The sequence below is a fragment of the Neltuma alba genome, unplaced genomic scaffold, assembly GCF_004799145.2.
Source record: "Neltuma alba isolate B1F8T4 unplaced genomic scaffold, ASM479914v2 tig00013537_pilon, whole genome shotgun sequence".
Taxonomy (NCBI): domain Eukaryota; kingdom Viridiplantae; phylum Streptophyta; class Magnoliopsida; order Fabales; family Fabaceae; genus Neltuma; species Neltuma alba.
This window is the reverse complement of record NW_021637750.1, coordinates 1-53,710: the sequence shown is the minus strand read 5'-3', so window position 1 is coordinate 53,710 and position 53,710 is coordinate 1. Positions and strand designations below refer to the sequence as shown.

The 53,710-nt window shown below is 31.9% G+C and overlaps 3 protein-coding genes across 4 annotated transcripts; all 3 read right to left on the bottom strand.

The window, feature by feature from the left end:
• Positions 1 to 6,965: 6,965 nt before the first annotated feature.
• Positions 6,966 to 8,880, bottom strand: LOC114738134 (CBL-interacting serine/threonine-protein kinase 6-like). The gene has a single exon (XM_028926150.1). It carries the CDS (start codon positions 8,573 to 8,575, stop codon positions 7,274 to 7,276), a length of 1,302 nt encoding a protein of 433 aa, XP_028781983.1. The 5' UTR covers positions 8,576 to 8,880; the 3' UTR covers positions 6,966 to 7,273.
• A 14,420-nt stretch (positions 8,881 to 23,300) lies between these two features.
• On the bottom strand, positions 23,301 to 28,179 carry LOC114738133 (reticulon-like protein B21). Of its 2 annotated transcripts, none has more exons than XM_028926147.1 (9): positions 26,750 to 28,179; positions 26,594 to 26,641; positions 26,374 to 26,476; positions 26,212 to 26,286; positions 25,968 to 26,112; positions 25,708 to 25,777; positions 24,991 to 25,056; positions 23,933 to 24,055; positions 23,301 to 23,775 (listed from the first exon to the last, which is right to left on the bottom strand). In XM_028926147.1, exons 1-9 carry the CDS (start codon positions 27,999 to 28,001, stop codon positions 23,582 to 23,584), a joined length of 2,076 nt encoding a protein of 691 aa, XP_028781980.1. In that variant the 5' UTR covers positions 28,002 to 28,179; the 3' UTR covers positions 23,301 to 23,581. The 2 variants fall into 2 exon arrangements, with proteins under 2 accessions (XP_028781980.1, XP_028781981.1); XM_028926148.1 differs by having other exon boundaries at positions 26,594 to 26,638.
• Positions 28,180 to 41,418: 13,239 nt separating this feature from the next.
• LOC114738135 (formin-like protein 13) lies at positions 41,419 to 51,099 on the bottom strand. Its single transcript, XM_028926151.1, is given in 19 exon segments — positions 41,419 to 41,766; positions 41,864 to 42,166; positions 42,461 to 42,527; positions 42,609 to 42,677; positions 42,950 to 43,066; positions 43,442 to 43,513; positions 43,672 to 43,766; positions 44,667 to 44,748; positions 44,868 to 44,918; positions 45,009 to 45,089; positions 45,232 to 45,273; positions 45,443 to 45,541; positions 46,058 to 46,129; positions 46,628 to 46,751; positions 46,845 to 48,244; positions 48,335 to 48,556; positions 49,871 to 50,430; positions 50,433 to 50,567; positions 50,981 to 51,099. Coding segments are annotated over 18 exon segments (3,525 nt in total). The 5' UTR covers positions 51,054 to 51,099; the 3' UTR covers positions 41,419 to 41,766; positions 41,864 to 42,002.
• Positions 51,100 to 53,710: the final 2,611 nt, after the last annotated feature.

The following is a 53,710-nucleotide window of genomic DNA, read 5'->3' as shown; positions in this document are numbered from 1 at the left end:
TAATTAATTTATATAGAATGAAAGATCAATTAAAAATAGTTAGATGCAATATATATGTAAGAAATACATTATTGTTTCCAAATATGGCTCTATAAAATGATGGCAAGAAAAATAGAAAAAAAAATAATGAAAGAGAATATATAGGGAAGTGTAATGAAAAAAATGTGTGGGAAAAAAGAAAATAAATAATTAAAGGGAAAGTTTTTTTAAAAAAAGAAGAAGTTAATGTCACAATAAACTCAAATTGAGGTTTATAAAATGAATTACACTTTTTTCCAAATTTAAAGCTTATAATAAGACTAATCATGATACTATACCAATATATACTTTTTTCTGTCCTTATTATGAAAAAGCCAGCATATTTAATAATATAACATGCACGCTTGTCTAAAATATTAATAGTTTCCTTCAGCATCCTAAAACACAACTTCCTGCAACTACTAATTTTTTTGAGGTATTTTTGATAGTTTACAAGAAATAACTAATTTAACTAATATATATTTTTGGTCTATAAAGTTTGCACAAGTTTTGGATAGTACATCAATTTCAGACCATGAATTTTGGTTTCTTAAAAGACAAGGGCAAAATGGTTCAAATTTAATAAAATTATAAGGATCAGAATTTAGACAAAAGGAAACCCAAAAAGCTAAAACTCATGATTTAAAACTTGAGGGGTTAAAACCAAAATAAGAATAAATTTGAAGGACCAAAAATTATGTTAACCCTAAATTTAAATAAAATTGTTACTAGGTGTTAATGTGTCTAATGATGACATGACTCAATTTTTTTTTTTAACCAGCATGACTCAAATTATTTGATTCTATGTATTTCACCAACAATACATTAATTGGTGTCAAAGAAGTCATTGGCTAGGCATCTTTGAATGATTGATGAGATTATTCAAATTAGGGATTTGGCACATGATCAGCCGCAAATGTAATATGGACAAATATTTCTTTAAGATAATGTGTAATTTGCACATGTCCATCACGGACAAAAATTTCATGTTTGCAATATTTTATCCAAACATTGAATTGTGGGGGTTGTTTGGTTATTTTTCTTTAAATGTAAATTAAATTTCATAATGTCTTTTTACAAAATTTAGCGTTTGCTATTAGCAGTAACAATTAAATTGAGCTAGTGGAAATACTTTATATTGAACAGACTTCCACTTCGAAGCAAATGGATATAATTGGACCCTCCTTATTTTTCCACTCACATTGTTTGCCACTAAATTTGGAAAATTTATCGTCATTATACTAACCTCTCATAAATCTTGACATACATCTGAGTTTGAGTTTTTCTTTTTTCTTTTTTTTGAAAGATAAATACTACCTCTGGTTTTTAATAAGCTAGTTGGATATTTAATTTGGTATTAAATATAAGATCTCAATCTATTTTTTCTCCAATATTTATTCATTTTGATCCTAAATAAAAGCTAACCGGATATTCATTTTGCTACTAAATATAATTGCATGTGTTATTGTTAAAAGTCTCCATAAAGGGGAAGTTTGAATATACACGATTAATAAGGATATTTTAAAAAAAATAATATTAAGTTGTTACGAATAAAAACTTAACTAATTACCATAAATATTAAAAATCTGAGGCTGAACAATATATAAGAAACTAGAGGTTTTTGCATAATCAATTTTCAATCCATCTTTTTCACCCCAGAAAAAAATTGTCCTCCCTCCAGTTCCTTATGTAAGAGCTAAATAGGTTAGATTTAATCTTAAACATAAAATTTTAAATCCATTTTGTTTATCATAATTATCGTGTTTTTTCCTCAAAGTAATCCTTCTAACTTATAAAGTGACATGTGATCTATCATAAAGGTCTTTTAGGGAAATCACATGACATTTGTTACAATATAAGTAATTTATGACTTTCTTAATTTAACCAAACTAGTAATTAAGAACTGAAGACAGCAACGAAGAATATATACTAAAAGTAATAAAATGAGTTTAATTTCAACAAAATTCGGCAGAAATATGTGTAATATACGCTAAAACTCACAATAATCCTCTTTTAAGATATTTCATCACTTTTAATTTTTTTTATTTGAAGTCACTAAAAACAGATCGGACTAATTGAGAAGCCTAAAATTCCTAATTTTTTTCAGGCGAAAAAAAAAAAACCCTTTTGAACTCATATGCATGCACACTGATATGTAGAATCTTATAAACTATTGTTGTTGTTGAATAGTCTGGACCCCAATTATTATAATATAGAAAGAGAGGAATGAATATTCCATGTTTCAGTATGATTCCTTATTTAATGTTAATTCATAATGATGATTCACCATATAATTCTTTTTCAAATTTGTGCATATTCTGACTTAAGCTGCATCTGATGATTAGGATATTTCACCTAATTGTCCCCCAATTATATCAATAATATTATTATTTTCCTTAAGAAAGGACAAGATTCATCATGGAAATTAATAAAGGTAAAAGGTGTATTATTAGTTCGTGGGTACCCACTTTTGTTTTGATTAGTGCTAAAGTAATCAAGTCGGTTAATACAGTGGTTTGATGCTTTCCGCATATACTAATTCACCAGAGCGATGATGGGCAGACATATTTGTGTGTAATTTTTTTAATTTTATATATATTATATGTTATGAGTATTATATGACTTCTAATAATTTATATATTATCTTTTGTGAATATAATTTTTTTCATATTTTATTGTAGGAGATGACAAAATCCTATACGGCTCATATAAAGATAAAAAGTTGTACTAAATTATATATATAACTGCGGAGTCATTATAAAAAGCCAAGTTCTACCTCAAAAATTCCGATAAAAACAAAACTCAATATAGACAAGAAATATTAAAACTGCTATTTAACAAAATAACGTGTTCTTGGACCATTAAGATCTAATACGAATATATTAAAATGAAAAAAAAATGACTAAATCATTGAGATTTAATCTATAGATTGGCATCTATCGTATTCCACACAATCATACGATTAGGATGGTAACTTTTAAAAAAAAATAGAGAAAGATGAGGATGCTTATAAATGTTAATTCGAAGAATAAATTATTAATAAAATGAAAGCGAATATAGCCAGTAATATTTTACACATTCTAAATTTCAACATTAAGAATTATTTCATAGTATCTATGATTGCACGAGATAATTATTGAGATTTTTCATTGAGAAGGTGGGAGAAAGCTTGGTTTCCTCTAATACTATAATGTTATCAAGGAATAGTTTTCACTTAATTTTGTCACAAGTCTTCTTCCAATTTAATGAACTTTAATTTCATTCCCTTCGTTAATTTCATCATTGAACGTATTACCTCGCACCCATGATCGAAGAATTTTTAGTACTCCTATATGTTAATGGAGAATTTTTTTAAAAAAAATTAAGAATAAATTAAAATAAACATCTTTTTAGATCTTGAAGAGGGATTTATATTCTTAAAATAATTACAGCATGGCCTGCACGTGCAAGATGTAGCATGGCCTTGCCTTAAGCCCTTAATTGAGGTATAACATCTTAAGGTATCTTTGAGAGTAGACAAACACTCCTCAGTCAAACATTACTTATTTTGATTTTGTTCCTTTTCAATAATAAAGGCAAAATTTTCAATAAATTTCTTATTTTCAATAAATGACTAATATTTTGGCAAAAATAAATAAATAAATATCATATAAAATAATGTGTATCTATATGTAATATAAAATTTATATGAAAGAATCACATTATTCACGAGTCTTTAAACTCATCTTAAAATTATAGAAATTGAGTTACGCTGAATTTAAGTTTAAGGATTAAATTTCGGCCAAATCAGAATCATGATAACTAAACTTTACTGAGTCAAAATTTAAAAATTAAGTCATACTACTAGATGCAAAATTATAGGGATGAATTTTATTTATTATTATTATTATTGTTATTATTATTTTGCGAGGGTATGTCATGTCGTTTAGGTCCAAAAAAACACACCTCATGCCTCACAACTGCGTGAGACAAAAAAGTATGATTAGATGCCATGAGCCACTTTTCCCCTGTCTTTGCCATTATATTATTGGCATCATTATTATTGAAAAATTCCACCTTATTATAATTATAATTATAATTTAATAAGAATGATATTTAAAAACTCCATATTTTTAAAGAAACCAAGCCAATAAATCATTGTTAATATTTTTCAAAGTTATCACTTATGATCTGTAAAATTAGAACATTATCTTCTTAATATTAGCAAGATATTTTTATTTTTAAGTAGTTACATATTCAAAATGAGTTTTAAAATTAAGAAACATAATGTTCTTTTCTTCGTTATGCACATTGATGCTCTTATTGGATCCAATCCTATTACAAATTGTAATAAAAAAATGGTCTAAAACATGCGAAATAACGTGTGCTTGAGATTTTTATGGTTTATTTTTAATGTTCTGATTTTAAATTAAACTACTCACTTATTATATTTATGTATTATATTAAAATTATTATAGATATTATTTATAACTTATATATAATATAATTTGTTTTTAAATTTCATCAAACATAATAAATATGGTCTTGTTTCCTTCAGTAATGATTACGATTCAATACTGGCCAAAAATAATGATGAATGGAAACATTAAAATAAATTTGATCTTGACATTAACATCATCAATATCAATATTAATTTGAAATATAAAGCACACCCCTTAATTAAAAAGAGAATAAAAAAGAATGCACACACAAATATCGCATTTTCCGAAACATAAATTATTATAACTTTATTATAAGAAGAATAAGCATTGAATGTTAATTATGAAAACATCTCAGTGCCAATATCAAACATAAAATCTATATAAAAATAGGTTCTGAACAATAGTTTTGGTACCTAGTATGTATGATCTGTCGAAGTTAAAACAATACGTCTGAAAGAGTTTTTTTAATAGAGGCCAGGTAGACTCTAAAATCAAAATGATTTTTTAATTTTCAAACCATAAAAATGAATTTATTATCTTAAAAATTATAAATTTAAAACTTTCAAATATCCAGGTCAAAAAAAAAAACTTTCAAATATAATTTGTACCGCCCAAATCTATCTCATTGTAGTGATAAGCACATAGGCCTGAGGATCAGACTTGGACCCTAATAATTAGACAATTTGATTATTATGAAAATTTAGGCTGAAGTTCAATTTCTCATTGCAAGTATCTTCAAAGAAGTAATAGGAATCTTAAATGAAATTGTGACATAATTTTAGCATATAAACTTTCAAAATGAATTAAGTATTATAATTTCTTTAAGAAAAATAATTAGATATCAAAAAAGAAATGTAATTACTATAAGGACCCACAATAAATAAGTAACATGTAATAATAAGTTCTGATACAAAAAATAATAATAGATCTATGATGCTCACTTGTTTATTGTACCCTTCGATAATTATATTCTCATATCGGGACCTCCAAGGTAAAAAAGCATGGCATCAATTTTAAAAGTTTAGGTATTAAATTGCTCCACAATTTTTTAGGTGCCCCTAGATTTTCAACTGAAAATGCTTCCCAAGTAAAAATATCATTTAATCCTTAAAATTTACATATGAAAAGTATCCCCAGTCCAATTCTAAAATGTAGAAATTGGTCTTAAATGTAAACTCCCTTCCCACTTTATTTCTAAAAATGTATAATTTTTTTAAATTATTTTTATTAGTTGCACATATTAAATGGGGTTTCCATTAATATAGGTCAGTACATGCTATTAAAAAAAGAATGTTTTGTATAAAACAACACATTTTTTTCAAATAAAACTTATTGTGAACTAGTTATTTTGCTCTTAGTTTTACAAGTAGAAGGAATAAGGGATTAGTTTAATTGAATATAAAATTTGGAGGAGATTGAAGGAGAAGCGATGAGGGTAGGCAACAAGGAAATCAAAGATAAGGATATCCAGAGACGCAGGAGATGAGGCTGAGGAGGCAGTCACATGGCAAAGCAATGCCTATATTATATTATCATAGCGAACAATTTTTCCAAGTAACAACAAAACCCCCCTCCCTCCCGTCATTGTTATCATGTTATGTTCCTTTTTCTTCTTGTAGTCCTCACCCCTACATCATGCCAAAACCTTCCATTTTCTTGATCAAAATTATCAGTCCCTGATCTTTTAGAATCTTTTTTTTGAATCACATAACTATCAATATACTGGTGTTATAATAGAACAATAAACTATTCATGATTTTATTTTTTAAGTCTATTCAAAATTCTACAGTAACAAATTTTGAAGGGCATTGTTCTTGAGAAGGGCCCCTTCAGTCTTGATTCTTTGAAAAAGAGAAGAGATCTAATTTACCAGGGATCAAAAGAATGGAATTCATAACATTTTAGGACAAAGTTCAAATCTTATAGAAAATAAAGCCATTTTTAAAATATTTTCACGCAAGCTGATAAAACTTCTCACAAATTTACCTTGTAATCCGTAGAAAACTAATCCAAACACTAAAATTTGGATCTGACCAGCATCCACTTAACTTTGGACAACTTTTCTTAACCAGCCAATGTTTTGTTTGTCCTTGTTACCAGCTTTTTTTTTATCAGATCCTTGTTACCAGCTAAAGCATAGACAATTAAATATTATGAATGGAGGAAAATGACATTAAAAAGCTATCCAATTGGACCAACAATGTTCACTGACCCCATTCCCATGTTTCTTGACTCAGAGATTGGAATATGTCCCGAACGAAAACAAAATTCTTGCAGCCTAATTATCTGTACCCACCATCTGCACCTAACCTCGGTCCCTCTCTCTTATTGCAGAAATGTGAAGTCCATAAATCACACTTATCAACTTTGGAGGCTGTTGGCAAAAAAAAAAAAAAAACTTTGGAGGCTAACTTCAATTTGCAGTTATCAATCAATATGAATGTCAGTTATTTTTCTGTTTTTTTTTTTTTTGGAAAACAAAGAGCTCGTAAAGTAGTAAAACAGCAAAATATTCATCACAGAATCTAATTCTAAAAAGCCACACAAATTCACCTTTCACCATCCCACAAACATTTTAATAACATCACAACACAAGAATGTTCTCTTATTCTTGCCCTTTTCACCATTTTCCCTTTTAGGGATGACAAAGTTCAAAAGGCACAAGAGATTTCCCCAGACGCAATAATATTCAAATCGGAACAATAACCCAGCATACACATTAACCATGGCCTGTGCATGATGATTTTCTTAATTAAAACAAGAATAACAATTAAACGAAATAAACGACGATGAATGTGACAAACGACATTAATTAATCACAGAAAACGACATCATCAAGCAGGAGCGGAGTTTTCCGGCGGCGAAGTCCACACGATGTCTTTCAGCGCAGGGCGGAGCTCTTTACTGCAGAATTGGTTATACTCTAAGGTATCGCCGTTGTCCTTCTTCACTTCCACCACCAGAAACGACGGCGTCACGGCGTATATGTCCGCCGCGATCGCCAGCTTCCCTTTTCTTCCGCATTCCTGTTTCTGCAGTCTCACTCTTGTGTCGCTCTTCTTCACGTTGAACTTCTCCGCCTTCGCCACCTCTTCTAGTTTTGATATCACGCTGCTCGCCGGCCTCGTTGTCGCGAATCTCAGCTCCTCCTTCTCCTCCCTCTTCTTCTCTTCGAACAGTGGAGACAAATCGAACCCTTCCGATAATGATATTATGTGAAACGCGTTCATTGTCGCTGGCGCTTGTTGCTTTGATTTCTCGCAATCAAAATCGAATTCCTGTTCCTCCTTCGTCACCATGTTCTTAGGGACAGATTTTTTGAACCAGGGCGAGTCCATGATTTTGGAAATGTTGATTCGGGTGCTAGGGTTCGGGTCGAGAAGCTTTGTTATCAGCCGGCGAGCGTCGGAGGAGAACCACGGTGGGCATTTGAAGTCCCCCCTGTAGATTTTCCGGTACATAGCCATCAAGTTGTCATCCTGGAAGGGCAAGAATCCGGCGAGAAGCACAAACAGGATGACCCCACAAGACCAGATATCGGTCTTGGCGCCGTCGTAGCCTTTCCTCCCAATTACCTCCGGTGCCACGTACGCCGGAGTACCACAAGTGGTGTGAAGCAACCCATCTTGGCGCAAGTGCTCAGCAAACGTGCTCAGGCCAAAATCAGTGACCTTCAAATTCCCATCCTCGTCGAGAAGCAGATTCTCCGGCTTCAGATCCCGGTGGTAAACGCCGCGACTGTGGCAGAAATCGATGGCGGAGATCAACTGCTGGAAATAGACTCGTGCGACGTCTTCCCTCAGGCGACCTCTTGCGATCTTGTTGAAGAGCTCGCCGCCTCGAACGAGCTCCATAGCGATGTAGATCTTGGATTTGCTGGCCATAACCTCATACAGCTCAACGATGTTGGGATGCTCCACCATCTTCATCACAGAAATCTCCCTCTTGATTTGCTCCATCATGCCCACTTTGATTACTTTCTCTTTGCCCACCACCTTCAGAGCCACGCTTTTCCCGCTCTGCAAGTTCTTGGCATGGTAGACCTTAGCAAAAGTGCCGTGACCCAGAAGACGACCGAGCTCGTACTTCCCGTGGAGCAACGCGGAATGGCAAGAATCTTTGGCCTTCTCACCCATGTTTATCGATCAAGGAAAGATCAAATCTCAGCAGAAATTACAAGTAGTGCGAAATCTGAACTGGGTATATTTACAGATGAGCAGGGATTACAAAGAAAGAAACAAAGAAATGAAGCGGGGGTGGGTGGCGGCGCGTGAGGATCACCCGTCTTCGACGTGTTTCCGGTGGCAATTCCTGCCGCCGATTCTGCGCTTGGTAGGGCCACCCACTTCAGATTTGGTCAGCGCAGGTCCTCTCATCTCTCTGCATTCCCAAGAAGAACGAAGAAAGCTAAACCAGTTTTTCTGCGCTCTACCTTCCAGCTTCAAAACCTTGAGCCTGCGTTATATAGCCAATTTGTTATCGGTTGGATTACCATTTTGCCCTCAACGTGCGGCTGCGCGGAAGGAGGTGACCTTGTGGCGGTTGCCTGGAAGGAGATGATCTGACGGCTGTAGCTTTGACTGGGAAAATCTTGATGGAATGGGATAACGCCACGTGGCCACGGAGTCAAATAATTTTTGGCTCAAATGATCAAATTAACTAGTTGTTTGAGGTCAAAAAAGGACCCAATAAGTAGCCGACTCGCAGGTGCGTGGATCAACTAGACCAGGAGCCTCGGACGGCATACATAACAGTCTCATTTGCCGCAAAAGGAAAGTAAATTTTGTTGGAAAATTCTGATTTGTATTTTTTAAAAATATAAATAAAATTCCAGTCATATTTACGGGGTAAAAGGGAGTCATTTTGATTCATTATGGATAAAACAAAATTTTCTATGGTCATTTAAATAGTAACTATACAATTAGTGGCCGTCTCACAGATCCAGGTGTCAACTATAAATTGCCAACGATCACTAGCAATTTCATTTTCTACAAAACTAAAATAAGAATTTCTTTTGGTAATTTTTTATTCAGACCAAGTTATAATCATTGCTAAGAATAATGCAGCAATCAATTCTGTCCTCTTTGAATTATCATTATATTTTAAGAGCATTATTCTTAATCGTACATTATTTAATATTTTTAGAAATATGCGGTTCAAATTAACATTAAGTAATCTCTAACACTTCAATTTGTTTTTCTAATTTTTGATTCACCCGACATGTTAGAATATTTTCTAATAGCATTTAGTGTCTTAAGTTTAAAATAATCGTTGCTATTAAAAAAATACTGTATGTGTAAAATTACACACAAAAATTATTTCAGTATAATGAATATTATTAAAAAAATATTTTAAGATATTAAATGTAGAAAAAGCTCAATATAAAACAGAATGTTGCCAAAAAAAATTTTAAAGTATTAGACAGAACTTAACCATTTATATAGAGTTATTTTTATTTGGTCTAACTCTCAATAATGGTAAATAAATTTTGAACAATATTAATAGGTCCCTTAAAGTTTACTTTTATTTTAGTTTTAGTTTTTCAAATTTTAAATTATAGGTTTTGGTTCTTCATAAGACAAAATGATTCAAGTTTTTATTAAATTTTAGGGATTACTATTTTAAATAAAAAAAATTGAAGGGATCAAAACTTATGATTAAAAGCTTGATGTATCAAAGCCAAAATAAAAACAAACTTGAAAGGCTAAAAATTATATTACTCAATTTAAAAAGAATTAACTAAACACATAGAATATAAGTAGAAAATGTTGAATAATATGTCAAATTTTTTTGCAAATACAGATTTTCTTAAACTTTAACAATCTCTTGACTAAATATTTTAAATTTTGAAACAAATTAAACTGAGTTGAATTGTTTTAGAAATTGTTACTATATAAATTTAAAAGAATAAAATTAAAATGAAATAAATGGAGTGATGATAATAAAAGGAGGGGGTGACACGTGTCGGTTAAGCAGTGGAGTGTCTCAGGTTGTCAGTCAATTTGTAAGCGATGAGTCAGAAGTTAAAAGGCTTCGTCCTAACGCAAGGACCTCTGATTCTGGTCCCCCCATAATGGCATTATTGCTTTCTCAATCATTCATTTCATTCCCAAGTTGCCCACCCGAAAATTACAAAAATAAAATAAAATAAAATATTCATCTCCAATCTTGATTAACCACCAAATTACCCAATTGATAAATCATGATTTATCTATCGACCAAGAATATTTTTAAAAGGATTATATATATTATAATATATTATTGATTAAAAAAGTTTGCAGCAAATAAACTTTTTCGTTTGAAAAAATTTTTGCAAATCATTTTAAGGCTTACTTCTATTAATAAAAATATAAACTTTATACGAATGACTTTTCTCCAAACATTATGGGGATTTCAAATTTCTATAAAAATTTAAGTATTATAGGGCTTAATTACATTCATATGAAAGTGTTTTAATTATTTTACACAGAATTCATGAAAATATATGGGGGCCAGTCATTCAAAATATATCAAACTCTATGTTCCGTTGGCCCAAAAAAAAAATCTATGTTCCGAGACCACCATTAATAGGATGTTTGGATACCCCAATAATCACTTTTCAGAAGTACTTTTCCACAAATCGAGGTAAACTCTTTCACATATTCACCTCGTATACCGTAAAAACACTTCTGAAACTATGGTTTTAATTTTATCCAAGAACTCTCTAAATGCATGAGTCAACTAAGTTGAAATTTTTTTTAATATAAAATTAATTTTAAAGAAAATTGTAGATAAGTCTTCTCCATTGCTATATCATTTTTCACTAAACTCTTTAAAAAATAAACATTAACCAATTTGTTGTAAATACAAAAATTATTAGTTTTCCTTGTTTAATGGTGTAATTTATGGAAGTAAGGAATGTTTCATAATAAAACCCACAATGATATATTTGTCCATTTACCAAATTTTAATGTTCACAAAATACGTTTTGCCTTTTTATATGCGCAAGCTAACAAGAGAGCACACAGAAAATTGGGTTTGGCGGCTGAGAATCAAACCGTGAACTGCAAGTGGCATTTAGTGAAACATCTTTTTCATATACTTTGTAGTCTCTAAAAGTGTAAAAAATGAGTGCCCTGACTTACTGCAAGTTGGTTCCTATAATTTTAATCATTGTATAATGTAGTTCCTATTTTATTAGATATATAATTTTATTTTTCTAAGACATAAGGGGTAGATTATGACTAAAAAATTCACTTCTTTTCTCTATCTTTCTTTTAAAAAAAACTGTTTTTCTTATATGAAATATTTTAAAAAAATCAAAGTACACAATGACAAGGCGTAGGAGTAGCAAGATGAGACTTGTTATGTTCACATGAATTAGTTTATAAAATTGTAAATTTGAGTTTAGGTATAATTAATTTTGCAAAGTTTATTTTTGGTTAGAATTCATTAATTAGCTGGCTAGTACAATAGATAGATACCACTGATTTGCTTCATTAATTTACATAAGCAAATAATTCAAATAAGCAACACAAAAAAAGGCCAGTAATATTTTTATAATATTTAAAAATTTAAAAAAAAATCGATGCCAGTATTAATAAAAGAAGACATATATTATCAATTATCGATATGTACATCTTTACCAACATAAGGTCGGGAAGAGATGGATGCTTCACACCGGTCATGATGCTGTGATCCTGTGCTCACATGCTTTGTTTTGTTGGGATAATAGGTCTCTCTTTATCAGCTCAAAAAAAAAAAAAAAAAGGTCTCTCTTTTAAACATGTTTTAGCTTTAAACTTAGAAGATGACAATTACAATATGGACCTCCACAATTACACATACATACACGCCCACGTATCCTTTTGGTATAAATTACTTTTTAACATATTTCATTAAAATTAAGAAATATTTTAAATATTTTTAATTCAGTCATAAAGCTTAATAGCTTTTTAAATTTTATATTTATTTATATATATACTACTCCGTCTCTTATTATAAGCTCCTTTTAACTAAATTGCACGGTTTAAGAAAATAATTAAAATTAGTTAAAAGCAATTAATACGTAGCAAATACAGTTTTTTCCAAATATACCCCTATATATAAATGGATAAATGTGAAAGAGTAATAGTGAAATAAATGAAGAAAAAAATATATTAAATACATTAAATTAGAGATAAAATAGATAATACTACATTAAATACTCAGACAAACTCAAAGAGGATCTTATAAAAAAAAACAAACCTATTCAAAAATTAGATCTTATAATAAAAGACGGAGGGAGTACACTTTTTAATAAAATAATAATTATATCCCACACTACAATAAATTATGAGTAAAATTGCTCATTCGTGCAATAAATTCAATGAAGGGATTTATGGCAAAGAGCTTATAGCTAAATTGGCATCCTATGCCACCTCTCACAGAACTGAATGGATTGATGTCTCGTGAAAAATATGGGAATTATTAATTATTATTTAGTCATCATATAGAAAATGACCAAACCCGGAACGCACTTAAATAGTAAATGCCACAGTGACGCTAGTTCCCACATAACAACCGCTTATGATGTTGCACTGCCGACCCCATTGCTTTGCTTGCTTAATTAATATTTTCGGCTTAATACTCCTCCAATCCTTAATATAAAACCTTATCAAAAAAATAGATATTAGTCCTATATAAGTCCTAAATTTTCTTTAGTAGTATTTCTTTAACAATAATCAAATAAGAGATAGAGAGAAAGAGAATTAGGAAAAAAAATCATACTAACTAATTTAACTAACATTCTTATTGATCAAATTAGTTAATTAGATATTACATTAAAAAAGAGGAGTATTCTTTTGGAAAAATTACAAGAGGTTCTAAAAAAAGAAAATAACTACAAGCAGATCTTAATAATAAGTGAGTAGTTGTTATTTACTAGTATTGAACTTGTCATTATAATTTGTTTTGTTGTTATTGATATTTTTAATAATTTTTTTTCTTATTTAGGATTTCATTACAATTCTTTCTCTCTTTTTTTCTGATAACTTGTACATTTACTAGATTTTTCATACACAATTTAAAGTCAGAATATCATGCTACCGAAAATTATCTAATATCATTTGAGTACAAGGCCCCAACATTTTTGCCCTTGATTTTCCGACCCAGATAGTATCACAAAAGACGGAAATTACCAAACGCTACACTTCTAAAAGTATTACAAATCTGAATTTGGGAGAATTACATATAAAAACCGCTGGTCGAAACATGCATATGATTATGAAGATAGAGATGAGGATCAGGAAATAGCTTAAAGTCGCCATATGTAAAACTTTACTAAATTGACTGCTTTGTAAAATAATTTTACTGATCATATACACTTTTTTTTGAGAAAAAAAATTATGGGTTAATTAATTAAAATATAGAGTAAAATTAATTAATTGAAAATATCATCACGCAAGTGTGATCATTGGGTAGTGTACGATAAGTTAAGGGACTCAGTCATCGTTCAATTTCTCTCTAATGGCGGCTCTCAGAGATAAGGATGACCTTTCCTTTTTTCTTTCTTCTTCCTTTTTTTGTTTCGACGAGACAGATAAGGATAAACTTAACTCACATTATAAACTTCAATTGTCTCACATGCTTCATCATAATCTTTTCTATTCAATTTTTTTATATTCGTGGGATTAAAAAATTATATAATCAAGGATAGATTAGATTTCACATGACGGTAGATCCATGAAACTATATACATGAACTACTAGCTCGTTTATTAATATAAGAATTAGTTGACTAATTTGAGAAAAATAAAAAAAATTAGTTAAATTAGTTATTTATAATAAATAAGTGTAGTCTTTCTTAAAATATTTTTTACTAATAATGTGTGTTAAAATTATCATTTCATAGAAACCTTTAACATGCAACCATTATAAGGACTAGTTTGAAAAAAAAAAAGATAAATATGAAAGACAAAGTAGATTAAGATTTTATATTTAAGATCATATTGAATGTTAAACTACTCTTATATTAAAATCAGACTTAGTATTATCACTTCTGAGCGTGACAGAAAAAATATGGCAAATATATGTTCTAATTTTGAAATAAATCTTGCTCATTTGTTCTCGTTTTATAGTTTAGGTTTATTATCACTAATTTTTTTAATTGCTCATGATAAATTATTGAGACTGATTGGGGCCATTCAATTTGTTTGAGATTTAAAAATTACATAAGTTACTTTCAACTTCCCTAAAAATGATTGAAATGGTGAATATTAATTCAAAATAAATGATTTTCTTGTAAAAATTGAGAGAATAATTAAGGGTCAATAATATATTCATAATTATGCGAAATTAATTAATTTCTTGTGAAGCTTAAACGTGGGTAATTATCTACATTAAAGGATAAGGCACATCCTTGCATCCCCATGTGTAAACACTAAGGATAATGTTCATCCTATTCTATCTACCTTTTTTGATGACCCTTTCTTGGTCTAGTGCCTCTATTTTATTTTATTTCCTCCAGAAGGACATGGTTGGTGCCTTTATTGGTATCTTTTTCTTTTTTGTTTGTTGGTTTTTTTGCCAGCGCCCTTTATTGGTATCTATGCAAATCACATAACAATTTTCGGCACAAACATGCTTCCCAATGATGATGGAAAATGTCTATTTTTATTAATTTTGTCTCGGTTAGCTGAAAATTACATGGTATATTTTTGTAAACATGATAATCATCAGTAGTCTGAGGTGGTAAAATTTTTTTCACATGCAATTCTTGAACACCATTAGTTCCTGCAAATGAGAGGCCAAGGAACCAAACAGTAGAAACTGTAAGGATTTAATTAAAAAAAAAGTCTAAAAACTTGATTTATAGCTAGAAAAAACTATAAAAACCCTTTGGATTAATGCTCCCTATACAGGGTCTTAATCTTTTGGTAAACATAGTTTAACAAGCACTAAACCCAACCTAACCACTTTTCTCTTAATTTTATATATTTGAGCACACATGCACACGGACATGTTAAGGTTAGGCTCAAGTTTGATCTCTTATTCAAATATGACAGATGACACTATCATTGAGACAACTTGTTATTGGTATAATCACAATGACTAAAAAAAAAAAACACATCTCGACACATCATGCAATCTCAAATAAGTAATCAAATCAATAAAAAGTCTTATAATAAGAGAGTAATCTCCACAAATATTGTTATTTTCTACACTGAAATTTATTGTAACATGCTACTCATTTATTATAAAACTTCTTTTAATTAAATTACTTATGTGAAACTGCACAATAATTTTCTCATCATTTTACCAAATCAGGCTTTAGACTAACCCACATGCGCACCTAGTCCAGCATAAAAGAATATCCCTCAATATCAAGATAAAATATAAAACTTATATAACAAACTGCATTGATTCATATAAATTAGTGATATAATTCATAAAGAGATATGTCCAGTGATATCCTACCTAGTACCCCTCTGATCCTTTCCTTAATATATGATTCAATAGATTAAAATCTAGAAAAATTAATGAAACTAAATAAATGACTTAATTATAACAAAAATACATGACCTATCTGAAACACTTACGTATATCACTATATTATATATTTTTTGATACAACTATCATTACATTACGTTTAATTTATAATTTAAGTAAATTAGTTTAAAAATAATAATAAATATAATATTTTAAATTATTTTATTTTATTTTTTTAATCTTTTTAAATTAATCAACTGCATGTTATTAAGGATCAGAGTAGGTAGTATAATATAGCTTGCTGGGGAATGGTATGAGACGAAGCATTTTTTTTTTCAGAGAAATAAAAACAAAATTATATGATGGGGAAGTGGGGATTCGATTTGATGCGATCAATAATTTGAATTCTGAACTCTCAGACTCAGCCCTGATATATACAATGCACAACGTTTAGAGGTGTCCACGTGAAATTATGCCTGCATTGATTTGATCTGTGACCAGACCTCTCTGTTTATTTGTCTCCAAAAAAAAATGCCACCCATCGTTAATATAAAACTCAATTAATTAATTAAAAAATTCAAAAATAATTAATTTGTTTTATTTATAAATTGATATATATCTAATAATACATAAAATATTTTAGAGAGATCATGTAATATATGCTATAATTAAGTAATTTGATAATTTTTTTAATCTTTCAAAATTAATTAAATGGGTCTTATATTAAATACTGAAAATAGAAGGGAAATAAATACTCTTCCAATCCTTCATGTAGGACATAATTACGGAGTTGATCTTGATTCTAAATGTAAAATCTATTTTCAATATTGATCAATTTTTTTTTCAAATCACCCGTATTGATTTTGTTTTAACCATAGTAAGTAGGAAACTAAAGAGAGAATATAAAAAAAGATGATTTAAATGTTTTAGGAAAAACATATTATATTTATTATAATTAACTAACTCACATAATTTTTTTAATCTAATCAAATTAGTTAAATACTATTCTCAGAATCTCAGTCCTTAATATAAAAATCAGTTGATTAATTTGAATAGATTAAAAAAGTTTATTAAGTTAGTTATTTGTAATAAATATGGGTTGTTTTCCTTATAATATCCTTGTTAATAATTTGTATTAGTTAAAACTACTATTTAATAAAATATTTAACATGTGAAACTACTACAAGAAGTATTTTGAAAAAATAGATACTATGTCTTGTTGGGCCTCTATCACATGCATGTGTGTGCGCGTGTGTGAGATACTCAGTCATACATGCACATGGCTGTGTCAGTATGGTCACCATCCGGTGGGCTTCCCATTTAATCTCGCGGTGCCCACTTTATCGTCTTCACCAACGGAAAACACACACACACAACACAAGAGACAGCTTTTCTCGTACACGTAAAACTTGAGGACTCCCAAATTTAATAACATAAATTCATACGACGGAACACCAAATAATAAATATTCTGACGCAACAATTATTGTCATTATATAAATGTGCATGTAATGTTATTGTCAATAGCATATAGAGATTAACATTAACATTTAATAATTTTAAAATTTTTTTAACCAAATTACTAATGATATTGATCCATCCAAGGAGAGACAACGCTCCTTTTAATTTATTCCATTAATAATTTATTAATTTATGCTCCGTCTTGATTTTAAATATAGGAATACACAAGAAAATTTTTAAAATCTAAATATAAGATCTCAATCCATCTTATCTTTTAAATTTATAAATTTTTTCTTAAAGTATCTATATTGATTACATATAATAAGGAGATTTTTATTACATATAATGAGAAGGTTTTTATCAAAGAATAGTTACAATACATGTGATTAAAAGTGATGGTGTTATACAATACACTTATCACAAATAATAATTAACTTAAACAATTTTCTTAATAACTGATAAATTAATCATTACGGAGTGGTATTAATTTATTAATTTATAATTCTCTAGATTGTCTTTCCCCCCTTGTAAACATACACATCATTTCCAGAAAGAAACATTAAAAAGAAACAGGAAAAAAAAAAAAAAGTTCGGTGCATGTCTCTATTGTGGCGGTGGCCATATTTTCTTGGAAAATTAAGACCAATGGAATCTAATGTAATATAGCCACCTCACCTTTTAAATTTGAACTTGTGCACCTACTATTTGTCAATAACTGATAAGATTACAATATATTCCAAACACGTCTCAAAATTAATTTTGACAGCTCCACGTAATCCGCTGATTGAAGATTATATGTGCCTCTCACAATCTAACGCAAAACCTACTCACCTGTTTTGTTATATGTATGTCTCAATTATGTTTGGCACACTGGTTTTTAAACTCTCTCTCTCTCTCTCTATGATATTAGCATCAGTATCCAATATCTTTTTTGAATCTTATTACTAAGTATCTGAGTAACTAACTAATCTAATTCGGAGTTCGTGACTTTTCCTTAACAGAAATGTCTCTTCTGAAACTCAAACTCGAGATCCAAAGAGATCTAACAGAACCTTACACTGTTAAACCAACCTTTCGATATATGTATATATCCTGTAATGGAGTTTTAACTTACAAATAATTAGAATGAAAATGCCTTAAATGAGTCATATTTAAATTCAATACTCAGCCATATATAATTCCATGATACAGAAACAATATGAATGGCATTATACATTAATAATTTCTTATAATAACATCTGCATGTATAATACATGCGTGTACTTATTCATAAATATTTCTTCAAAACATGCATGAGAGGGACAACATTATACTGTCGTTTGACATAAGCTAATTAATCAAATTATGGCCACACGAATCGTAAAATACGACTTTTAAATCGATTTTGGCCATGTCGTTTAATTGGTACATATAAACTTACAAGTCAAATAAACTCAATGTTTGATGCACTACGCGTCTCAATTTCATTCAAAAGCATTTAATTGATTCCAGGGCTAATTGATCACTTAATATTTAAATTAATTCAACTCTATGTTTTTGTTTTATTTCTTCTCTAAATTCCACGTTATGTATCTATCAGACGATGGGTTGCGCTTGCATCTTTATCACTAGATTATATATACATCCACAAATAATTTAATTAATTAAGTGGTTGTAATTTGTTTTGTTTTAAAAGAATTATGCGTTGTTGATAAAAAAAAATGGTGGGAATTGAATGGGAAAAACTCCTAATCTTATCGAGTAAAACTGAGAAACATTTTTCAAACACAAAAATATAATCCATAATTTTATGTAAGATTTCACTTTAATCTTTAATTTTGAAAAGAATCTTTTCAATCTTCTAATCATCATGCAATTATTTTTAAATGATGATTTTTAATAATAATTTTAATTTTAAAAATTTAAAGTATTTGAGAATTTTTTTTGTAAGCATTTAAAATTTTAATATCAATATTAACTGCGTTAGAGTTAATAAAATATTTAAATAGTACTTTATAAATTAAAGGATTAAATAAAACCAAATTAAAGCATTCAAAGTGCACTTTAACTTTTCTTAGAAATTCATACAAACAACTAAAATTGTAATATTTTAAATTCAACACTAAAACCACACAATCTCATATAAAAAAGGAAGAATCCCAATTAAATCCAGCCAAATACTTAAATTCAAATTTAGACCTACACTTTTAGCAAATTCCTAATTAGGCCATGAGACCTAATTAGAAATTTTTGAATGTTGTTAAATCACCCCAAAATACCCTTCTTCAATTAAAAAGAAAACTTGATTAATATATCTCTCCCAAGTAATTTCTCATCTCTTATGATTTTTTTTAGACCAAAAAACATATAAGCAATTTTATCATGTTTGAAATTTGTATATATTTACTATTAAAAATATTTTAATAAAACATGTTAAATTACAAATATAAGTAAAATTATAAATAGTTTTTATTTTCAGTTCTTATAATTTACGTTAGTTTTATTTATTTAAACAATGTTGGATCAAACTGAAAATGTAAATGATTACAATTTAATATTAAATTTTTATTATAATTAAAATATTTCAAAATTTTAAAATAAATATTTACAACCTGAAAAGAAAAAAAATATTTATTTAAAGATTACATATTATAATTTGAAATGTTTTATGAAAATATTTTGAAGATTTTAGTTATATTACAAAATTTCAAACACTAAAAAGTTATTTATATTTTTTTGTCTAAATATTAATAATAAGAGATGATGAACCACATTAGAGGGATAAAATAATCAATTTCCATTCTTAACTAAAGAGGGGCATTATAGTTACTTAACAATATTTAGTAATTCCTAATTAGGTCTTATGTCCTGATTAAGAATTTGTTAAAAGTGTAAGCCTCAATTTAATTTTAAGTATTTCAACAGGATTTAATTAGAATTTTCTCTATAAAAAAACATATACGGCAATATAAATTAATTATTTTTTAGCATCAAATCTAGTAGATATGTTTATTTGTAAATATTTTCTTTTTTAAAAAAATTGAAATTCAGTCAAGTTAAATCATGCACGAGTGAAATTATATGTATTCGATGAATGCAGTTTGTTTGTGTGTGTGTGTGTGTAAATATGTTGAATTTCCAAAGGCCGTCTATGTTATAATGTCGTTTGAGGTAAGCTATCAAATTTTGGCCACACAAAATAAGACGACTTTGTAGTCAATTGGACCATGTCGTTTAGTAACCCTAACCAGTCAAAATGTCGTGTTTGATGCACCACGCGTCTCACTTTCGTAGTTTCATTCAAAAGCTTTTACTTGATGAATATTCAAGAGCTAATCAACAATTAATATTTAAAATTGATTTAACTTCGTATTTTTATTTTATTTCCTTTTCATTATACGTTGTTAATCTATCAGAGAATGTTAAAAAAAAAATTAAGATTGATTGATAAAATAGTGATACTGAGGATTTCTGAAATTGGAAACATCGCCATTGTGTTGCCACGTAGAAGGATGGACATAATTAGAGACACTTGGGAGATAGAAATTCAGGTGTCCATGCTTGTGCATCTCAATTATAACAATAAATAATGATTTTAAATAGTTTTATTTGAGAAGAAATATGCATTGTTGATTAAATAATAATGATGATGATGAATAGTGGTGAATCGGAGATGCTCCCTATTAGACTTTAAAGAATTAAATATAGATTAAGCTTATCTTTCTATTAAAATAAAACTTAAATTATTTGGCAGACTTGTGTAACAACCTAACTTTTCTTTTCTAACAAGTTGATAAGGTTAGAGGATAGTTAAGTATGATTTTTAAGTCATACTTAGAGTTAAGATATGATTTGAAATTTAAATTGAGGTTTAGAATGATTATTGTAGTGTAGTTTGATTAATTCATGGATGATATGCTTGGGCAAATTAATGTGAAGAAACCTTCCATTTACTTAATAGGTAACAAAACCTCGACTAAGTTTTTATTACCCAAGTAGAGGTTTTGGCAACAGGCACTATTAGCATTATTTGGGTGTTTATGTCGCATATTTGTATAAAAGAGAGAAACGTGAGGCCTTGTTAGGATTTCTATTTTTAGACCTTGAAGAGTAACTTTAAGCTTAAAAACATTTGAACAAGTGTTTCTATCATGATTTTCATCTTCCACTCTTGGATTTTTAAAGGTTTTGATGATATGGAAGTTGGGGTTTATGTAGGATTCTGAATTTTAGTCAAATTCTACAGATTATTCTGAGTTCCAATGAGTTAATAGGTATTTGAGAGTAGATTTAAGGTTTAATTAATGGGGTTTTGTTATGAAGATTTAGAGTAAGGGTTTGAATGTTAGTTGGAGTTTAAGTTAGAATATGATGATTCCACTAATTGAAATACAATTTAATGGTTATAATATGTTTATCTATGGTTGAATTGAAGTTTAATCGGTTTAATTTGTTGATTAGTGTGAAATTTTTTAACTGGGTATTTTTAACATGGAACGTTAATTAAGTTAAGAAATTGGGAATTTTAATTAACTGTGTGTTATTGGATGGTAATTGAGGTTCCAATAAGTTAACTGATACAAGAATTTGAGGGAATTTACTTTGAGTGACAAGAAGTTGACATTTGGGATGAGTTTTTATAAGTTGGGAGTAGCTCTAATTAGTTGTATAGCCTTGCATTGACCAATGTTTACTTAAATCAAGTGGATCAATGGCTTTGATCCGATCGTTTGAAACGGATTACCCTTGGGCCATAAAAAAATTTCTTTGGACCCAATAATGTAATGTTGCTATGCAATCAAAATTTCTCTTATTTTACCAACGGGAGTTGGCTCTAACAGAAAAGGTTAGTCCCTCATAACATGGTGAACTAAGATTCGAATCCCCGTTAGGAGAGGTGCTCACATTTAGTACCCGACAGTACCTATACTTTAGCAAAAAAAAAAAATTCTCTTATTTTACTAATAGGGGTTGGATCCAACAAAATGAACTAATTCTTCATAATGTGACAAATCAAGGTTCGATCCTCTACTAGGAGAGGAGTCCACAATTATTACCCAATAGTGTCTTGAATAAGATTGTCTTTAATAAGAAGATACCTATGTTTTAACCCAAAAAAAAAAATCTCTTATTTTACCAAGGGCTTTGGGGCAAACCAAGGCTTACATACGAGGTGCCAATATTTAGTTTCTCAAACATGATTATTTCTATTATGAAGATATTCGTGTCCAGCAAAAAAAATTCTCTTTGCCTTTGGACCTTTGTGGGTGAAGATTGTATGGGATTTAATTCCCCCAGCCCTTCACTGGTTAATTTCTTGTGGTTCCCCAAAAAAAAACGCTGTTGTTCATTATAAGGCTTATTTGGGCCTACAGTTCCCAAAATCAGCCACCTCTGCTTAGCCCAGTATGGAAGAAAGGTCGGGAAGTATTGGGGTCGAATATAATAAAACATTTATTGTTCAAAACATATGAGGGAAAGAATATTTTGATTTCAGGGAATAATCATAAAAAAATTATATAAAAAGCTTGTATTTTCAATAGATTATTATGCTATATGTATTGATGATTTGAACTAAAAAGAAATGAGGACAGGAATTTAAATTTTAGGGGGGGGAAATCAATATATTTAAGATATAAATCTTAGGAATCATATTTGCCATGTTTAAACAACAAAAAAGACTAACATTTAAATATAAATATTAAGTATCTCTTTTTATTGTTTAAGAGTTAAATTTAACAACAAAGTGTTTCAATTAATAAATAATACTACGACTCCTAATATATGAGCTAGTTGACGAATTTGAATGGATTACGAAAACTAATTATATTAATTATTTGCAATAAATAAATGTTATCTTTTCTAAAATATCTTTACTGGTCAGGTATATTGGCTAGAATTATTATTATTACAATGACTACCTTAGAGAAAAAATAAATAAATATAAAAACAAAATAGATTGAGACTTTTCTAAATAAAAATCAAATAAACTCTTACATTAAAAAGCCAAAGTTGTATATATACACACATGATGATGGAGTCAACCGAACATAAAAATAAAGCATCATATAACAACGAAGAACGCATAACTATTTATTTATCAGCTGGGATTTCCTTTTTCATCACTAGCTAATAAAAAATTTACAACGGTAGTAAAACTATATATTTTTTAATATGGTAAAATAATAAATAACTATATGAGAACAATACTATATTAGAAAAAGCAAAAAAGAGCACACCGCATGGACCCGAATATTTAGAACCCTTTCTTAAGTTTAATTGATTCCGACGGAATGTGGGCACCCCCTTGATTCTTCGCTCCACCTGCCGCCTGCCACGTGTCCCCCTCATCTCCTTCTGCTTCGTCTTCTTCCTCTTCTTCTTCCACATATTCATCCCTCACCATATAATGTTGCTGATAATATTTAAACGCCACAAACAGCACAAACACTGCAACACACACATGATAACAATCAGAATGGCTATCCTTTCTTGTGTGAAGATAGGTTGTAAATGGGAGGTAGTGAGTGAGTTCGATTCACTTGTGACTTTAAATTTTTGGTGCCTTTTCTATTAATTGAAAAGGAAAAAGAACTTTGAATGTTACCTGCCCAAACACGAGCAACAACTGATGACATGTTCCATACAAGGCTGAAGATGCCAAGAGCCACTGCTTTCTTGTGTGAGCATGAATCCCAAGCGTCTCTGAATCTTCGAACCCAAAAGTTTCCTTCATGCACAACAACTAATATTAATCAACCCCACTTTTGGCGCTAATTGTTACTCCATAATGATGAAGTAAGAAACCATCTCTAATCTCTAAACAGCACTAAAACCAGTTGACTGAAGCTTACATACAGTATATGAGTATGATTAAGAACAGGCGACGACCAAAAAGAGGGAGCAGATGGGACCATTTTTAGAACTTATGAGGCTCATGAAGAGAGTGCGCCTGGGTTTTAAGAACCCAATAAATAGACATATATATGTGTGCATGAAAGTGACCATTCTGGAGCTTGGGACTTTGGGTAGTGCCAAAGACCCACAGACCAAAAGATGTGGAGGACCATTATGAGTTTATGATCCCATTGAAGAACAATCCCTATTCTCAAGAGGCCCAAAACCCATGTGATGCAATAAATTTAGAGCGACAATTTCTACCCATATCCAAAGTCATTTTCCTTTTCCATCACAACAGATAAGGATTAAAAACATCTACTCTAATACAAGCTAAATCCTGGAACACTTGCCTTGAATCAGTGTGATCCCTCTTTGTTGCAAGAAGTCAAAAACATAGTGTGACTTTAAGAGTCGGGTTTGGTTTAAGAATGAAGATCATGTGAATTCTAGACATTTGAAGATGAATGTGTTATTGGGCCCCATTAAATGGTAGGACCCACCGGATATGCGCTATGGAGACACAGCGCGTCTAATAGTAAATAGTAATATTAGCAGGTGCAAAAGATCCGTTGCCAAGGCATGAGGACGAAGTCATGATCCGCTGTGGTGGGCCTACACGACCACTGCCACTATTATAAATCAGGCACTTTTAATTATTTTTAATATTTTCCCCTCTAATCTAAAATGACCATTCTTTTTATTTTCATATATTCAAAAACCTTCAACTAATATTTAAGCAAAGATGCATGACATTCAGGAAATTACCATATGCAGTTAAGTGTGCAGAATAGGAAGAACAGACTTTTGGAACCGTAAATACTCCAAAGAAACCTGAGTAGGGAGAAACATATCCATATGTCAGTTGTAAAATGGAATAATAATAATGATGACGACGACGATGATGATCCACCCAAAAATTAACGAATAAAAAAGCATTTAATAGTTTTTATTAAATTTGTTCAAAAAATCCATTTTTTGAAAAAAAAGAAGAAGGAAAATACTGTTATTATTAAAAATATATTTTGATATAAATGTATATTTTTCATTATTTTTGATCTGCCTCTCTTCTATTTCTATATCTATATAATTCATTAATAGAGGAAAAGTTTAATATACATAGTAATTATCTATTCAGCCAACGAGTAAGTTTAAATAAATTCACACCCATGAAAAAAGGTGTGATGAGAATTACAGAGGTTAGATAATCTTCGCCGTCCTAATAAATGATGCAAAAAGTTATGAGACTTTGCAGTTGGGACGTAAGTAAATTTTGTTGCTCTTTGTTTGGTTTCAAGGGAAAGGCAATGAGGGTTGAGTTTTAGCCTTTCATGGCCGCAGAGCAGAGTACCATCTAGTAGTAGGCTCAGGAACTCCGCCTTTTAACAAGGGCATGTATAAAGGGTAATCTTTTTGAGCAGTTAAATTTCTAAACTGATCTTACCCAACAAGAAAATGTTACAAATCAATTAAAAGCAAACTTACCGAATTTGGCCATTTTCCAAATGGTTATGGAATTACCACATCTGGCTAAAACAAAGAGCAAAACTGCCAACTGCACATTATATAGGTTATGGTCAAATTTTGCAGTCTTTCTTTCATTAAACCACCAAAAGCATATAAAGAATTAAGTACCATGAAGCTCAGGCATGAATGTTAACTTGTTTAAGATGGCAGTATAAAACACACTTTGCCGGAAATGACAAGGGAATGAAATCACGAAATCAGTGGGTAGAGAATATTACCTTCATTGTGGTGCCAGGATCTCCAGAAAAGAGGGCTCTGAGTTTAGAAAGTAACTCATTCAAGTAAGGGAGAATCAGTTTTAGTACCCAACTTGCTTCTTCTTCTCCTAGTACATAATTTTTGTCATCTATATCTATGATTCCCCTGTTTAATTCAGTTCCACACAAAAAGAGGATCAGAAACAGAGTACTTTCTTGGTAATTTCCTGTCATTCATTTTTATCCCTTGGGTTTGGACTATTACCTGCAAATTAAGGATCTGTAAAGGAAGATAACAGCAAGGTAGACAAGTCCCAGATAGGACATTACTGAAATAAAGCTGCAGCCACAGGGAGAGGAAATTGTCAGTTCTGGGAAGTGACAATTACTATGTTTTATTAATAATGTTTTATTATGAATTTCTCACCTCACATTTATATCCCGTGCATATGAAGATGAGGTTATAACAAATGTTCCAATCCCAAAGACAAAGGCTGATCTTGAGATATCCCTCCACATGATTAAGTCAACTGAGGATTAAGATTCACAATAAAAAAAAAAGTTAAAATATAGTCTGAATAAAATTTTGCCGATAAATTTCACTTTTCACTACTGCACAATTCTTGAATTGCTGATAGATCGATCACCTAGACTCTGCAATTTGCTCTGAGTTTGAGGGAAGCTATGATATTCTGCTTTTGGAATTGAAGAGTTAAAATCAGTCAGTGTCATTAAAGAAAACAAGCGTACAGCCCAGAAAACAGACTGAGAAAACGGAAACTCAGAAACTCAAAAGAACTTACTTGAATGTGAATTTTCTTTTGGGAAATTTTGGTAAATTGTGGAATGCCTTCTAACTGGAGATTGTTTCATAGTAACTGCAGGGATTGACATTGGTCTTTCATTATTTTGCTGAAATCTCCTGTGGGTACTCTGAATTCTCTTAGGTTGTGGTTGATTCGCATTCAAAGCCTTCTTGTTAACAGGGTCATCGATCACAGCCTTCTTTTCTGGTTCCTTCGCAACCACTTTCTTGTCCAGTTCATTCGCAATCTTGTTATTGTTATTCGCTGGTTTTTTCACGACCATTTTCTTTTCCTGCTCATTTACAACCTCGTTGTTCTCTGATTCCTTCACAATTTTGGGTTCTGTAGGAATACTGATTTCCTTTACATCGAAACTCTCCTCCATCTCGGTTTCAGTAGTCTCATCCGCAGCGTTCTCCTCTTCATCTTCAACTTCTTCCGCTTTTTCATCCACTAAACCATCTGCATCGCCGTCGACGAGCACCGACAATTCCGGAGAACATTTCGGGACGCTCACATTTTCCGTACTGCTTGAAATGAACTTCTCTTCACACACCCCGATATCCTCACAATTTTCGTCAGTATCGTCGTCCTTCTCATTCTGAGCTGTGACATTCTCGATTCCGCCATTGATCCCATTGCTTGATTCATGCGAAACAGGATCCGACGCGGATTTCGTCTTCCTCAATTGGACTGAATTATTCTCCCCAACGATCTTCACATTATTCTGATTCGCCGTCCTAACCGAATCCGATTTCGACTTCCTCAAGCTCCTCTCAGCCCCCTCACTGGATTCACCCGCATCTTTGGGCACATCAGATCTCAGCTTTCTCGACTTAATCGGCGCCCCTTCATTCCTGGACTTCCTCGCCGCAATTGGGCTCTTCTTGATCTCCTCTGAAGAAACACTAAGCTCCTTACATTGCTCATCACAATTCTTCTGCCCCGACTCTGATTTCCCTCTTGTAACCTGAACTTGAGCCTTATCGGTTGCATCAGAATTATTGTCCGATTTCAACGTCCTCCTCTTGGCATTCACAGCCACGGTGCTTCTCATGAGTCTGGTGGCAGTACCAGTAGCAGCATTGGGAGCTACTTCATCAGAATTAGCATCTCCATTGAAGACCTTAATCCCACCTCTGACTTCATCGCTCTTCATCCTTGATTCCCACACAGAGCCTGCAGGAACAACAGTACTAGTAGCAGCAGGAGGAGCTCCAGAGGGAATTCTCCTTTTAGTGACATCCATGAGCTTTTAAGGGCAATGAGTAATATGGGGGGGACATAGGTGTGTGGGTGTCACTGGATAAGAAGCTTTGAGCTGAAGAAACGGGAATGGCAGTTGGTGCGGGTAAAGTGAAGCATTGGGATCCCTTTGGAAAGCAAAAAACGAGAAGATTTTGTCGTGAGAGAGAAGAGAGAGAGGGAGACGAAGTGGTTGGCCTCTTTTCTTTTTCTTTTGTTTTGGCTTTTTGAGGAAACCAGGACGGAAAAAGCAAAGAGGGGTAAATGAATATGGAGATGGTGGGGTTGAATGATTAGGGTGTTAAGGAAGATGATCCCTTTTTCTCTGCATTTGATTCCACAGCTCTCTCTCTCTCTCTCCCCCTCACATGCACATGAAGACGCCTCCTACATTTCATCAGATTTATAATACAACCAGATTGGGATTTGGATTCTCTTGACCTGCAGTATAATTTTTATAATCTGTTAAAATTTACGTACATAAACTCTTTTTCCGCATTCATGGTACTTCCTCCAAGGAGCAACAGGGGAATTGGGGCAAGATGACACCATGGCTGGCAATCTCGTGGGGAACAGGATTGAGAGAGGAACAGGATTTATGGATTTTTACATAATTTGTCATAACTCGTTAATGCAATGCTAGATAATCAATTTGAAAAGGTAAAAGAAATTAGTCAAAATGGTTATTTGTGTAATGTTTTGAATTTTATAAATTACCCTGTTTCATTATATATATTGGAGCTATTCCCGGGTGAAAACCACTTATAATCAATAGGACTGTTTTGAAAAAAGCATTATAAATTTTGGAGACAAAATAAATTAATATTTTATATTTAAGATCAAATTTAATTCCTATCTATCTCTCATATTTAGGATAAGAGGTAGTATGTAATATATGTCCTTTTCTTAATTATTTTTAGTTTATATATATAGATAAGTCTCTGTCTTTTTTGCCAAAGATAAATCTCTTATTCACACTATTTCTTTTTAATTGTTTTTAGATATAATAGGTAAGCCCCGGCCTGTATTTATTACAAAAGTTACATTATTTAAAGTTTGTGAATACTGTGACTTGATAAAGATTTTATATCTTGTACTCCTCTACTCTTTAATGCAAACCTAATTAATTAATTTAAGTAAACTAGAGTAATAGTTAAATTAGTTAATATGATACGAGTATTTTCTTTTAAAATATTCTAAACATCTTCTCTCATTTTCTCATTCTCTCTCCTCCTTGAGTATTATTGGGAGAATATTAATATGATTAATTTGAGGAAAAAATTGATGAACATATAAAATATATCTTCTATAAAGAATTAATATTAACTCTCCAATTAGATCTCATAGGAAGGATTGGAAGAGTATTAATTTTGCACATGTAAAATATGATGGGAAGCTTGTTGTTGATTTCCAACTTTAATTGATTGGATTCTTGCCCTTTATTCTCTTCCACTAAGGCCTAAGCTCAGTGCATAAATGTGTCATGTAATTAGTCCTATTCATGTAGTGAGATCGGCCAAAGAAAGGCTCAAGGAACTGGTATTTTCACTCACTCCCCATCTAAAATATACTATCTCATGTCCTTAATATAAGAGTTAGTTGACTAATTTGAGTAGATTAAGAAAGTTTGTTAAGTTAGTTATCTGTAATAAATAGATATTGTCTTCCCTACAATATCCCTGCTAATCATGTGTATTAATTAGAATTATCATTTGATAGAACATTTAACATGTCTAATTATTACAAGGACTATTTTGAAAAAAAAAAAAAAGATAAACTGATAGACAAAGTAAATTAGGGTCTTCTATTTGGGATCAAACTGAAAGTCAAACTAGTTTTTATATTAAGGACTAAAGGTAGTATTTTAATTGTATATAACAATAATTATGATTAGAAAATCAAAATAAAATTTAAGCCATGTTAAAATAAACACACAATATTTATCATGCATACATACTCCCTTTGGTTTGTTGTTAGAAGGCACCTTTTAAAATAGAGTATTGATCTTTTTTATGTACCATTTGATAGTTATACTTATATTTAATAAAAAAGGTAAAAAGAAAACATAAATTAGTACGATGCTAGAGTTTTATATATGTAATAAGCTCAATATTAAAAATTTAGTTAAATTTTATAATAAATTCAATGTTTTTAATTTTTTTTATAAGTATATATAAATCAGTTAAAAATGACTTATATTTAGGATGTATAATCTAATAAATGAGCATAACATCTTTTTTAAAAAAATGAGAGATGTACTCAGAGAAAGCAAGTGGCAATTTTCAAATTTGAGCGCAATTAGTAGCCACAGCCTACAGGTATTTGTCATTTGAGCGGCCATGCCTTGTGTGATTGTAGTTAATTTAATTAATTAATTAAGTAATTAAAACATTAAATGGAATAAGAAGACAGAGAAGAGTGAGATGAAGTGGGGTCCACGACAATAGTGTGAAATGGGATGGATTGTCTTCAAGTCAGCGAAGGTTTGGTGGTTTCTGTCGCCCGGGTCTTATCATAGTAACGGGCACGACGGCCTCTCATTTATTCATTATTAAGGACATTTATTGGAAATAATAATTAACTTGAAAATATTGAATATAAATAGAATAAATGAGTCCTAAACACAAGTAAATAATGTGGTACATGTACATCTGCGATCTTATTATTAATTATTGGGAAGATTATGAGATTAATTTCAATATCCAGGGACTTATATCAACTTAGATATATATAAAAAAGAAAATTGAATGCTTTTGTTTTGTGCAGCCATAAGAACGTGACCAACATAAATTTGTTTCATTGACATTGGTCCACCAGGTACACGCGTAACCGCACCAAAACTTCATAACACCTTCCCCGTTTTCTTTTTTCTTTTTATTTATATTTTATATTTTAAAAGGAAAAATCGCTAAAAAAAATCATCAAAATAAAAAAAATTACATAGGAATCCGTGACAATGTTAGTATGGGTTTTGACAATAATTTTATGAACAGGTCTTTGTGTGTAATTTTTTTTATTTTGACAGTCTTTTTTTTTATGATTTTTACTTTTAAAGTATCGTTACATTTACACTCCTCCGGTCCTTAATATAGGACCCAATTTTTGAGTTGGTTTTAATCCTAAATATAAGACCCATTTCTCATATTTATCAATTTTCTTTAAATTACCCATATGGCCCTATAAATACTCTCTCAACCATAATTAAGTAGAAGAGGGAGAGGGGGTATTAAGAAAGATGATTATGGTGTTTTAGGAAAAATGTGTCACTTTTCTTATAATTAACCAACTTACCTAACTTTTTTAATCTAATCAAATTTGTTAAATGGGTCTTATATTAAGGACCGGAGGAGTATATTTTAAGAAGCTGAGCTTTGTCCTCTTTACGTTGCATATATAATTGATCTTTTGTGGCCTAGTAATGTATTTTACTTGGTTATATTATATATAGGTCATCTCAATTTTTGCCCTAATATATATAATTTGCTGTAGGTTTATTAAGACAATACGATCGTGTTTAGGAAAATAATTTCATGTATTACTAAAAGTAAACCTTAGCGAAATTAGGTCTCAATATAACATATATAATTATGAAAAAGTCTCATAATAAGTTTTACTATAGAAAATGATAAAAAAAAATATTTATATTTCTATCTCCATACCACAGAACATAAATCTACACTCTTTTTTTTTTTGGGAATCTAGGATGTGTTTAAGTTACCGTAAACTTGAAAGCAAGTTGTGAGCATTTAAAACAAAACCCTTCTGAAAATTATACTTTCTGAGATTTAAACTTGAGTTTTTGTTTTATTTTACAGAGACGAGCTACTGCCACCACAAACGACAACAACTTATTGGCTTAGCAAATACAATAGATTATGGCTTTTTAAAAGTGAAGTTTTGAATAATCCATCGTGCCAAAGGGATATCCAAGCAGGCAAATGGAAATATGACAAGGAGCCCTAATTTCATTAGGTGGGTCCTACAAGCTAATCAACAACATATAGAGGCATGAATTAGCAGATAGCGAGCATTAATTGTAATTAATAATTAATGGTCCCCTCACAAAGAGCCTCTCATTGAAGTCACGCATGGTCACAGAAGATTATAGTATTAGTCAACTAGAAAGAAATAGAAATCAAGAAGGAAAGGAAAAGGAAGAAAGAGAAGATTTGAGTGCATGTGAGGGATGTTTGGCGTAAGGGTGAATGAATGGATGAGTGTGAGAGGAAGAGGAGAGAACAACACACATCTCTTTTGGAGAGACCCCACCACTTTAATTTCCTTTTTCATTGGGATGCCATGTGATCATATTGTAATGGTTGAGTCTAGTTTACTTTTATGAAAATCGAAAACAAAAATCATTCATTAAAAATGTTATCCGTGAAAATGGCATAAATGGTCTTTCTCATCTAATCGATTTTTTTTTTTTGGAAATTTCCCTTTAGATTTGAGGATTTTTATTTATTCTTTTAATTTCTTGGCTTTTACATAAGCAGGACACATCACTGCAAAATTCGCTTACGCCTCTCTACTCCCACCGACACCGCTATTTCCTCCTGCCATTTCTGCTGGCGTCTTAAAAATTCTTTTTGTTTTTAGCCAAAAAACACCTATTAGATATAGTGCGGTAAAAGATTTGATATAACTGTTGTTATTGGAGAAACAAAAAAACGTTGCACTTGCCATTTATTTTTGTTTATGTCCATCATGCTTTTAACATCAAATTACTTTTAGCCAATAACAACAAACAAACGCCTGCAAATATCATGGTCCTCTCTGCCACTGTAGGATGATATATACATGCATATTTCTGTTTTAACGTTGCACTTGCCATTTATTTTTGTTTATGTCCATCATGCTTTTAACATCAAATTACTTTTAATGTCTCGTTTTTTTGCAGCTCCAGCTTGGACTTTATCCAGCTGGTGTTACTATTAAAACAATTTATTGTTAACTTATGATGATTGAGAATATTAATGCTACATTCAATCCTAAATATCACATTATACTTTATTACTACTAATAAGCTGTTCACTGAAATAGTAAGTGGTCTTAAATTATTAAGGAGGAGAATACAAGCTCAATACTAAGTAGTGTTCTTGTTGGTAGGGCCTTAATCTTATCATTTTCAGCCTGACAATAATTAGTCTCAAATTTAAAGTGACTCGGAGAAGATTCTAAGTTTATACCAAAACCAAAAAAAAAAAAAGCATACTTCATTTTTGGTTCATCCTAAAGTGTATCTAAGAAAATTTTCTTAATACCATCTTTTGTGAGTTTTTTTGGCGAAAAAAGATAATAAAATATCCTAAAAATTGTTAAAGGACATATTAGTTTAGGTCAATTTTAAAATCCTATTTCAAACTTCTAGTATTATTTTGAAATTTTCAAATCTTATAAAATTACATCAATGCCCTTCACTATTTTTTTTCTTTTTCTTTTTTAATATTGTCACCTCAGCACTCTTAGCCAGTTTTCGGCCACCAAAGCTCTGCCAAAGGCAACGACCTTGTCAGTGGCCTGTCATTAGAGCTCTGGTGACCGGAACTCTGACGACTACTTTTTCTTATGTATTGACTGTTCTTTTTTAGCTATTGACTATATTTGTTTTTAGAACTCCGATGACTACTTTTATTTAACTATTGACTACTCTAATATCACGATTGACTAATTTCATTTTTAATCATTTGTTGACTATTTTTTTTTTATAGCTATTGGCTATTTTAGTTTCGCTATTAACTACTTTTGTTTTAAAAATTAAAAAAATGCATTAAATGTTGCCGGAGATTTAGTGACTACTTTTTGTTTAGTTATTTATTACGATTGCTTAGTCAATAATTATATAAAAGTAGTCACCAGAACTTTAAAAACAAAAATAATCAATAATTAAATTAAAGTAGTTAATAGCTATGTGTAAGTAGTCACTTGTCATTTTATAATATTTTAAAATTTCAACATAATACAAAGAGTCTGATTTGAGATTTTAAATTAAAATTTACCCATCCTAATTTATTTTTTTAGCATTTTGAGCATATTTTAATGTTTTTTTTCCTCTTTTTTTTTTGGTACTTAGAATTTTGGATCTTTACTCAAATCTCACATTACCTTTATTGTCTAAACTGGCCTGAGGTGGCCTGTCGTTCATAATTTTACTATTTTAAAATCAAATTATGATACGCTTATTTTTATATCAACCATATATTTTCTAACAAATTCTGATTAATATTTAAATTATTTTAATTTAAAATAAACATATTTTAGTTTGATGTAAAAAAATATATCATGTACATTTATCTAAGTACGTAATTCTTTTTGGAAAAAAAAAATTCCTTCTCCAAATCTACCAGGAATCTAGAGAATAGAAATCATTAGACTACACAAGATCTAAAAAAATAAGTCTCATTATTAATGAAACCTAAATATCTAGTGTGATTGTTATATATGTAAATATATAATCTCATATATTTATTAATTATTATACTGATGTTGATTGTCTTTAATAGTAAGTATCAAGTTTAATAATTAAATTTGATTAGTTGGATTACAGTAGTTGTAGGGCTAGATAGATTGTAATTTTAAAATTCCATAATTTAATCCTTAATTACTACTACTAAACTTGGGTCATATTTTAATTAAGCGCGTATGAGTTCAAATGTCGATTGGAAAAATTTTGAAAGATTGGGACGCAAGTCAACGTCAACCTAAGTCTAACATTCATAATTTGTTGCGGATGTGCCTTTTTTTTCCTCCCCCGGTTAAGATCCCAACGCCCGCGGCTGCTTATAGTACCGTTGAAGGCACGTGATTTGAGCGGCGCACCGCACGTGCTCTTTGCTTCTTAGGGCAACCCGCACCTATAACACCCATATCCTTGGTAGCCTTTGTTATTTTTTTTTTGTGGCTAAATTGTGAAATTTTATTGCAGTTTCATCTTTTATTTTTTTAGTAATATAATTTTAATCATGATTTTACTCATAATTGCACAAAAAAATCATCAGTAAAATTGCACATGAGAGATTAGATCAGGGGTAAAATTAGATATTCACCTTTTTTTCTTTTAGAAAATTTCTTTTCTGTTTGATCCTACCATTACCGTATTTCAATCATGATATTCAAACTAAATCTAATCCAGGTCAATCAGTCATGCTAGCAAACAAAAGAATCAGTTCTTTGATCAGTCTAATTAAGAGTTTAGTTTTGAACTGGTTGATTGCTTTCATTTTTTCCCCCTTTTTGTTGAGCCTAAAACAATATCATCTTCTGTTATAAAGAGCAGTACATTAGATTGTTTTTTACTTTTTTAAGTAATACAGTTTTGTTGAATTATGTGTGATTTTTTTTTTGATGAATTGAATTATGCATGATTTATATATATGAATGATTTACTTACTTGTCGATTAATATCTTTTTATTTAAATATTATTTATCTCATGATTATATATGATTTTTTTTGTAAATTATAATTAAATTATATTATTTTAATTATGATTAAATTGATTTCTCATTCGATTATAATTAAACTTTTGACTTTTAAATTACTGTTTTGACCAATTCAATTTTTCATCTAGTTCTTAGTATTATTTTAAAATTGACTATTTGTTTGAGGCAAAATTTTACTTGAAAATTCAACCAATTTCCATATTTATCTTGACTCACATGGGATCCAAATTTTTAATTCAATTTTTTTTTTTGACAATTGAGATCAGACCATTATTTAAATATTATTTTCAATTGCCGAAACATTTTTTTCTTATTTTTATAATTGAAGCATTGAATTAAATGTTCTGCGCATTGGAGGCTCTACATTCTGCTTGTTCATTAATAATCTGAATCTCGAGTCCCGAAATAAAAATCATTTTGCCCTAAACAATGACCGCCTTTATTATTTTTATCTTAGGTATATGAATTTTCTCACTCGGTGGAATTGTTTAATTGTTTCAGGCGCAAAAAATTAGAAGTGATGAAAAATGTTAAATTCTGGCACCAAAAAAAGGACTATATTATAGTATAAAATTGTCATTAAACTTTTGGTTAGTTCATTTCAAAGTTTAAATTTAATCCTATGCTTTTTTTCAATTATGACCCCTACATCAAGGTGAATAATTTTATAAAATTCCCCTTAACTTTAAGTCAGATACGTAAACTCCCAAACTTTAGGAGATCAAATTTGCATTTTGAAATATTAAGGGTTTATATGTAATTGGTCTAAAAGTCATGTGATTTTTATAAGATTATTAACTTCCATAGGATATCATGTGCCTTTTATTATTTGATGCCACAATTTTTTATGGGAAAATGACAATAAAATACCACTTGAATTCCAAAAAGACAGATAAGGGACCTGAATAAGCAAAATGACAAATAGGGCACTGGGTACCAATCTGGAATTCATATTTTCGGCCAAAAGACCAAAATGCCCTGATGAAATACGGGAAGACCGAAAGCTGAAAGTGAGAGAAAGGAGAGAGGAAGACCGACGCAGTGAGAGAAAGGAGAGAGGAAGACCGACGGTGATGAAATGCGGGAAGAAGGAAAGAAGAATGTTGGAAATGCTATTATCTTACTCCTTCGCATCACCATTCTGTAGAGATTGTTGATTTTGGTTGTGGGAAAGAGGATTTGTAGTGAGAGAGGGAGTGAACCGAAGCGGAAAGATGAAGCGGAAATCAGAAAACTGGCAAACAATTACGTAACGTAACTGCTGTCATATGCCTGCTGGTTTTTGGTAAATCCCATTACGTGAATGGTAAATTTCACTATACATGTAGTTAATTATGAATTTTACAAAATACATATTGTGATTTACAACTTTTGTAGTGAAAGTGACTACTTTGTTAATGGGTTTTGCAACCTGTTTTCAGGAGATAAACAACTTGTTTGTAAAAACTAATAAAAGTGACAACTTTTGTAGTCACGTTGAATTAACTGGTTGCAAAAGCCATTTAAGAAGTGGTCATTTTCACTATAAAAGTTGTAAATATCATTGTGTGTTTTGTAAAATTCAGCGTCAAATTTTATTGATTTTTAGAAACAAGTTGCTCATCCCCTGAAAAGAGGTTGCAAAACTCATTTAAGAAGTGGTAATTTTCACTACAAAAGTTGTAAATATCACTCTATGTTTTGTAAAATTCAGCATGGAATTTTATTGGTTTTTAGAAACAAGTTGTCAATCCCTTGAAAAGAGGTTGCAAAACTCATTTAAGAAGTGGTCATTTTCACTACAAAAGTTGTAAATATCACTGTGTGTTTTGTAAAATTCAGCATGGAATTTTATTGGTTTTTAGAAACAAGTTGTCAATCCCTTGAAAAGAGGTTGCAAAACTCATTTAAGAAGTGGTCATTTTCACTATAAAAGTTATAAATATCACTGTGTGTTTTGTAAAATTCAGCGTCAAATTTTATTGATTTTTAGAAACAAGTTGCTCATCCCCTGAAAAGAGGTTGCAAAACTCATTTAAGAAGTGGTAATTTTCACTACAAAAGTTGTAAATATCACTGTGTGTTTTGTAAAATTCAGCATGGAATTTTATTGGTTTTTAGAAACAAGTTGTCAATCCCTTGAAAAGAGGTTGCAAAACTCATTTAAGAAGTGGTCATTTTCACTATAAAAGTTGTAAATATCACTGTGTGTTTTGTAAAATTCAGCGTCAAATTTTATTGATTTTTAGAAACAAGTTGCTCATCCCCTGAAAAGAGGTTGCAAAACTCATTTAAAAAGTGGTAATTTTCACTACAAAAGTTGTAAATATCACTGTGTGTTTTGTAAAATTCAGCATGGAATTTTATTGGTTTTTAGAAACAAGTTGTCAATCCTTTGAAAAGAGGTTGCAAAACTCATTTAAGAAGTGGTCATTTTCACTATAACAGTTGTAAATATCACTGTGTGTTTTGTAAAATTCAGCGTCAAATTTTATTGATTTTTAGAAACAAGTTGCTCATCCCCTGAAAAGAGGTTGCAAAACTCATTTAAAAAGTGGTAATTTTCACTACAAAAGTTGTAAATATCACTGTGTGTTTTGTCAAATTTAGTAGGAAATTTTATTAGTTTTTAGAAACAAGCTGCCCATCTCTTGAAAACAAGTTACAAAACCCATTCAATAAGTGGTCATTTTTACTACGAAAGTTGTAAATCCCACTATACGTTTTGTCAAATTTAACGTGAAATTTTATTAGTTTTTACAAACAAGTTGTTTATCTCCTGAAAATAGGTTGCAAAACCCATTAACAAAGTAGTCACTTTCACTACAAAAGTTGTAAATCACAATATGTATTTTGTAAAATTCACAATTAACTACATGTATAGTGAAATTTACCATTCACGTAATGGGATTTACCAAAAACCAGCAGGCATATGACAGCAGTTACATTACGTAATTGCTTGCCATTGTTTTCTGATCTCCGCTTCGTCTTTCCCACAGGTTCACTCCCTCTCTCACTACAAATCCTCTTTCCCACAACCAAAACCCACCAAATTAACAATCTCTACAGAATGGTGATGCGAAGGATTTAGTTTCGTCAACTGGAGGGGGTTCGGTTTCGTGGAGTGGAGGGATTGGTTTCATCGAGTAGAGGGATTCGGTTTCACTGAGGGGAGGGATTAGTTTCACTGAGTAGATGGATTGGTTTCGCCAAGTGGGGGCAGTTTCTCTTTCGCCGAGTGGGGGGAATTGCTTTCGGTGGGAGGAGACGAACACAATAAGGGCAATTCAGTCTTTAGGCCAAAAATCAAAATTCCAGATTGGTACCTGATGCCTTTTTTGTCATTTTACTTATTCAGGTACCTTATTTGTCTTTTTAGAATTCAAGTGGTATTTTAGTGTCATTTTCCCATTTTTTATTAAAAAGATAATGATCACTTGGTGGCAAAAGATTTATGATGAAAAAAGTTAGGGGGTTAAATTTAAGGTTTGAAATGGCAGAAAACTATATGCAATTGACTCAAAATTTAGGAGAATTTTGTACAATTTAACCTAATTAAAATTAGTAATTAAACTTATTGCTTGCTACAAAAGAGTTAATCCGTAAGTTCTTATAGTTTATCTCGATTTTAAATTAGATTCCTATAATTTATTTTATTTTAATTGTACCTTCATCATTTGATACATCAATTTTAATTTATAGATAATATAATTTTATTTATAAAAATGCTCGAAGTTAAAACAGTGAAATGAAATCAAAGAATTATTAAACGCCTCATGAAATTTATAAATTAAAATTTATGATTTTTACGCTTAACGAGAGATGCTTATCTATAAAGAATCAAGCTATAAGAACCTAATTTACATAAAATAAACTAAAACTAGTCACTAATCTTACCGTAGACTTTTCACAAAAGTTTTAGTGTTGGTTGCGAGACCTTCTCCATACATACCGTTAAGAATTAAACTTCTAACTAGATACTTAAAGAATCCATCTAAGTGCCAATTATGGTCGTGAAAAACTTACAAATTAATTTTTTCCAAATTATTTATTATTATTATTATTATTATGGCCACCAGCAGACAAGTACTACCTCCGGTCCTAATTATAAGAGTTAGTTGACTAATTTGAAAAGATTAAAGAAATAAGTTAAGTTAGTTATTTATAATAAATAGGTATTGTCTTTCTTAAAATATCCTTACTAATCAAGTGTCTTGGTTAGAACCACCATTGTTAGAAGGATTATCTTAGAAAAAAATACATAAATATAAGAGATAAAGTGGATTAAGGTCTTATATTTAGGACCAAAATAAAAATTAAACAAAGTATTATATTAAGAACTGGAGGTAGTATTATTTTAGTGGGATGTGATTGCACCTTGGTTTAGGTTCATGGCACCTGGGGTCACTTAAATTATTAAAATGCTTAAGATAATATATAGATTAGCTTCAACTACGTACCATAATATTCATGTGTCTTTTACCATAATATAATGCGTTGCAGTGTACGAGACACCATATATATATATATATATATATATATTATGAAGTGAATAATTTCTATTATTTAAGCTCTAACACTCCATTATTAAGATGTGCTCCTCGATCTATTGCAATTGTTTCATTAAAATAATAAAACTAAAAATAAATTATATTTACTAAGGGACAAATGCTGAGGTTTATTTGCATGATCTTTTCAGTGTCCGTGGGCTGCGGGGGATCCTTTCACCTGCCCCATATTTGCTACTGAAAAATGCAGGTTTTAAATGTCAGTGCCATTATATATTATATATATTGCAATGTATGACATCTAATAATTCTTTTGGTATAATTTCTCACACATATAATATTATTAAAATTCTTGATTTTCTTCGAGGAGAAATGGTTTTTTTATTTGATATATATATATATGCTCGTTCAATCTTACTAATAGAAAGATAATATGTTTAAATACTCCGAAAATATTCATTAAGGAGCACCCCAGCACTTGAAAGTTTTTGTTTTTTGTTTTTATATGCCTTGAAAGTTTATTTTCATAGCAAAAATACCCTGACCATTATCCACCATTAAGTTTGATTATTAAATTATACAGTTTGATCAGTTTTTTAAATGGTTAAACTTAACGAGACATAGCCATTCAGAACAAAAACATTGACATATAAGAGCAAAAAAATAAAAATCAGACGTTCGATGCTCCTTTGTATGTGCTTCCGAAATATTTAAGCAATTCATCTCCTAATAAGATCCCAGAAGCAATGTTGCTTTGGTTTTGGATCACAGAATGTGCGAGACAGGATAGCTATAATGAACACCAGGAAAAGCTCGAAAGAGAGGTTTAAACTACACACCTTAACTTTAAAGAATTAATTGAAAAGCACAAATCATTGGGACTGTCCACCAATGAACATCAGTTTTGGTTACACTCGACCAAACACCTCATCGTTATCTCATTTTCATGGTTGTTTAGGTTCCTCACTACCAAACCCAGCAATAATTTAAATTGACCCCTACGTCGTGTGTGCGTGTGTGTGGGTGGGTGCATATATTTGTTGTTCCTTCTTTTTCTTTTCTCGTCACTTTATTTTATCTCCACCTTTCTGTAAAACCACATCTCTGAATTTGATGGCATCCTCATTATACGGAAATGTTTTCCCCCAATACAAATGATCTCCTTTTAGTTCTTGTCAATTCATTCCTGATTCATGTACCCTAACAATCTAAACATGTCCACCAATGCAAAAGTTGACAAAGGAAATCATACCCAGTAGTTTCATTGAGGCCATCCAGATCATTCCATTAGACTCAGAGACACAATATTAGTAAATGATTATTAAACAAAGTACTAAACCAAGGAGAATTAAAAAAGAAAGCCAATTGATCAGCTCTGAGAACTGTGATTCCTTGTTCACACCTTTTGGCCCCCAGTATTATTGATAAATATTCCATTAAAAAGAGAACGTATACCACATACATAATTTACTTTCATCAATTTTTTCCCATCACTTTTTGAACCATCGTCTCCTTTTCTTGGGACCAACAATCCTTTACGTTTTAATGTCTACAAGTAAGGAATATTATGCTCTAGAGTACATTCTTCAGTGAATGAATATTACCTATTGTAGATAATCTATACAAGAGATGATATTCAAAAGTTTTCATTTGAAGTGCCAACCTTGTGTTGGTAGAAAGAAGATCAAAATCAGAAGGGGAGAGAAAAATAACAAATCCCTCCTTTTCCTGAAAATTACTGACAATGTTACATTTGCTGAGCGAAGATATATATACAAGTTGTCTGAGAAAAGAACAAGATCCTGCGAGATCTGCTACCTCTGCCGTGAGATCCAAAATAATCTAATGAATAAAGTCAGTGGAATGAAAAAGACATTTATACAGGGAGGGAAAAAGTTCAAATCAACTAGACTCAGCAAACCATATTTCAGAGTTTTACCTCACTTAAGCACCATAATGAGCTCCTACATTCTGTTCTGCAATGCAAATTGCCAGATTCTGATACTTGTGCCATGTACAAGCTTGTTCAACATCATCAGCCATTCTGGTTCAAAGCTAGTAGTCCATCTAATTACTGATCACTTGACGTTGCCGGTCCGGATTGCTGTAGGCAGTATCCTTTGTGATTCACATATCTTTTTCTCACCATCAGATGATTTCTTCATTTCAAGCTCAAGCTGCTTGCAGTTTTCTTCATGGGCTTTGTAAAACATCCTCGTGAAGTTGAGCAAGGTTGACACAACTGAAGAAAAGAGAATTAGCAAGAGGATACTTTTCAATGATAACAGCAGATATGGTAGAAAAAAGACCAATTAACTGCATTAGACTTTTATATGGCATTTCTGACGAAGATTTTGAACACGATAAATCACTAGGAAAGCACAAATCAGTCTTCTGAATCTCTGCAACAACCTAGTCATTGGAACTATAATCTATAGTACAAGGTTTCAAACACCATAACCATAAAACTAGACGGAGATGAGCTTATTATACAAGCTACAGAAAGGAAAGTTGCAATACTAAGAAAGAAAGACACCTTGCTCAAAAGGGCAGCGAGATGGATCTTCACCAAAATAAACAATCAACGCGTCCACTTTCCTACCCTGTAGAGTACAGGACTCTCCAAAGTGAAAACCTTTTATATGATCTGAAATATCTCTGAAAACATTAGCTCAAATGCCTACCACGCCAGAATATAATGAAGCCAGTGATCGAACTTCAGCTTCAGCAGAACGGAGGAAGTCTTTCAAAGTCTGAAAGAACAAGCAATAAATTAAACTCCAACTATGCTACAGAATGCACATAGATAAAGAAACTTGATATTAGAAACAGGCTAATATGGGACTTTAATATCATATATTGGCACATGATAAAAATTATTCAAGTTGATGTAATTATTTATCCAAATTTATAACTTTGAGCAGTACAAGAATGAACAAGGAGGAAAAAACATCATTCGTGAATTGAGACTAATTTGAAAACCTTCAAACTTATAAAAGAATAAAATACGTGATTATGTAAGCACCTTGCGGAATGTCTCAGATATAGGACCATCATTTTCAGAGGTTGAGAGTTCCTGGATAACTTTCTCTAATCCTTTGCTTACAGCTTGCATCTCCTCTGCCAAAAACTTCAATTGGATCTGCTATAGTTATACATGTTAGTCCTTAAACATGCTTATTATTCCCTTAATTTCTTATAAGGACATTCCCCACGATCCTTATATGAGTTTTTATAAAACGTTATTTTTTTCCCCATAAATATCCTTGTGGTTTGATATTCCCCAACTAACTAAACAAAATCTTGATAACTGAACAACCTCCTCTAATTAATGAACTTCAATCGGGATAATTTTGAAATTTTAAAAGCTTTAGCTAATTTTAACTGAATTCCTTAACTTTTGTAAAATTGTTAATAGGTCCTTGTCTAAAAATGAAATTAGACGGAGTATATTGAAAATTCCATCACCACAATTCCAACATAATAAAATAAGAAGATCCTTTGAGAAGTCCAGAACCTTTGCTGCAGGCTCTAGGTTAGAAAGATCCTTGGAGAAGTCTAGAACTTCAGGTAATTTGTCAGCCAACACCTACAGGTAAGCATAAGGTCAACTGTTATCTTTTACCAACTAGAGCAGGTTTCTTTCAAAGAGAAATACAAGAAAAGAGATTTTTTTAAAAAAAAAAGACCCTCGGTTAACAAAGAATGAACCAATGAATGTGACAAGGAATAAGCATCAATATCCACCTTACAAAGATAATGCATGAGAGTCATCTTGTTGTTCCGTGCTCGTGTCTCAGTGAGTTTAAGAAGGCTGTCCAATCTGAATCCAATAGCAGAACCTAAAAGACGGGAGAAAATAAACTATGATAACCTTGTGAGAATGACGATATATCTTCCCCTAGTTACATCTGAAATCACATAGACATAATGCCTAACAGTTGAAAATAAACACAAGGAAGAAACAAACTACAAGCAAAGCTAGAATTGGGAGGAGAAGGCAAAATAAGTTATTCCCATAAAAAGGGAAGAAAAAATGATGTCTAAATATTCCTTCCCTTGTTAGGATGTACAAAACTGATATGGTAATACATTGAAAAAGGTTCGTTCAACATTAGAGAATAATTAATTACCAACATACTTTTATTAATTGTGCAGCTAGGGGGCTTTGAGGCTTAAATTATAGGATGTTTATATTATAGTTAAAAAAACCTTCATTCTCCTCCCCCTCCTGTCATGTGGAAGAAATAATGATAAAGGGAAATTCTAAATAGTTGTTGAATAAAGTTGCCATGGGTTTTCTAAAATGAATGTCGAGGATAGAGCTTCTATATTTTCATGAGAAGTCTTGGAGAGAGCTTAACGAACTTTACAAGGTCAAATAGCCATATTGTTCTGCCTTCAATCCAGAATGGATAGTCAAACAAACCTTTTAAATAGGTTCTTAGAATGGGATTTATGTTGCATGACAAGTGGTCAGCTCTAAAAATGGTTGAAATGGCTTTATCTCTATAAATATTGACATAACACTTCATAGTTCATGCCATTCAGCCACGGGGATGTCACCATTTGAAGCCGTCAATGGGATCAAGCTAATATATGCCGAACTTGCTGGGGCTTCATTCTAAATTTTTTAATTACAAATATGTTCTTAAACATTGAGGTAATTTTCTATGCTATAGGAATTAGCCAAGTTAATAGTGCATTCAACCTATATTTTTCAGACATCTATGTTAACTTACCTCTAGCAGTTCCTTGGTTCAAAGCATTTCCCAAAGAAAGTATCGTTTGCATAATTCTCTTCAATTTGAAAGAATTCCTAATCTGATAATAATCATCACAGAATAAATCTAGAATGTCATTTCTTATCATAAAAAAAAAAGAAGATTGTTAGAAAAAGAATTGCTAGAAAGAGGCTTTTAGTAGGCAATAGGATAACGTACCTCTTCTACAGTAGCATCTACAATATTCAGGCTTTTTCTAAGGTCAGAAACCTACATAAAATATTTCAATGTTAGACTCTACATCAAATAAATGCCTTTTTTTCCCCTCTTATAAGCATGCTATATGGCATCCTTCATCACCTGAGATTGGAAATGAATCTTGAATGAAAACACTCTGAGTTTGGACTCTACCCTGGGTACTTTCATCAACTCTAGGAAGAACTGTAATGATAAATAAAAGATGGCATAATAATCCACATGAATTATGAACTTGAATGGAAAATTAATTGATAGCTTCATTATCACTTATAGGTTTATAGCCCTCAGAATCTAATAACGTGTGAAACAGGTGAAAAACACATACCTGTTCACACCTCCCTAACTTCTCCTTTTCTCCAGTATAACCCTTCAACACCATCAGTAGAAGTCAACAAAATTTGAAAGGAAGAAGTGACACATCATACCATATTACTAGAACATAACTTTTAACAAAAGTTTTACAGACGTCTAAATAGTCAACAGTGAAAATTAATCATCTGAAGCTAGCAAATTATCCAATCACAATCTCAACCAACCTTGAGTAATTCCATCTCCTCTTTTGTAGGACAAAACTTTATAAGGTTTTCAACCTGATCAATGTCTAGTGCTGAGTCCTCTAGTGCTAGCACTGAGCTCTGGAATATTCCAAACCACACATAATAGACCAAAAACAAAATCCAATTAGCACTCATCAATTCATGATGGTTTGACATGATGAAAAATATTGGATAAAGAAAAATATCGCCAGGCTATCAATCTGTTTGCAGCAGCAACAGTTCACGAGCCTGAAATTGCATTTCTAGAATAGGGGTCGATTGAGCTTTTGTTGGTGTGTTACAAACAAATTTGAGAACCTGGTAAAAGTTTGGACTACCATTTCCCCATAAATTGAGATAGCAACATCAAGTTAGAGCCTATTCCAAAAAATCATCAACATTATTCCTTTTTTATGCACTCGTCACTAATACATTACAAAAAAACTTTATAATTTTTGTTCAAGTGTAGAAAAAATTCAAATATGAATCAGAGAACAAAACCTCTTTTGACCAGTAATCAAGCAATAGTTTCCTAAGCAGTCTACTTATAATTTAGAGCTAGTTGAATTTTTATACCAAATTTCTTGAAGCCAATGAAAGTAACATTGATCCTACCATCAAATCTTGCAATGGCACTTTCACTTTTGAAAGCATGATTTCACAATTATATGCTCTTCTGTGCTCAACCTGTAAAGAGTGAAGATATTAATCACATATAAGTGGTAAAGTCAATGTAATCTTTCAATCATGATCAAATAAGGTATGTGACAACAAGAAAATGATAGGTAAAGACTAGCAGCATCAGGCCGATAAACATTCACTATTTTACAGGCGACCCTGAACAAGCAAAATGCCATAAGTCCTAGATTATGCAATCCAAAGAAAAAGCTACAGAATAACTGGAGCCAAGATGGGTTGATTGTATACCTATATTATTATAATAATTTTAAAACATACATCAGTGCGTAACATTGGAAATTTCAATTTGTCATCCTAAGACTTTAATGACAAGGAGACAGGTAGTACTAAAACCTTAATGGTGAAGTAAACCATACACCGGTTGTTTGGGTAAACATTACTACTAAACATAGCTCCAGGCAATTATTTTTCCCGCCTTTTCCTACCATTAAATACATTCAGTGTGAGCATAAACATTCTGGGAAATTGAAAGTGTATATAAATTACCAGTTGCACTTTATCAGATTTAGGCCCAGCTGAGCTTCTGCCACCTACTTTCTTGGCAGCGCCTGAACTTGGGACTGCTGCTGAGAAGAGACTCTCAAGCTCTGAAATATCAATCTCTGGGGCTCTGAATCAAGAAGACCAGAAAACATGTGACACCACAATAACAAAATGACCATCAACCTTAGAAAATGGAACAGCTATACCAAATCAGACATACTTGGAAGCTTCACCAGATTTCGCTGCCTCATGCCACAAACTTCCTTGCACTGCTCTAGATATTTTCAGCCAATGCAACGGCTTCAGCTTTTTATTTTGATTTTTGGTACTACTTATTGTACGAGATAGAATTCGTCCTCGGGGTCCTGTCGTACTAGATGCAATATTTCCATCCCCTGATTTTAGATCTCCTTTACTAATGGGAACAGGAGGTGGAGGAGCATTAGGAGCAGCAGGAACAGATGTAGAATTCTGCAACAAAGGATTAGGGTTCTTGGAGGAGAGTTCTGCAGCAGGGGGAGGAGGAGGTGGTGGTGGTGGTGGTACGGTGGTAGAATCAGCTTTCCTAGGAAGACGTGGAGGAGGAGGAGGAGGAGTTTTAGCCCTAACAGGTGGCTGCAACTTCAAAGGAGGTGGTGGAGGGGGTGGTGGTCCAGTTTTAACGTTAGGCTCCTCCTTTAGAGGAGGCCGTTGGGGAGGAGGGGGTCGAAAATGTGGTTCTTCCATTGGTGGGGGTGGAGGAGGCATGACTCTAACCGGTGATTGCTTTTTCTGTGGAGGTGGAGGTGGCGGCGGCGGGGGAGGTACAGCTCTAACCAGTTTATGCTCCTTTTGAGGAGGAGTCGTGGGTGTGGGTGGTGTTGGAGGTTGTGAAGTGGATGAAGCAGGTCTAGTTCTAACAGGTAGAATCTCCTTCATAGGGGTTGTAGGGGAAGGAGATGGCTGAGTTGAAGTCATAGATGAAGCTGAAAAATGGGAAGCAGCGTCAAGAGGCAACTTATTTGGAAAGGCACTTGATAATGATGTTCCAGATGTTGAACTAAAGATTGATGACTCACTTCTGTCTTTTGATTGGACTTCAAATTCGCCAGTAACAGGATAAGCTGGTCCTAGAGGGGAAAGATAAGAAGGTAGTTGTGTGTTGGGTGGAGTATTAGATTTTCTAAGCAAGGAAGGATTCTGTGGAGGTGTGTTTGGTGAAAGTGATTCACTAGAAATGTCTACAGAGCTAGACATGGCAAGATCATCCACTTGTGCTTCTACATCAAACTTTGTAGAACTTGTCACAGGTTTACCAAACTCTGAGGATTCATTATCTGATGACAATAACCTTTTTGCTTCATTCTTTTTTCCCTGAGGCACTCTAGAATCTTTTTCATGCAACAAAGATCCAGTATCATGCTGCTGAGTAGAAATTCTATCTATCTGGTCATGCACCGAAGCACTAATTTGTTGGAGTACATTTAGCGCAACATCAGCCTTAGGATTCAACCAGTCCACATGGTTAAAGATCTCCTGAACCTTGGCAAATGCTTCCACTGGCAGTCCCTCCTTCTCCTCAAAGCATGAGGTACCATCCGCAATAACAGCAGCAGCAGCATCCATCTCTGAGAAAAGGATCTTAATGCAAACAAAAACCAAATGAATAAATTTCATGTTAGAAATATCTGACTGACAACTACACAGTTAAAATTGGTATACAGAATATACCTCCGCTCTGAAATCCTTGGGGAAGTCATCCTTAGCATCCCATAAAATATCAACTTCATCCCGGTTAAGCATCAATATGTTGGACCTAATAAAAGCTGTGTTGAACATGACTCGGAACATCATCCGTTCGTGGTCCATATCACTGGTCAAGTTGATGCATTCAATCACAACATCACCTTGGATATGACAGTTGATGTCAATTTTAATTAGTTCACACTCTCCCTGCAACACAGAAGTAAGGAATTCAGAAGCAATTACCAAACCTGGACATATTCTAGTTCATCTTGTAAAAAAAGTGAAAACGTATAAGCCAATATAAAGTACACAATGAGCACTCCAGCAAAATAGGCTTCAAAAGAATGGGGCCTTCTGAACTCCTCTAAATTGTTGCCAGGCCTCTGATGAATGTTGAAATTTCCCCCAAAAAACCCTTCTACGTATCCCCAAATCCTAAACGGGGAGTGTGTAACTTTTCACCCCCTTTTTTTCCCTCAGAAATTTCCTTCTCTTTTTTTCATTGTATTATAAGGAAAACTGATTCCAAAGATTACTCCACGGGTGCAACCTCTTGGACAACAGACTAAGACCATCCTTAGTCCTAATATGAAACTCCTATGTTTTCAACAATGAACAAGACACGACATTTTCTACAGCTATAAATGCATACATATGTCTAACATTCATTTCCTACACTTCTGAGCTTCCAAAACTTAGTTGCCCCTTTAAACCGAATTACAAGAATAGTAGGTTTGAGCTGAGCCATAATGGCTTATGAACTACTTGCATCATTGAACCGATTGATGGACGTAACCCTCAGATGTGTGTTTTTCTTTTCTTCTTCTTCTTCTTCTTTTTTTTTTTTTTGTGGGGTGCGGCGTTCAACGGGATATCCCCCGGGGGGCAGGGGATATTATTGAGATATTTTATTTGATTTCTTGCTTTCTTCATTTATTAATGACTTCCCACATAGCAAGCTAAACAAGTCAGATGCCACCATTACAAGAACATAACCTTTTTTGCACAAAATTTTTGACCCCTCCATTGCATCTCAATTGAAAAGTCTCCACAAAACCAAAAAAAAAAAAAAGATGAAAGTGAATAGACTATGATGGAGAAAACAAACCATCAAAATTTGAGCAACAGAGGGCTATTATACAAAACAATTGGGCACAGCAACTCCCAGTTTACTCATATTCATGCACCACATCACAGCTTCTATCAGTTGACAAAGTGTTTTTACAAAAATATTGATGCTAAGAATTCTAAATGTCAGTATTTGGTCAGTATCAGTAAATATTTGTTTGCTTATCTGCACAACACAACTCCAAATCTCATTTGTTTTTCATGTGCAATCAGTGCGTGCCTCCAACCAATCTTAGGACATCACCAATAGTTCCAAAAAACCAAAAGAAAGACCACAATTTCTTGCGTGAATTTTCTTCATTTACCCACATAAAGAGAAGAAAAACTTCTACTTTCTAAAGAAAGTGACCGAAAGTGCTAGAATCATGGATGTGCATAATGATAAAATTTCACCTGCTTGTAAAACCGGATGGTTTTATTTTTCTTCTGTGTTGAATACAAGATTTTTGGAGTTTTATCTGCAAGAAAAGGATCTTGTCCATAAATTCGAAATACAGGACAGCATCCACCTTCCCCATCAAAGTTCGGGAAACATCTGAGAATGATGCAGTCCAACGTAAGCGCCCTGTCCAATGGCGGCCAATCTATGGCCACATTCCTCCTGGAAATATACTGCAGATACCGCAGCTGGGAAGGAATCGGATTTAACGGTGACAAAAACTGCAAAAGCTCACGTGGAGCCTGCCTGTAAACCATATCCAAAGTTCTCTGTTCTCCGCTGTATTGCTTTCGATAAATCAAAAGCGCAGCCAGCATGAAAGCCAAAACCGGCCAGCCACCACGTTCACAGTGCATCAACAGAACATTATGCTGCCCAAGCGAGAGCCAACTTTCACTCGACCGTAAAAAGTGGTGGATGACCTCCATCTTGAGCACTGGGCAGCCCTCATATTGCCGAGGGTAGTCCATTATAGTCATATCATAATCTGACAAGATGTTAGCCATCTGACTCTTGTTTCTTCCTGGCGGAAATTGAAGACCAAGATCGAAGCATCAGGAAAGTGCTCTCGAAGTTGAGCAACAATTCCGTCCATGTAGACTTTATAGTTTTCTTCATTCCAAGCATCCGTCATGAAGCAGCAGTCGAAAACTGGACATACAAATAGAATGCACAACATTCAGTAATTCCCCTTCTTACATAGTCTATATATTCAACTACTTAACCTCATTTTTTATCTTAAACTGCAAGATACGAAATTGCTGCCAATCATGTATTCCATTTTTGGCAGGGAATTTCACGGGGCATAGCAATGTCCCATCATTCCACTCAAGGGGAGGAGAAAAAAAAAAAAGAACGGTTAAGAAAGGAAAGATAAAAGGAATATTCTGATTATGGCCCGCCGTCACATCACTTTCCCGCATTCCTCAACCAAATAGACCTATGATCTAAAACAACTTGACGAATTATCCATGAGAGAATGCTTGACACACAGTATCCAACAAATGCAATCAGAAGAGAGAAGGAAAAGAGCTAAAAAAAAACGTGTGGAATAAGGAAAGTACCATAAACTCTCTCACAGATCTCAAGAAGCCCATCGGGGGGCTTACGAAAGAACAATTTGCGCAGCAAAGTCATGTGTAAGCTCGGAATCCCAAATTCAGTTCCTCAATGATAAAATCCCGACCAATCATAAGAGACCTGCGAACGCCAAAACGAGAAATTTCATTCGGTGGAGGAACACTTTCCAATCAATCCGCGTTTTATATACTCAGAGATTGAAAGCGGTTTAAGAAAATGGAAGGAAATTATAATTATGATAACAAAATCGAAGTGAATTTGTGATCTTCTGTTTTCAGAGTGTGGAGGAGGAGGTGGTGGCCGTGGCGGGGATAGACGGAGATGGGTTTGTTAGTTTTGTTTGCGCAGGTGAGTTGTTTTGGGAGCTGAAGGTTCCGACCGACTCAGAGTGGTCCCGTGCGGGTGACGTGGACACTTGGCGATGAGCCACGTGTGCCGTCATCCCAGAGAAGGGTAATTTCGGTAAGTGAGTTTTCAATCTTGTTATGTGAGATTTGCCTTGACAGCTACCACTTCTGACATTTCCGTACAAGGCGAAATCACATGTTTCTTTCATCTCTATCCGTTTTCGCTGAAGTCTATATTAATGTTCGGGGGCAAAAAACCTAATTCTGCCAACTTAGATAATTAATTTAAATTTAAAAAAATTAATTAAGTTAATTATTACAGTAAGTGTGTATTAGTTTTTCAAATGATCTCTTTAATATAAGACGTTATTAAAATAATTAATACTCTTTCAGTCTTTTATATAATCTAATTGTTAAATTAATTTTGATTTTAAATATAGACCTATTTCAGCTCAAAAAAATATAAAACCTATTTTTATAATTATAATTTTTTAAATTATCCCTATAAATACTCCTTCAACTATAATCAAGTAGAAAAGGGAAGAAGATATTAAGAAGATGATTATAGTGTTTTAAGAAAAACATTTCATATTTCTTATAATTAACTAACTTACCTAACTTTCTTAATCTAATCAAATTAGTTAAACAGATCTTATATTAAGGATCAGAGGAGTATGATTTTTTTTAATTTCACCCCTATTAAATGGAGGAAAGAGATGAGAGAGATAAAGCAATTTTATCATTTTTTTAAGGATAAAATAAGAAAAATTTATAATTTTAAAACATAAGACTAAACTTTCATTTCTTGAAACGTGAGAAAAGTTAAACAACTTCTTATATTATGAATAGGAGAGAGTATATTGGAAATAATCCTTACACCCTAGTCCTCTATAATTTTTAAGGATTCCATCTTACAACTTTATTTCTGAGTTGGTCCAGTTAGTAAAGAGCCAGTTCTGTAAACACTCTCTAAATCTAGAGTCATGTGTTAGCCTTATGAGGCCTGTAACTCACCTAATTTTTTTCCACAAAAGAAAGAAAGAAATATGGAAAACATTATGTTTAACTTTGTACAAAAAATGTCTAGCCCATTTTACGTGTAATGTAAAATTTATAAGTTGTGGTATTCATTTTAAGAATATATATGTAATTTATAAAAAAGTCAAATTTATTTTTTTGATACCATATTTTATTTTACATTACAGAAAGCCAATTTAAAGTCAAAGTAAAATAATCAAGTACCATTTAATAGGATCATGTACATTTTATTCGTTACATCAGAATAAGAATACGAATATTACATAAAATACAAATGAACTCGTTACGTTACAGCCTTTTAGACGTGATTGAGAATCTATGTTATCTTTTTTTTTTTTAATTTCAAAAATTTTAAAAACATTCTAAATCTTGTACTTGAGGCTAGAACTAATTATTTAAAAAAATAAATATTAATAATTAATAAATTAAGAAATATGTAAATGATTGGTCATTGGAGTCACTATTTTAAGTTTCCTTTTTCTTGAACTAAAAGAACAGGACGCGCGAGAATTATGAAAATCTCTACTTTATTGAGGCATCTTGATGATATTTCATAATTTTTAATAAAATATTATGCTTATAAATAAATTTTTGTATTTGAAGATGACATATTGAATAAGTTAGAATGAATGACCTTTTTTTTTTTGGGTTTGTTTTTGGGGGGTTATAATTTGTGCTTCAAGTTTTATCAAGGGTCAATACGTATCTTTATTATGAGTGCCTTATAAGATATTTGTTATGAACCCACCAGAAATAACTACTTAAAAGTAATTGTTTATAAATCCTATACCCTAAAACATCAAAATTTCACAACTACCATTTTTATCATTTGCATGCTGGTCAGTACGTATCTTTATTATGGAGGTTTCATGTTGATACCATAAATGTTGGTAAAGTATCTTTATTATTGAAGTTGTGTTTGATTCAAGGAATGATTTTGTGGGGAATAAATATAGAAAGAATAATAGTAAATGAAATTTAATTAGTTAAAATAATGCTAAGTATTTTATTTGTAGAACATATTCAGATGTGCTTGTAATACGTTGAGTTTAGTAATCTTGTTCTGTCTGTATTAGTTAGGTGTAGTTGGGCCTACACAATGGGCCTAGATGCTTATAAATAGACCTTCTTGTAATCAGTTTGGGGGTGTGAGACCTTATCAATATAAAACGTATTATTTCCAGTTACTGTTCATGGTCCATTATCATGGTACCAGAGCCTGCGCACATTTGTTGATCCGTTTGGCTCACCAGTTCATGTTGAAGATTAGGGCACTATTGCTCTGCTTCATCTCCGTTTGTCAATTCTGTGTGATCAGAGTTCAAATCC

What these genes read in the sequence shown, in the direction of transcription:
- LOC114738134 (XM_028926150.1), bottom strand. Translation starts at nt 8,575, where the DNA reads ATGGGTGAGAAGGCCAAAGATTCTTGCCATTCCGCGTTGCTCCACGGG.
- LOC114738133 (XM_028926147.1), bottom strand. Translation starts at nt 28,001, where the DNA reads ATGGATGTCACTAAAAGGAGAATTCCCTCTGGAGCTCCTCCTGCTGCT. An exon ending in GAGCAAATTGCAGAGTCTAG is followed by an intron (nt 26,477 to 26,593) that starts GTGATCGATCTA and finishes CTTAATCCTCAG; the next exon opens with TTGACTTAATCATGTGGAGG. An exon ending in TGTTGCTCGTGTTTGGGCAG is followed by an intron (nt 23,776 to 23,932) that starts GTAACATTCAAA and finishes TGTGTGTTGCAG; the next exon opens with TGTTTGTGCTGTTTGTGGCG.